Here is a 69,651-nt window from a genome sequence, read left to right as displayed (position 1 = left end):
CCGCATCATCCAGCCAGACAGGCACAGGCCTGTCAAGGTAACACACACACACACACACGCAAACGTGCACACCAGCATGAATGTGTGCTAAAAGACATACGCACACAGCTAAGTTGCCATGTTTCATTTCCTCTCCACAGCTGACCCTGTTCTTCCCCATCATCTACTGTCTGTGCAGCCTGTTCCTAGTCATTGTCCCTCTGTACGCGGACACCATCAATTCCCTCATAGGAATCGGTATCGCTCTATCTGGTGTACCCGTCTACTATGTAGCCATTTATCTGCCTGAAGAGAGGAGGCCAAAATTCCTCGGCAGGCTAAACGGTAAAGTCCTCATTTCATTCACAAATCACACAGAGCTCTGTGACAGCAAATCTGACCAAATGTTTTTGTGCAGTCTGAGTTTACACACAGGTATTATTCACAGGACAGTGAGACATAGTTGTAAGACACTAAGTGCACAACATCTGAACTGTGTTTTGGGATGTAAGTGGATTTCTTATTAAGATATTAGCCTGTGTGGGGCAGAAATTAGTCCTATATTGGTTGAACCAACATCAACTTTATTAGTGGGATCACCCCAAAAACAACCATTAATAATTGTACTTCAATCTACGTTGACTTAATCCACCCCTAAGGAAATAAGTATTGCTTTGGCCATAATTGCAGAGTTTGAAGACGGTGATAATGGTTATCCCACTGTGTTTCCCCAGGTTTATTAATGTAATCCTCCCACATAACTATAATGTCTCACTTTGAATAATAGATGTGATTCATCATGATTTATCTACCGCTCATGTATCTTTCCATTCCCTCCCCTTCTCTCCTTTTGTTTTAACAACTATTCCCATGTCACCTCCTGACTCCTCACGTCTATTTACTCATCTCTTTTCCCATCCCAGCCCTTGCCACCAAATACACACAGGTCCTGTGTTACTGCTGCCTGGCTGAACTGGACACTGAGCTGGAAACACTAGCAGACAGCAAAAGTCATTGAGCCATTACTGCTCTCAGACAAACCCCACCCCGTCCCCACCCCCGTCCTGGCCATCTGGCGGAGGCCTCTATCCCACCCATGAATGGATATGCACATACCGGGAGCACAGAACATATTATAGGGCCTTTAATGGATAGCGTGGCAAATAACAGGCTTCACCCCTTTGCCACTGGGTATTTGTGAGGATTTTAATACTCATGCCAAGTCAGGTTAAAGAAGGCCTGCCATCTCTGATGTCTTGAGATGAAGAACAGATATTTGAAAAACTATGACTTGTTGGTTTCTTTTGTGAACATTTTTAAATACGAAATTCCTAAGGGGTCATGCAATATTTTTTGCAAAAGTCCTAAGACTTTTGCAAATCTTTCACAAAACTCTCACCACCCAGCAGCACCTTGCTCAAGAACAACTTGAAGGCATACTCCATTCACTTTAAATGCTATATGACAAAAAGCTTGCACATTTTGTATTTAATAAATTTTGTTCTAATGTTCAGTTCTGAATGTCTGTTTTATTGTTAAGTTTTGAATGTCTGTGTTCTAATGTTCATTTCTGAATGTCTGGGTTCTAATGTTCAATTCTGAATGTCTGGGTTCTAATGTTCAGTTCTAAATGTCTGTGTTCTAATGTTCAGCTCTGAATGTCTGTGTTCTAATGTTCAATTCTGAATGTCTGGGTTCTAATGTTCAGCTCTGAATGTCTGTGTTCTAATGTTCAGTTCTGAATGTCTCAGCTCTAATATTCAGTTCCAAATGTCTTTGTTCTAATGTTCAGTTCTGAATATCTCAGTTCTAATTTTCAGTTCTGAATATCTCAGTTCTAATTTTCAGTTCTGAATGACTGTTTTCTAACGTTCAGTTCTGAATGTCTGTTCTAATGTTTTGTTTTGTTTTGTTTATTTGTTTATTTCGAACGTTAAAAAAATTAAAATGTATAATAAAAGAAAACAAAAGAGAAAAAATCAAAACAAGCAAGCAATATCATCATGAAACATTTGTTTTAAATCTCGGCAGTTCGAAAAGGAGACCATTAGAATACAGACATTTTGGAATGTTCAATTCCAAATGTCTGTATTCTAATGGTCAGTTCTGCATGCCTGCGTTCTAATATTCAGTTTTGAATGTTTGGGTTCTAGGGTTCAGTTCCGAATGTCTGGGTACTAATGTTCTGTACTGAAAGTCTCAGCTTTGATGTTCAGTTCTGAATATCTGTGTTCTAATGTTCATTTCTGAATGTCTGGGTTCTAATGTTCAATTCTGAATGTCTGGGTTCTAATGTTCAGCTCTGAATGTCTGTGTTCTAATGTTCAATTCTGAATGTCTGGGTTCTAATGTTCAGCTCTGAATGTCTGTGTTCTAATGTTCAGTTCTGAATGTCTCAGCTCTAATATTCAGTTCCAAATGTCTTTGTTCTAATGTTCAGTTCTGAATATCTCAGTTCTAATTTTCAGTTCTGAATATCTCAGTTCTAATTGTCAGTTCTGAATGACTGTTTTCTAACGTTCAGTTCTGAATGTCTGTTCTAATGTTTTGTTTTGTTTTGTTTATTTGTTTATTTCGAACGTTAAAAAAATTAAAATGTATAATAAAAGAAAACAAAAGAGAAAAAATCAAAACAAGCAAGCAATATCATCATGAAACATTTGTTTTAAATCTCGGCAGTTCGAAAAGGAGACCATTAGAATACAGACATTTTGGAATGTTCAATTCCAAATGTCTGTATTCTGATGGTCAGTTCTGCATGCCTGCGTTCTAATATTCAGTTTTGAATGTTTGGGTTCTAGGGTTCAGTTCCGAATGTCTGGGTACTAATGTTCTGTACTGAAAGTCTCAGCTTTGATGTTCAGTTCTGAATATCTGTGTTCTAATGTTCAGTTCTGAATGCCTGTTCTAATGTTCAATTCTGAATATCTATGTTCTAGTGTTCAGTTATGAATGTCTAGGTTCTAAAGTTCAGTTCTGAACGTCTGGGTTCTAAAGTTCAGTTCTGAACATCTGGGTTTGAATATTCAGTTCTGAATATCTGGGTTCTAATGTTCAGTTCTGAATGTCTTTTTTCCAATGTTCTGTCCTGAATGTCTGGGTTCTGATCTTCATTTCTGAATATCTATGTTCAAATCTTCATGTCTGAATGATTGTGTTCTAATGTTTAGTTCTTAATGTCTGTGTTCCAATGTTCAGTTCTGAATGTCTGTGTTCTAATGTTCAGTTCTGAATGTTTGGGTTCTATTTGTCAATTATGAATGTCTGGTTTCTAATGTTCAGTTCTGAATGTCTCAGTTCTAACATTCAGTTCTGAATGTCTGGGTTCTAAAGTTCAGTTCCAAATATCTGTGTTCTAATGTTCAGTTTTTAATGTCTGTTCCAATGTTCAGTTCTGAATGTCTGGGTTGTAATGTTCAGCTCCAGTCATGTTTACCATTTTAAGTTCCCCACAGAGCCAGATACTTTATTATCTCATCAACGTGTGAAGTTTGGGTCATGTATGTGTATCATTCTGTCATTTCACAATATTTTGCTTCTTCATTTTATACAATAATGGACCAACATGTACGGTACCATTTGTATTGTGTTGCCTCAGATATCTTTTCTTTTTGGTTTTTTGTTGGAAAATTACAACACTTTGATTAGATATCAGATAACTACTTTTAATGGACTATAATCTTAAAAAAATGAAAAGAATATTTCACAAATGAATAAATGGATTAAAATATGAACAGATAAATAAACAAACACACGAGTTATTCAAAGATGGCTACTTTTGCAGGACTGTGTCTCCAATATGAACTCCTCCTCCTGCATTTTAGACGCCATTCCCACTAAGCTGTTCAACACTGTATTTTCAACTACCAGCCCCGCTATTCTGCAAATTCTTAATAATTCTCTGGCCTCTGGTTCTTTTCCAGACAGTTTTAAGCATGCCATTGTTTACCCATTGCTGAAGAAACCTAATTTAGATCCCCTGTCCCTAAGTAACTACAGACCAGTCTCTAATTTGTCTTTTCTATGTAAGGTTCTGGAGAGATTTCTTCCCAATTGATTTCTTTTATGAACACTAATAGTGTTTTTAGGTTTCCAGTCTGGTTTTAGAGCACTTCATAGTACCGAAACAGCTCTAGTTAAGGTCACTAATGACCTACTCTTGACTGCAGACAAGGGTGACTGCTCAATTTTAGTTCTTTTAGACTTAAGTGCTGCCTTTGAAATAGTCGATCACAACATCTTCTTACATTTCTTAGAGACTTGGGTTGGCATCAAGGGCTCGGCTCTTAGTTTATTACCCTCTTACCTCACCAACAGAACTTTCTCTGTTGTTCTGAGTAACTCTACCTCCTCGATGGCTCAGTTTAGTTGTGGTGTTCCTCAAGGCTCAGTTCTTGGCTCTCTTCTCTTTTCTAGATACATGCTGCCCCTTGGCCAAATCATTCAAAAATCACGATGTGCACTACTACTATTATGCTGACGACACTCAGTTATATATGCCACTAAAACCCACAGATCCTAGCACCTTAGTAAATCTCACAACTTGTCTCTCTGACATTAAATCCTGGATTTCCTGAAAATGTTCTCAAATGTAATGATGATAAGTCTGAAGGTCATTCTGTTCGGTCCCGAAAATTCCATCAGCCCTTTTGTTACTAATCTTGATGGTCTGTCAGGTAGTCTTAAGCAGGCTGCTATGAATCTTGAGGTAATATTCGATGCTAACCTCAGTTGTGATAATCAAATCAAACCTGTTGTTCAGTCATGCTTTCTCCAGCTCAAGATAATCTCCAAAATTATGTCATCTTTATCAATTGCCGATCTACAAAAAGTTGCACACGCTTTTTTATCTATTCTCGGCTTGACTATTGCAACGCACTTTATTCTGGTAGGGCTCCCTCCACCATCTGCAGTTGGTACAAAACGCCGCTGCTCGGCTCATTACCGGTACAAAGAGGCATGACCATATGACTCCCGTGCGTGCCTCCCTACACTGGCGCCCTGTTATTTTTCGAATTGATTTTAAAAATGTATTGCTCACTTTTAAGGCTTTAAATGGTCTTGCTCCTACATACATTTGTGATTTATTGACCTGGTATATGCCCCCTCGACCATTAAGATCCGCAGATGGAGCCCTGCTGGTTATTTCCAGGTCTGGGATTGGTACAGAAGGTGATCGGGCTTTTGCTGTTAGAGCCCCCACACTATGGAGCTATCTTCCTGTTGAACTTAGACAAACCAAGTCTATAGCTTCTTTGAAACCTCATCTTAAAACTATTCTTTTTAAGAAAGCTTTTACAAATGTTTTATATTTGTTTTTATTTATTTATACTGTTTTTATTTTGACTCTTACTTATTTGGTCTTACTCTTATTTTTGCCTTGCCTGGTTTTATTTCTTTGTAAAGCACTTTGCAACATTGTTTTAGAAAAGTGCTATATAAATAAAGTTATTAGTAGTAGTAGTAGTAGTATTTGTACTAATTGTTTGAGTGACTCATTGTCAATGCACCATAACTGAAGCAGATGTTTTGAGTCAAGACTACTCTTGAAATATCCAGGGAATTATACTTAACATCTAAAGTTTTCTGTGTTTTGTTTTTTATGCTTATGTCTACTTTCCTGACCCTTGTGTTTCATTTTGTCGCCCCCTCCTTAAAAATCTGGGACGAAGATACAATGAGGCCATTTACAAGTGCCACAATTTATTAAATTATTTGATTTTGTAAAACTTTTTGCTGTTATGACCTCAGCATATTTCTAACCTCTGCGTTTTATTCATGTTTAGTGCTCTAGGTTGATTGACATTCTCCTACATTCACCCACATACTGCTTTGTTCTTCATTTAATTGTTTTGGGTGGATTACAAACTGCACTTTTTGTCTTGTTTTTCTTCACGGTTTAATTTTCTGTAAATAAGCCAAATACAATTTTGTATGTATCATATTTAAGGCTTATTACATTGTTTCATCGTGTCACGTCCATTAAAAGTTGACTAAGGGCTTGCTTGTCCGTTGTGTTCATGCAATGAAGAATCAGTCACCCGTTTACCTCTCTAACAGAATAGTCTGAGATTGTAAACCTATAATATTGTTACAGTGAAGCAATGGGCTGCTATCAACAAAACTACATGAATCAAAGATATTTCCAATTTTTCAATATTATACGAAAAAAGAGAGTACGGGTTATTTTCATGACAATATATAATCTAATACATGTGAAAGAATGTGTGCCATTTTCAGACAAATTCAGGTGAGATGCTGACACCACTCTTCCTCTAGGTGCCGCTGTGACCCGCTAAACATGATTGTTTGGTTGGTTAAAAACTGAATGCAAATAACTCGGTAACACTTTATAACAGAGCCAGCGTGTTAGAGTGTAACTTCCTGTCATTTACAGTAATTTCCAGGAATGTACGGCGTAACTTCCTCTTATGAATTCGCACGTGTAAAATACTTACCGATTCCTACTGGTACTTTAATGTAGGTACAGCGGAAGAAAACAAGATAACGAGGAACATGGGAGTAACAATAACTTCCCGACATTTTTTTTAAATTGAAAATTACAAAGCTATTGCAATACAAATACAACATACAGGGAAATATGTGCATACAGCAGCCCTACAATCCAACCCAACAAATCCAGCTAAGTACAAAAACATACAAAAGAAAGAAATACATCAACTAATGGTAAAAAAGGGGGGGGGTAGAATCAGGGGTTTCCGTTCACAAGTTCACTTATAGGTAGATCAAGTATAACTACTTTTTTCATATTCTTGATAGAATTCAAAAGACTCAATTTCATAAAGAAAAGTGTGAATATTTGGGATGGAATTAGCGAATTTGTCACGTATCAGGAAAGAACCCAAAAGCAGACGGGACAACCAGGTACGGGAGGAAAACAAGTCTTTATTGAAGTGGCCGATCTCAGGGGTAGAGCAGGAGTTGGCTCAGTGGCAGGTAGACAGGCAGGCAGAAGTCCATGAATGGCGACGTTCCAGCGAAGACTGGTCCACAGTGGAGGCTTTTTAAGGGTGATGGCGATCGCTTTGATGTCAAGGGAGAGCGGCGATTGCTTTGATGGACAGCTGGTGTACCGGGGTGAAGGGGGGGGGTCAGCAGGTGTCAAGGGCGATCGCTTTGATGTCAAGGGCGAGAGGCTGTGACAGTACCCCCCCTCCGAGGGGCGCCACCGGGCGACCTACCAGACCCGTCAGGGTGCGTCCTGTGGAAGTCCCGGATGAGGTTCGCGTCCAGGACAAGGCGACGAGGGACCCAACACCTCTCCTCCGGGCCATATCCCTCCCAGTCCACGAGATACTGCAGGGCGCGACCGCGGCGACGAGAGTCCAGGAGACGACGAACGGTGTAAGCCGGATGATCGTTGATCATACGAGGAGGTGGGGGCGGGGGGGCCGGAGGAACTAGAGGGCTGGTAGAGACAGGTTTGAGGCAGGACACATGGAAGGAAGGGTGAACCCGGGGAGTGCGGGGCAGCTTCAGATGGACCACAGAGGGGTTAATGACTTTGACAATGGGAAAGGGACCAATATACCTGGGGGACAGTTTTTTAGCGTCCGATTTCAAGGGTAGATCCTTGGTAGAGAGCCATACCTGGTCACCGAGGGAGTAGTCCGGAGCAGGGGTGCGATGACGATCCGCCAAGCGCTGGTAACGGCCGGAGGTCCTGAGCAGTGCAGCACGGGCTCGCCGCCAGGTCCGACGGCACCGACGGACATGGGCCTGGACAGACGGGACCGGAATGTCTACCACTTGAGAAGGAAAAAGGGGAGGCTGATAGCCGTAAAGACATTGAAAAGGGGACAACCCAGTAGCAGACGATGGCAAGGTGTTATGGGCATATTCTACCCAGGGAAGTTGTGAGGACCAAGAGGATGGGTTGGCAGACACCAGACAGTGGAGGACAGTCTCCAATGCCTGGTTGGCAGACACCAGACAGTGGAGGACAGTCTCCAATGCCTGGTTGGCCCTCTCGGCCTGGCCGTTGGTCTGAGGATGGAACCCCGATGACAGGCTGACGGTGGCACCGATGGCAGAGCAGAAAGCCTTCCAGACAGCAGAAGTGAACTGGGGGCCACGGTCAGACACGATATCACGGGGGAGACCGTGGACCCGGAAAACCTCCCTGACCAGCAGATCCGCAGTCTCTCGGGCCGAAGGCAGTTTAGACAAGGGCAAAAAGTGAACAAATTTACTGAAGCGATCAACGACAGTCAGTACAACGGTGTTACCGTCGGAGGCGGGCAGACCAGAGACGAAATCCAAGGACAGATGCGACCAGGGATGGTGTGGAACAGGCAGGGGGCGCAGCAGACCGGCACTGGCCTGAGTGGAGGGCTTAATCTGGGCACAAACAGGACAGGCAGAAACAAAAGACCCAGTATCCTCCGTCATGGAAGGCCACCAGAACCGCCTACGGAGGAAGGCTAGGGTACAGGTTACTCCAGGATGGCAGGTGAGTTTGGAAGAGTGAGCCCACTGCAACACACTAGATTTAACAGCATCTGGAACAAACAAGCGCCCGGGGGGACCGTTACCTGGGTCAGGCTGAGTCTGTTGTGCTGCCATGACCTCCCTTTCAATGTTCCAGGTGACAGCCGCAGCCGCAACCACACAGGTAGAGGGAACGATGGTGTCAGGTTGGAGCTTGGGCTCAGACTCCTCCCCATGCACACGAGACAGAGCATCGGGCTTGGCATTCCTGGAGCCAGGTCTGTACGTCAAAGAAAAATTAAAACGACCAAAAAAGAGCACCCACCTGGCTTGGCGCGTGGTGAGTCGCTTTGCTGACTGGATGTATTCCAGGTTCTTATGGTCAGTACACACTATAAAAGGAAGCTCAGACCCCTCCAGAAAATGTCGCCATTCCTCCAGGGCCAATTTCACCGCCAGGAGCTCACGATTCCCCACATCATAGTTCCTTTCAGCTGGGGAGAGACGGCGAGACAGGAAGGCACAGGGGTGTGTCTTGCCATCCTCACTGGAGCGCTGAGAAAGGACCGCCTCCACCCCAATCTCAGGGGCGTCCACTTCTACAACGAACTGCTTGGTTGGGTCTGGCTGGATGAGGATAGGAGCTGTGGTGAAGCGGTGCTTGAGGGCTTGGAAAGCTGCCTCTGCTACAGGGGTCCACAGGAACTGTCTGGAGGTGGAGGTAAGAGCGGTTAGTGGGGCCGCAACGCGGCTGTAATTGCGGATGAACCGTCTGTAGAAGTTGGCAAACCCGAGGAACCTCTGAAGCTGCTTACGGCTGGTCGGGCTTGGCCACTCAAGAACTGCTCTGACCTTGATGTACCTCTCCATGGACCCCCGCTCAGGCTTGGAGAGGCTATATAGACGACTGCTGGGGAGGGGAGCGCCCGGCAGCAGGTCAATAGCGCAATCATAGGGGCGATGAGGAGGCAGGGAGAGAGCTTGCTGCTTGTTGAACACGGCTTGGAGGTCATGGTACTCTGGAGGCACCAGTGACAGGTCAGAGATCTCAGAGCTTGACCCCTGACAGGGGACAGACTGAGGCAGAGCAGACTGGAGGCATATGGCATGACAGACGGGATTCCAACTTGAAATTCTGGCCGATGACCAATCAATATGGGGACTATGCTTAACCAGCCAGGGATGACCAAGTATAATGGGAAAAAATGGAGAATTGATAACGAAAAAAATTGCCTCCTCTTGATGGTTCCCCGGCAACAGGAGGCTCACAGGCTCGGTCTTAGAGGTTATCCGGGCCAGGAGACGTCCATCCAGGGCATTAGCTTCAAGAGGCTGGTCCAGACTCACAGTGGCAAGACCTAACTGCTTCACAACACTTGCATCCAAAAAGCTTTCATCAGCTCCAGAGTCAATTAAAGCCAAAAGTTTAGTGGACTGACCTTTAAAACTGATGGTAGCTTGCAACTGGGTCCGTGGACGAGGAGACAGAGGGCAGACAGTTGGGCTCACGAGGATCCTCCCCCTCCCTCGTGAGACTGCTGGTTTGACGGAACGGTGAGGGCAGGAGGCGAGAAAGTGATCAGACTGACCACAATACAAGCGGCTGTTCTCGGTGATGCGGCGTTGACGCTCCTCCGGGTTGAGCCGGAAGCGGCCGAGTTGCATCGGCTCCGAAGCTGGGGAAGAGTCACGCCTCGGGCTTTCTCGGAGGACGTCAGCCTCAGTCGAGCGAGCTCGGCCCCCAGAGCTTGGAGGTGTGGCCCGTGGAAAGTTTTAGTGACCAGGAAAGCGACGCGTCCTCTCTCTCCTCCGCTCCCGGAGACGGTTGTCCACACGAATGGCCAGGGTAACCAATTCCTCCAGCCCTCCAGGCTCGGGGTAGGAAACCAGTTCGTCCTTTATGGATTCGCTTAGACCGTTGGAAAACCCGGCCTGGAGGGACTCGTTCCATCCGCTCTCCGCTGATAGCGTACGGAAATCAACTGAGCAGTCGGCGACGCTGCGGGAACCCTGGCGGAGAGAGATCAGTCTTTTTGAAGCCTCCTTTCCCCGCACGGGATGATCAAAAACCTGGCGAAAAGCAGTGGTGAACTCAGCGTAGGATGAGGAAGTGGAGGCCCGCATTTCCCACACCGCAGTAGCCCAATCCAGAGCGCTTCCCCGGAGAAGACCCATGATGTAAGCGACTTTGGCTCCATCCGTGGAATATGACTGGGGCTGCTGGTTAAACACAATCTCACACTGCATCAAAAAAGGGCGACAAAGTCCAAAATCTCCATCATACTTATCGGGCGGGGCAACCCATGGTTCTTTAGCCGAAGTTGATGGCGCTGGGGGTGGCGGAGCTGGAGGGGCGGATCCCGGGCTAGCGGAGGCACTAAGTTGGGTCTGGATTCCGGAGATCTTTGAGCTGAGCCCACGGAGTGCGTCAGCCATCCCCTGTAGCACCTGGCTGTGCTGGCCGAGGACCGATTCCTGGTTGGCTACAGCCTGGCAGACCGTGGCCAGGTCTGTGGTGGAATGGTCTGCTGGGTCCATAGTGGCTGGAACGTACTGTCACGTATCAGGAAAGAACCCAAAAGCAGACGGGACAACCAGGTACGGGAGGAAATCAAGTCTTTATTGAAGTGACCGATCTCAGGGTTAGAGCAGGAGTTGGCTCAGTGGCAGGTAGACAGGCAGGTAGAAGTCCATGAATGGCGACGTTCCAGCGAAGACTGGTCCACAGTGGAGGCTTTTTAAGGGTGATGGCGATCGCTTTGATGTCAAAGGAGAGCGGCGATTGCTTTGATGGCCAGCTGGTGTACCGGGGTGAAGGGGGGGGGGTCAGCAGGTGTCAAGGGCGATCGCTTTGATGTCAAGGGCGAGAGGCTGATTGCTTTGATGTCAAGGGCGAGAGGGCGTGACCAGCTGGTGTACCGAGGTGAAGGGGGGGGTCAGCAGGTGTCAAGGGCGATCGCTTTGATGTCAAGGGCGAGAGGCTGTGACAGAATTTCTGTTTATGATCTTGGCATCTTCCCAGTAGTATTACAAAATTAGTGATATATTCAATGCTCCTGCAGCCATCGTTCTGATGACAGATTATTACATCTTTGAAAGAAAAGGTGTGGCTCATGTTCACATAACTAAATAAATGCTACGTCTTTCCAAAATGATCATGGCATAGAGCAATCTTAAAAAACACGAGTAAAAGTTCGTTTTGTTGTATACAGATAGAACATATAGTGCTGTCCACATTCATAACTTTTGAAACAGTCGAATTTACAGGGTAGATTCCATGTAACATTTTGACATGAACCTCTCTAATTTTGTTTGTCACATTGAATCTGAAAGGTAGAAACCATGTTTTTCTTCCAGTCAGTATTCTCTATGCTGGACCTCCAATAAAAAATTCCTCTGGGAAGGATTTTGTTTCTGTTGTGGAAGATTTCACGTATGGGTTTGTTGATGCATTTTTTAAATCTGTTAATTCAAGGTCACCAGAAGTGACTTTGGGAACAATATTACTCTTCTCCCCGTGTGTCAAATGGTTTTCCGGACCAATTGGTACAGCTTTAGTTACAGAATAGAAATCTTTATGATTGATAGGTAACTCATCAGTGTACATATTGTAACGTCCCCCGAATTCGCTACAATATACTGTTCATAGGAAAGTAAATTACCGGATCTTCCGAGTAAAAAAACAAAACAAAACAAAAAACAATACCCCCCCTCTCTCTCGATCGCTCTTTCTTTCTTTTTCTTTCTCTCTCTCTCTTTCTCTCGCGATCCCTCGTTCTCTGTCTCTCTCGCGCACACACACGCAAACACATACATGTACATATCATCCGTCAACCCGGTATCATGCCAAAGCGTGTAATACACCCGCCTGTCCACTGTTGTAAAACCTGTCAGTGTCACGGTTTGCCTCGCCCAAGCGTGAAATGTACACACATGTATTTCGATGGCGTGCCAGCAGGGAGCGCAGAATTACTCACTTTACTCATTGTCAACAACTCCCCAAAGACGACAAAGAAGTGTACAGTATAAAATAAGCGCATCCTTCGCATCCCCCTCTACTCCCAAACCCAAATCTGGTAAGATACATGGCTGATTATTATCTTTTAAATGTATTAACGTTTGTTTAAATGATTTTAGGTTGCACATGTGTGTTGTCATGTTAATTACATGTCATTTAGCGATAGAGAGTTGAGGAGAACAGATTGAATTTACCTGGAAGTGTACTTTGAAGTTACGTTAAGGAGTTAGCGTCACTTAGCTCTTTTAGCATTTACCTTTACAGCTAACGGAAAGACTTTAATTGAGTAGTTGTTGAGATATGACACCAGCGTATTTGTATGACTGTGTTACTGTGTACTATTATTTTGTTTACGACTTTGTTTGTCCACAAGTGGGCGGTGTTGCGCTTGCATGCGCGGATTGATTACGTCACTGAGACGCCGTTCATTTTTCTTCATCTCCCCAAACTACCGAATAAACGGAGGCTACATTTTTCCCTCCAGCAGAAGTTCGGTAGTCAGTACGATTCTTTATAACGGTTTAATAATCTACTTCATCTGCGCAGAGATAGAAATAAAGTATTAGTCTAGTCTTCTAACAGGTTATGGGCCCAGATAACGTTGGATTATTTAGTAGTTTGATAAAAGAAGTACACGAAGTGTGATAACCTCGGATGGCGGGATGCGCGCAGGTTACCACGGAGTAGCAAGTTAGCAAGTGTGAAGCTAGTTAGCATCGAGAGAAGCTATCGGGAAGCTAACGGAACGCTAAGCTAAGCTAACGCTACCTAGGGAGATGGAGCGAAAGAAGAGCAGGTGGCCCACATTCAACGGACAGGCCGATGAGTATGAACTGTGGGAAGAGCGAATGCTCTGTTGCATGCATGGTGTGGGGCTGAAAACCACCATTCTTACCGAGCCCGCGGGACCTTTGACAGCGGAAGAGCAGGCCCTAGACGAGGAGCGGAACGCGGACGCCTACTGCGCATTGGCGCCTTTATTGGACAACTAAAGCTTGGGACTGATCTTCAGAGAAACGAAGAACAACGGTAGAGAGAGTCTACGGGTGTTGCGGGAACATTACATTGGTAAGGGCAGACCCCGGATTGTCACTCTGTATGTAACATTGACTGGGCTAAAGAAAGCTGATAATGAGACGATAACCGAATACATTATCCGAGCTGAACAAATCATTACGGCTCTCAAAGGGGCGGGAGAAGCACCGAGTGAGGGACTAATGATGGCCATGGTGATCAGGGGGTTACCTGAGAGATATAAGCCATTCACTCTAATGGTGACACATGGCGACAGTGAGTTGACATTGGGACAATTTAAGGCCAAATTGAGAAACTTTGAGGCGGCAGAAGATGTAGCTAATGCTACAGCATCGGACGAGACGTCCGAGAGGGTGATGAAGGCCCACGCAGCGCCTAAGAAAAAGCCAGTGAAACGCTGTGAGGGAGAAGATGATCAAACGGTGTGCTGGCGATGCGGTGACAAAGGCCATCGGAAATCGGACTGTTCATGCAGCGTGTGGTGCAGCTTCTGCCGGATCAAGGGTCACACGGACAAAGTGTGCAAGAAGATGACCGCGCTGATGGAGCCAGATGTGCACGCGAGCAAGGTGGCGGTGGTCACGGAGCAGGTCGAGGTCAGGGACCGGGGAATACTGCGGAAGAAGAGAACTACATCTTCAGAGTTCAGGCTGGAGAGACCAGCTCAGCAGGACCAGGACGACGGCAACAGTTCAAACCAGGAATGATTGTGGACTGTAGGGCTTCTTCCCACATAGTCAATGATAAGAAGAAGTTCAAGAGCTTTGACAGCTCATTCGAGCCAGAGAAACACTGCATGGAGCTGGCGGACGGTAAGCGCACCTTTGGTGTGGTGCAGGGCAGGGGAGATGCTACGGTATGTCTGCTCGACAGTGAGGGGCGACGGTGTAGAGTGACACTGCGGAACGCACTATATATTCCATCGTACCCCCAAGAGCTCTTCTCTGTGAAGTCTGCGACAGCACACGGAGCCAGTGTGTTCTTCGAAGAGGGCAGAGGTGCCCTGATGTCACCGGATGGTACCAGGTTTGACATTTTTGTACAGGGGAAAATGTACTATTTGCAAACTGAATGTGTTGTTGAAACGTGCCATGTGAGCCATGATATAGAAACTTGGCATGAGATAATGGGCCACTGCAACTATGACGATATCATAAAGCTACAGGATATCACTGATGGTATGCATATAAAGGGTAAAGTGTGTAAACCTGACAAAGAGTGTGCAGTATGCATAGAACGGAAGTTTACCCAAAACAGAGTACAGAAAAATGTACAGACTGACGGTACACCATCAGCACCCGAGGATGATGACGAGGAGCACCCAAGGGTGACATCACAAGCCTCAGCCAGTGGGAGGTACCCCCAAAGGGAACGCAACCCTCCGAGATATCTGACTGACTATAGTCAGGGTGACAGTGATGACAGCTCACTCACTACTATAGATTATGCATACAGGGCAGTGTGCGGTGTCCCTCTGACCTTTAAAGAGGCCATGGAATCGCCAGAATCAGAAAAGTGGTCCAGGGCAATGGACGAGGAAATGGAGTCTCTAAGAGACAACAAAACATTCACCCTTACGAAATTGCCAGAGGGCAAGAAAATAGTGGGAGGAAGGTGGGTGTATTCGATAAAGACAGATATAGACGGACACAACAAGTACAAGGCTAGATTTGTAGCAAAGGGATATAGCCAGAGAGCTGGGGTGGATTATGGGGAGACATTTTCGCCAACAGCCAACCTAACAAGTGTTCGAGTGCTTCTACAGAAGGCGGCTCAGTATGACTTGATTTTACACCAGATGGATGTAAAGACGGCCTATCTTCATGCCCCCATAGACTATGACATATACATGGAACAACCTGAGGGTTATATTGAGAAGGGAGAAAAACTAGTGTGTAAACTAGAGAAGTCAATCTACGGCCTCAAGCAGTCTGGCCGCAATTGGAATTTACTGTTACACGAGTGTTTGACAGGTGATGGTTTTACACAAAACCAATCAGACCATTGTGTGTACTCCAAGGAGTCAAAGGAAGGGAAAACGATCATTATAACCTGGGTAGATGATCTTATCATAGCATCAAGCAGCACAGAGATGCTGAGTAAAGTGAAAAAGATGCTGTCCACAAAATTCAGGATGAAAGATCTGGGCAGGTTAAAGTGCTTTCTTGGGATGGACTTCACTCAGTCCGCCAACTGTGTAACAGTTTCACAACAAAGGTACTCTGAGAAAATATTGGAGCGTTTTGATATGCAGGAGTGCAGGGTAAGAGAAACCCCATGTGAGCAGAAATTAGACTACTCAGAAGATGCACCAAAAATGTTAGATGTGAAAAAGTACAGAGAGGTGGTCGGGAGTCTAATATACTTAGCTACATGTACACGTCCAGATTTATGTTTTGTTGTGAGCAAGCTATCTCAGCATTTTGCAGAGCCTACTGAAGAGCAATGGGTGACAGTAAAACATGTGTTTCATTACCTTAAGGGCACCACAGACAAACAGCTCTGTTACAGGAAGAGCGACGAGAAGCTTGGTTTACAGGCATATAGTGATGCCGACTGGGCTTCAGATACTGCGGATAGACGCAGCACATCAGGTTACTGTGTGAGCATGAGCAGGGGAAGTGCACTTATCTCTTGGAAAGCCAAGAAACAAGCTACTGTGGCACTTTCTACGTGCGAGGCGGAGTATATGGCTCTGGCTTTAGCCATCCAGGAATGTATTTATGTTGAACAGTTACTGGGAGGTATTGATTCATATGAATACAAGAGAACAGTGGTTTATGAGGACAACCAGGGGACAATAGCTTTAGCGAAGAACCCGGTGTGTAGGCAACGCTGCAAACATGTGGATATCAAATACCACTTTATAAGGTCTACCATAAGAGAGGAAAGGATGTCATTGGTGTATTGCCCTACAGACAAAATGGTTGCGGATGTAATGACGAAGCCCGCATCCAAGGTAAAACTGAAGACATTTGCTAAGGCAATGTTTGGTGTGTGAAATGTGAGTGGTATGGGTTATACCAAGTTTTATTTTTATTTTTGTTCTATAAATAAGAAAAGGTATACAGTAAGCTCATGATTCATAAGTGGGAGTGTTGAGATATGACACCAGCGTATTTGTATGACTATGTGTTACTGTGTACTATTATTTTGTTTACGACTTTGTTTGTCCACAAATGGGCGGTGTTGCGCTTGCATGCGCGGATTGATTACGTCACTGAGACGCCGTTCATTTTTCTTCATCTCCCCAAACTACCGAATAAACGGAGGCTACATTTTTCCCTCCAGCAGAAGTTCGGTAGTCAGTACGATTCTTTATAACGGTTTAATAATCTACTTCATCTGCGCAGAGATATTAGTCTAGTCTTCTAACAGTAGTAATATATTTTATGGCCCCGTCTGTAATATGTCTATTACATGTCATTTAGCGGTAGAGAGTTGAGGAGAACAGGTTGAATTTACATGGAAGTGTACTTTAAAATTACGTTAAGAAGTTAGCGTCACTTAGCTCTGTTAGCATTTAGCTTTACAGCTAACGGAAATACTTTAATTGAGTAGTTGTAGTGGTTATGGGGATACATAATTCCCCTTATTGAGCTAGTAGGAACGTTAGTTTACAGCTGCTGTTTTCTCGGTTCGGGTTTACAGTGACACACTTCCGCTGCGCGGGTTTTTTGTTGTTGTTGTAATGGTGGAAGGAACAAATGGTGCACGTTGTGTAGCCGAAAGAGAAAGTTGTCACGACTCCTGCTTTAGCTCCTCTACACTGGTGACCCCGACGTTTGTCTCTTGGTAGTTATCAGAGACAGTCTTTCGAACGAACATGGTTGACGAAATCAACGCGGTTTCTCTCAAATTGCCAGAGTTCTGGGAGTCATCGGCAACGACATGGTTCGCCCAGGCGGAAGCGCAGTTTGCTATCCGCAAAATAACGGATGATGCTACTAAATACTACTACGTGGTATCGGCGCTCGGATGTTCGACTGCAACTAGAGTGGTGAGTCTCCTTACAAATCCTCCGGCGGCAGACAAATACAAGGGGCTTAAAGACCACCTCTTGAAGATTTTTTAACTTTCCGACGCCGAGAGGGCCCACCGTCTCTATTCTCTGCAAGGCTTGGGTGGCAGCAAGCCATCCGAGCTCATGGACAAAATGCTGAATCTGCTGGGACCGGCGCACACACCTGATTTCCTCTTTGTACAACTATTTCTGCGACAACTGCCTGCTCAGGTGCGGGCCGCTTTGGCTAACACCAGCATTACCGATTGCCGCAAGCTAGCTGAAGAAGCTGACAAGTTCTTCCTGGCCAGCCAACAGCAGCACTGCGCGTCCGCGCTCACCCCTGCCCACCCCCACCACCTGGTGACTCCATGGTGGTAGCCGCGGCAACCCCCGGTCGGCAACGGGAGCCCGGCCTGTGCTTTTACCATGCAAAGTTCGGGGCCAAGGCGAAAAAGTGCACCTCCCCATGCAATTTCAGCTCGTCGGGAAACACCAAGGCCGGCGCTCACTAGTGGCCATGGGCGTCGGCGTGGAGGACAACAGGCTACTTTTCCTGCGAGACTCCCATCTCGGGGCGGCGTTTCCTATGCGACACTGGGGCGCAGAGGAGTGTCGTACCTGCATCGAGTGTGGACGCCCTGTCGGGCGCTCACGGCCCTCCCATGGAAGCTGCTAACGGCAGCTCTATCCGTACGTACGGCACGAGGCACATTTACATGTGTTTTAACGGACAGCGGTTCAGCTGGGATTTTATCACCGCCGACGTGGCATTTCCCCTCCTCGGTGCAGATTTCCTTTGTGCTCATGGGCTGCTGGTGGGCGTCAGGAATCGACGCCTGATTGACGCCGTCACCTTCGCTTCACACGCGTGTGTACTCAGCGATACAGGCTCCGCCAGGCTGTCCAGCATGCTCTCCAATGAGGACGTGTTTCTCCATCTTCTCTCCGAGTTCCCTGACCTCACTCAGCCCACATTCTCGTCATCTACGACCAAACATGGGGTTGAGCACCACATCGTCACCACCGGCCCGCCGGTGCACGCCCGAGCTCGGCACCTCGACCCCACCAAGCTCTCTGTCGCCAAGGCAGACTTTGAGAACATGGAGCGCCTCGGCATCATCCGTCGCTCCAGCAGCCCGTGGGCTTCACCCCTCCACATAGTGCCTAAGCCTGGCGGTGGGTGGCGTCCATGTGGTGACTATCGTCGGCTCAATGACGCAACAACACCGGACCGCTACCCGGTCCCTCACATCCAAGATTTCTCCGCCCACCTCGCTGAGAAAGTGATCTTTTCCAAGGTGGACCTCGTCCGTGGATACAACCAGGTGCCCGTTCATCCCGCTGATGTCCCCAAAACGGCTGTGACAACTCCGTTCGGACTGTTCGAGTTCCTGCGCATGCCGTTTGGGCTTAAGAACGCCGCGCAGTCCTTCCAACGCCTCATGGACTCAGTGTTGCGGGACCTGCCTTTCCTCTTTGTGTACCTGGATGACATCCTGGTCGCTAGCACCTCCGTGTCCGAGCACTTGTCCCACCTCAGAGCCCTTTTCGAGAGACTCAGCCTGCACGGGTTGATAGTTAACCCGGCCAAATGCCAGTTTGGTCTGAGCACCATCGACTTCCTGGGCCACCAGGTCACCAAGGACGGGGCGGCCCCCCTTCCATCTAAGGTGGAGGCCGTCGCAGACTTTCCACGCCCACACACGGCCCAGTCCCTCCGGGAGTTCATTGGCATGGTGTCCTTCTACCACCGGTTTATCCCCTGGGCTGCCGATCTCCTCCGCCCCCTATATGAGGCTCTGAAGGGCACAGCCCCAAAACACGCTGTGGACTGGTCTGCAGAGAGGGACACGGCTTTTAAGGATGTGAAGGCCGCCCTGGCTGACGCGGCGATGCTGGCACACCCTGTGTCTGGAGCGCCCATTGCCATCACGACGGATGCTTCGGACTACGCTGTCGGCGCGGTTTACGAGCAGTGGGTGAGCGGTGCGTGGCAGCCGCTTGCCTTCTTCAGCCGGCAGTTGAACCTGAGAGAGCGCAAATACAGCACCTTTTATCGTGAGCTGCTTGGCCTTTTCCTCGCTGTTAGGCACTTTCGTTTCCTACTGGAGGGCTGTCAGTTCACGGCTTTCGTCCATCACAAACCGCTGGTGTTCGCGATGGCCAAGGTGGCAGGGCCGGGGTCCGCCTGCCAGCAGCGACAGTTGGCCTATATCTCAGAGTTTACCACCAACGTGAGGCATGTCGCTGGGAAGTCCAACCCGGTCGCTGACTGTCTCTCCCGGGCCATCGCTGGTGCCGCCCATTTGGGACTCGACTACAGCCAGATGGCGGCTGACCAGGCCGCCGACCCAGGAGTGCAGGCATGCAGGACCGCCGTCACAGGGCTGCAGTTGGAGGATGTGGCTTTCGACGACGCCGGCGCCACGCTCCTGTGCGACGTCTCTACGGGTCAGCCCCGACCAGTCGTTCTGACTGCTTGGAGGCGACGGGTCTTCGACGCAGTCCATGGGCTGTCTCACCCTGGCAGAAAGCCTTCACAGAGGTTGGTGGCGTCAAAGTTTGTCTGGCATGGACTCAGAAAGGATGTGAGGGACTGGGCTGACACCTGTGTGGAGTGCCAACGCTCCAAAGTGCTCCGGCACGTCAAAGCGCCCCTGATACCTTTCATGGTACCTGAGGGGAGGTTCGACCACGTGAATGTGGACCTGGTAGGCCCCCTACCCCCCTCCCGTGGTTTCACATACCTGCTCACCATGGTCGACAGGACCACGCGATGGCCAGAGGCCGTCCCGCTTTCGTCCACGACAACGCCTGAGGTTGCCCGAGCGTTCATCGGAACCTGGGTCGCCCGCTTTGGCACCCCATCTGACCTCTCCTCGGACAGAGGGCCGCAATTCACGTCAGCGCTCTGGGAGGAGATCGCCGCGGGTTTAGGGGTGAGGCTCCATCGCACCACAGCGTATCACCTTCAGGCGAATGGATTGGTCGAGAGGTTCCATCGCTCGATGAAGGCCGCATTGCGGGCTACCCTCAAGGACGACCGCTGGGTCGACAAACTGCCTTGGGTCATGCTTGGGCTCAGGACGGCCCCCAAGGAGGACCTCCAGTCCTCATCCGCCGAACTGATCTACGGACAGCCACTTCGGGTCCCGGGGGATTTCCTTCCCACCGCCACAGCTCCCTGGTCCGCCAGCTGCCAACGGACTGCGCAGGAGGAGGAAGCCAGGGCTTTTGCACCGGTCCCCACTTCTCAGCATGGCGGCTCTGTCCTATGTCCCCACGGAGCTGCGGTCGGCGGAATATGTTTTCATCCGTCACGACGCGCACCGCGGTCCCCTGCAGCCACCCTACGACGGCCCATTTCGGGTACGGGACACTGGAGATAAGCACTTTGTGGTGGAGGTTGGCAGCAGGCTGGAGCGGGTTTCTGTGGACCGCCTCAAGCCTGCTCACCTGGACTTAGACCGCCCTGTTGGTCTTGCCCTGCCCCTACGGCGGGGGCGCCCCCCGGCTCTGCCCCCCTCCCCCGGCGAGCCGCCCCCTGCTTCCCCAGCCCCTCCCTTTCCCTGGTCCAGCTGTGAGGACTCTGCTGCTTTGCCTGCGGTTAACCAACCCCCAGCTCCTGTTCAGCGGAGCCGTTGGGGCAGAGAGATCCGCCCCCCTCGCCACACTGACTTTTCGTATTAAGGCGAATTCTGGGGGGACGTGTGTAGTGGTTATGGGGATACATATTTCCCTTATTGAGCTAGTAGTTTACAGCTGCTGTTTTCTCGGTTCGGGTTTACAGTGACACACTTCTGCTGCGCGGGTTTTTTGTTGTTGTTGTAATGGTGGAAGGAATAAATGGTGCACGTTGTGTAGCCGAAAGAGAAAGTTGTCACGACTCCTGCTTGAGCTCCTCTACATAGTAATATATTTTATGGCCCCGTCTGTAATATGTCTGTAATACTCCCTCCCTGTCAGCTAAGATGAAGATACATGTCTGTGAATGTTCTCATTCATCCAGGTCATGGTTATCCAAAGGAGTTGAATCAAGTGCAACTGGACTTGCTATATATCCGTGAAGACGTTTCGCCTCTCATCCAAGAGGCTTCCTCAGTTCGTGCCTTTCTGACTAGACCAGTGGTCGGGAACCTATGGCTCGCGAGCCATATATGGCTCTTCCGGTGACGGCATATGGCTCCCAGACAATTTTGAGTTGAAAAAAATTTTTAAAAAAATCAGTTTGGAACTGATTTTAAAATACTTGTGATATTTCTTAATAATACTGTGTCATTTTAAAGTAAACAGAAATTAGTTTTGAAGATGAATTTCACGGGTCACCCGTGGGTCGGGTCGGGAACCAATGGCTCGCGAGCATGTCCGGTCATTGTAAAGGTGAAGAAATCAATTTTATCAGATAGCCAACTAGTTTATCCGCTTCAACCCTTGTAACGGAAAAGATGGCGAAAAGAAAAAAAGACGATGATTACCGTGCATTCCAGGCTGCGTGGACAGAGGAATTTGCATTTGTGGAGAGAGCAGGATCTGCGGTATGTCTAATATGCAATGATAAAATTGCATCGATGAAACGGTCAAATATAAAGCGGCACTTCGATACGCACCATGCTTCATTTGCATCGAAATATCCAGCGGGGGACAGCAGGAAAAGGGCATGCGAGGAGCTACAGCGGAGAGTGCAGACGAGTCAGCAGCAACTACGTGTGTGGACCAAGCAAGGTGACGGGAATTCCGCTAGCTTTGCGGGGGCTTTGGCAATAGTAAAGAATGGAAAGTCATTCACAGATGGCGAGTATGCCAAAACATTCATGCTTGATGTGGCCAATGAACTGCTTGATGACTTCCCAAATAAAGACAAGATAATCAAACGAATAAAAGACATGCCCCTGTCAGCAAGAACTGTGCACGATCGTAGCATCATGATGGCAAATCAAGTCGAGGAAACACAAATTAAGGACATAAACGCCGGGACATACTTTTCTCTCACGTTAGATGAGTCAACAGACGTTAGCCATCTATCTCAGTGCAGTATCATTGCCAGGTATGCTGCAGGTGACACACTGCGTGAGGAAAGCTTGGCTGTTTTGCCAATGAAAGGGACAACAAGAGGAGAGGATTTATTCACGTCTTTCATGAAGTTTGCTAAAGAAAAAAAACTACCGATGGATAAACTTATTTCTGTCTGTACTGATGGTGCACCCTGTATGTTGGGGAAGAACAAAGGATTTGTAGCGCTTCTCCGTGAACATGAAAAGAGAGCCATCCTAAGTTTTCATTGCATCCTGCACCAGGAGGCGCTTTGCGCTCAGACGTGTGGCCAGGAGCTTGGTGAGGTGATGTCGCTGGTCATTCGAGTGGTCAACTTTATTGTTGCCCGAGTTTTAAATGATCGCCAGTTTAAAGCTCTGTTAGAAGAAGTTGGGAATCATTATCCCGGTCTGCTTTTACACAGCAACGTGCGTTGGTTGTCAAGGGGGAAGGTGCTCAGCCGTTTTGCGGCTTGCCTGAGTGAAATCCGGACTTTTCTTGAAATGAAAGGCGTCAGGAGCTAGACAACACTGACTGGCTCCTGCAGTTTCACTATCTCGTGGACATAACTGGCCATCTGAACCAGCTCAATGTGAAAATGCAAGGTATTGGAAATACAATCTCATCCCTTCAACAAGCAGTGTTTGCATTTGAAAGCAAGCTGGAAGTCTTTCTCAGGGACATTGAAACAGGTCGTCTTCTGCACTTTGAAAGACTGCAACAATTTAGAGATGCATGCTTAGCAAGTGACTCCACTCAACATCTGGATCTCCAGCAGCTAGCTGGCTTTACGTTCAATCTCCTGCAGTCATTCAAAGCACGTTTTGGAGAATTTCGTGCGCGCACTGGTCTTTTCAAGTTCATCACTCATCCACGTGAGTGTGTTGTAGACAAAATCGACCTGACATGCATCCTCGGGGTCTCTATCGGAGACTTTGAGCTGGAAGTTGCTGACCTGAAGGCATCAGACATGTGGATGAGTAAGTTCAAGTCACTTAATGGAGAGTTGGAAAGTCTTGCGCAACAGCGAGCAGAGCTGGCGAGGGAACACAAGTGGACAGAAATGAAAAATCTTCAACCTGAAGACCAGCTGATTCTTAAAACTTGGAACGAGCTTCCTGTGACATACCACACAATGCAGCGTGTGAGTATTGCCGTATTGACCATGTTTGGCTCAACATATGCATGTGAGCAGTCATTCTCGCATATGAGGAACATTAAGACCAACCTACGCTCACGTTTAACTGATGGAAGCCTCAACGCCTGCATGAAGCTCAACCTCACCACGTATGAACCAGACTACAAGGCCATCAGCAAAACCATGCAGCACCAGAAGTCGCATTAAAAGTAACACATATTTAATTTATTATACGTTAAAAATACTATATGGCTCTCAATGAAATATATTTAGAAATATTTGGCTTTTATGGCTCTCCCAGTCAAAAAGGTTCCTGACCCCTGGACTAGACCAAGCTAGTCTGACTGGCTGGTGATGAGACTCAGTATTTATCCTCTAGGAGTCGTTGTCAGAGCTGTTGATATGCGTGGCTCTTTGTGATCAGATGTTTACCAACGCCCGTCGCTAACAGAGCCATAGATATGTTATGGCCGCGCCCGTCGCCATCGGAGCTATTGATTTGCACAACAAATGCAAATCAATAGCTCCGATGGCGACGGGCGCGGCCATAACATCGGTACACAAAAGAGCCACGTATATCTACTGAGTCTCATCACCAGCCAGTCAGACTAGCTTGGTCTAGTCAGAAAGGCACCAACTGAGGAAGCCTCTTGGATGAGAGGCGAAACGTCTTCACGGATATATACCAAGTCCAGTTGCACTTGATTCAACTCCTTTGGATGAAGATAACATGTTTTTTGTATTTTAGGCTGCCATCTTTCATTCATTACAATGAGTGTTGTCATTTTGTCATGGCAGACGCTAGAAAGTCGAACATTATAAACGTAACGTTACATTAAAGAGTAAGGTGGTCAGTACTGGAGGACTGTTTGATCATTGGCAAATTAATTAATCACAGGAGGCTGCAGTGACTGCATATTAATGATTAATAACACTGTCACAGGCCTGCATTATTTTGAATTATTTTAAATGAATTCAGTGCAGTTCAGTTGATCTATTTGTCCAGAGATAACATCTATGCAGTTTACATGTTGAAATTGACTAAATAAGTTTATTGCATTATGAAATAACAGAATCTTAGTTATTTATTTTGTAACACTTATGCATTTATCACATGGGGAATCCAATAAGGCTTGCTGAAAGAGAGTTAACCATGTTTCTGTTTTCTTCTGCCCAACAGCTTCTATCCCATTCCCATCTCCTTACATCCTGCATCCTCTTTTATTATAAACCAACGGCTCTTTTAAGAGCCACTCTCACCACTTCTGTCTCTCACTTCTCTCGCTCTCTCACTCACTCACTCACTCACTCACTCACTCACTCACTCACTCACTCACTCACTCACTCACTCACTCACTCACTCACTCACACACACACACACACACACACACACACACACACCCCTCTATCTGTCTGTCTGTCTGTCTGAAAATGCCAGGCCTGGGATCAACAACCAGAAAATGTGTCGCCTGCCAGACCCAACTAAATGTTGCCTGTAAAACATGCAAAGTTTGCAAGACAGAGCAACCGCACAAATTGAGGCTGAAAAAAAAATGGCCAAATTTGATGAGAAGCGGGAGAGCTGAGTCAACACCCACAAAAGTAATCGGACCACATCTCACATTATTGATGAAGCATATATATTGGTATGCAATTCCCTTTATTTTTTTAATGCAGTGCGATCTCTAAATGTTATTAGAAATTTTAAAATTAATATTATCTTTTACTGTTGTTGTGTGTGTGTGTGTGTGTGTGTGTGTGTGTGTGTGTGTGTGTGTGTGTGTGTGTGTGTGTCCTTTTCAGCTTGAAAAATTGCAGGCCCTTGGAACAAAGGCAGTTATTTTTATTTCCAAACCTGGCAGAAAGCCAAACACCTGGGTGTCTGATGTTTTGGCACCCAGTTGGCACTTGACTGAGACATCAGTGTCATGTCTCGAACGTATGAAGAGTCTTTACGATGTTGTTATTCAAGGTAAGAATGTTCTGGTATTTATTTAATAAAAGAGACACTTCTGTGTTAAGATTTTCAGCCTTGCAGTCACTGTGATGTTGAGCATCTCATTTATGTCAAACAAATTCAATTGCTAAAGTTCATCAAAAAAGTAGGGCTGGGTATTGTTAAGAACCTCATGATTCGATTCAATTTCAATTCTTTAGGTTGCGATTCGATTTCGATATTGATTAAAGTGCTTCGATATCGATTCAGTAAGAAGTAGAAATACACAAATAATTAGAGTACCTGTTGATTATTTAGTTCTGTCTGGCACAGCTTACACAAGACCTTACTTTTATGTATTTCCTGTGTTCCGGATTTATGCTGGAATCCAAAATTACGTCTGATTTTAAAGTTGAAGGCATTGGCTTTACGCTGCTGCTACTTACTTTGGTCAGCATTTTGTTGTTGTTTGGTTGAGTGCAGCCTTCGTCCTTAAAACGCGAATCACACAAAGATGTTGCTCACCACGCACCCACTGGCCAGGAGCTTGAATCGATTCAGAGGATTTGCTGAACCGATATTGAATTGGGTGAAAAAATATCCGTACATGCATTTAGCACACACAGCACCAGGCTTAGATGAACAACTCCAAATCCTCTATCTCAATGCATGTACAATTCGGTCTTAATTTCTTTGCATACGTTCTGTTCAGGCAAACGCCTTAAGTATGACAACTGAATATTCATCTGGTTCTTATCGAATAACCCAATGCAATAACCTGATGAAGGTCTATGTTCGGAAACGTTGTTATCAAAGATCTCCGACTGCAGCAGTGTGCGGGAGTGTCTTTCTGCCTTGTTCACCCTGGATCTTCTCCTAAGCACCTGTCGAGGTGTGCAAAAGGTCGGTTCTTGGATATCTTAAATTAAAATTATAACTATTCAAAGCTACACAATAGACATGTTTTGTCAGTATTATCATAGTATATTGTTGCTGATAATACCTGACAGGAATTTCTCTTGAGCATATTTCCTGTCTGCTCATTGAAAGAATATAAGACTGTATAAAATAATGGGTGTAGACACCGTGACGTCATCAATTGGTTATGGACTACCGTTTTGAACCCTCGAGTTTGAGAAGAATCGCGCCTTTACATAATGGGGAGAAACAGGAAAATGCTGAAAGGGGTGTGGTGTAGCAGGTGGTAAAACAAACACACGAATCCAGATCTCTATTAACAGGCTGGTTATTTACAGACGACACTCAGCCTAATGCTATCTGGTGACTCGATCACCTATGTGTAGATGTCCAGATAAGCAATATCCGGCCACTGTGTGGGGTCATTGGTCCACTTGGACGGAGGGAGTCGGAAGGGGCATGACTGCTGACCGATCAACGTCAGTTTATTAAGGTATCGCAAACGCTCAGCTTCAGGTAGGGTAGCAAAATAATTACTAGACATTTCTATGAAACAAAACGTTTTGTCACAATTCTCAGTCAAACACGTTGCGATAACATCTTTAGGATGTGAGGTTTTCGATTCAACGACGTCATTAAGCCTAGTCAAAGCTCTAATTCAAGATGTCTGTTGCCATAGACAGCATGTCTTCTCAATACCGCCCGACATCGTAGTTTGTTGTTTTTACTCTGCGCCCTTCTTAAAACCCTGGCAAAACCAGTATGTTTGCATGGCTACGTATCAGTGTCGATTTAAGAAGACGCTAGATGCAGGCAGATACGTTGGTGTCTACTGATTGGTTAGGGGAAATCTAATCCCCCTCCCCCACGGAAATCAGTTAAAGTGGAGGCAAAGTCAGACAGAGCATGATAAATTGACAATTCTGTCTGATATCAGGCAAGATGCTGGTTAAACTAATAGCTAATTATTATACTACACTTCAATATGTGGTTTTTGTGTTACTTGTGTTCTCGAGGTTTCCTCAAGCTTTAAAAAAAAAGTTATTCCACTTTGAGTGGGGTCGTCTCTGTCTGCTGTGAAATAAAAACAGAAATAAGACACCCCTCCCAAAATAGATTTTTTTTAAATCCATCTGAAGTGCCAAATCCTCTGTTGCTTTATTTGAGGTGCATATATTTAGGCTATATTATATTTCACCTATTTAAAAGCTGTGTTATTAAAAGTGCAGCTCATAAATCAACAGGAGCAGGTTTATAATGTTTGCGTGAGGAGGTTTTAGATGTTATAATTTCATTTAGCAGACGCTTTTATCCAAAGCGACGTACGTCTGAGAGTTAATACAACACAAGCAAGGATCTAGTCAGGAGGCGACAATGTTGTTTAAAAAAAAACTAGGTTCAAATCCGATAGGACATAGGTGTCAACAGGCAGTGCACAAAGGAAATGCATATGGTGCATAGAAGCGATTTTGTTTTTTCAATACCATCAGGAGGTGTTCGAGATAGAGCTGTGTCTTTAGCTTCTTAAAGATGGAGAGGGACTCAGCGGATCGAATGGAGTTTGGTAACTCGTTCCACCACCGGGGAACTACAAAAGAGAAGAGTCTGGCTAGTGACTTAGATCCCCGTTGTGGCGTTCTTGATGTTCTTCACCGTTAGATGGAAGGTCAGTTCTGGTAGCTGCTGGTGGAAAATCTCAACGAGCTGCAGGACACATTGAAAAGTCTTGTTGATAAACATTACACTGAAACCTGTGTACCTACTTAACGGAAATGTCTTTAAGCATGTTCAATAATCCAGGTAAGAAAATCAAAGAAAGTTGAATCAGTTCATCTGGACACAACGTTTATTGACAGAAACATTTCATCATTCATCTAAGTGACCTCTTCAGTCTAAACTGACTGCAGGTATCCCCACTCTTATAGATAATACAGTGGCATAACGACTGAAACCAATGATCAGTTTCATAAACTTGTCTGTATTTTTATAAAAAAAACCCAGCCACTGAGGAGGCACAAGCCAGTGCATTCTTAGTGCCGGTCGCAAGCCTGGACAAATGGGGAGGGTTGCATCAGGAAGGGCATCCGGCGTAAAATCTTTGCCAAATCAAATATGCTGCTCATAAATAAGATTTCTCGAGGTCCGGGTTACCAATGACCGCCACCGGTACTGTTAACCAGCAGGGTGCTGGTGGAAACTATGCTACTGTTGGGCAAAGGAGAAGGAGAGGGGGAAGGCATGTCCAGAGGCAGCTAGAGAGGAGGAAGGGTAGGAGTCTGAGGTGAGAGTCGTAACTTTGAATATTGGCACTATAACTGGTAAAGGGAGAGAGGGTTCAAACTCTTCTACCATGGTGCGAATGGGAGGAGAAATGGGGTTGGGGTAATTCTGAAGGAAGAGTATGTCAAGAGTGCTGGAGGTGAAGAGAGTGTCAGACAGAGTGATGAGTATGAAGCTGTAAATCAAAGGTATATTGCTGAATGTCATCAGTGCATATGCTCCGCAAGTTGGGTGTGAGATGGAAGAAAAAGAAGAATTCTGGAGTGAGTTGGATGATGTGGTGGAGAGGGTACCCAAGGAGGAGAAAGTGGGGATTGGAGCAGGCCTCAGTGGACATGTTGGTGAAGGGAACAGATGTGATGAGGAGGTGATGGGTAGGTATGGTGTCAAGGAGAGAAATGTGGAAGGACAGATGGTGCTGGATTTTGCGAAAAGGATGGAAATGGCTGTGGTGAATCCGCATTTCAAGAAGAGGGAGGAACACAGGGTGACATATAAGAGTGGAGGAAAGTGCACACAGGTGGACTATAGCTTATGTAGAAGGCACGATCTAAAAGATCGATTGAGATCAATTGGAGACTGCAATGTGGTGACAGGGGAGATTGTAGCTAGGCAGCATCAGATGGTGGTCTGTAGGATGACTTTGAAGACCAACAAGAGGAAGCAAGTGAAGGCAGAGCCAAAGATCAAATGGTGGAAGTTGAAGAAGGAAGACTGTTGTGTGGAGTTCAGGCAGGAGTTAAGACAGGCACTGGGTGGTAGTGAAGAGTTGTCGGATGGCTGGGCAATTACTGCAGAAATAGTGAGGGAGACAGCTAGGAAGGTCCTTGGTGTGTCATCAGGACAGAGGAAGGAAGACAAGGAGACTTGGTGGTGGAATGAGGAAGTACAGCAAATTATACAGATGAAGAGGTTGGCAAAGAAGAAGTGGGATAGTCAGAGAGATGAAGAAAGTAGACAGGAGTACAAGGAGATGCAGCGTAAAGCAAAGAGAGAGGTGGCAAAAGCAAAGGAAAAGGTGTATGGTGAGTTGTATGACAAGTTAGACACTAAGGAAGAAGAAAAGGACTTGTACCGATTGGCTAGACAGAGGGACCGAGCTGCAAAGGATGTACAGCAAGTTAGGGCGATCAAGGATAGAGATGGAAATGTGTTGACAAGCAAGGAGAGTGTGCTGAGAAGGTGGAAGGAATACTTTGAGGGGCTGATGAATGAAGAAAATGAGAGAGAGAGAGAAGATTGGATAATGTAGGGATAGTGAATCAGGAAGTGCGGTGGATTAGCAAGGAGGAAGTGAGGGCAGCTATGAAGAGGATGAAGAGTGGAAAGGCAGTTGGTCTTGATGACATACCTGTGGAGGTATGGAGATGTTTAGGAGAGATGGCAGTGGGGGTTTTAACTAGATTGTTTAATGCAATCTTGGAAAGTGAGAGGATGCCTGAGGAGTGGAGAAGAAGCATACTGGTACCGGTTTTCAAGAACAAGGGTGATGTGCAGAACTGTAGCAACTACAGAGGTATAAAGTTGATCAGCCACAGCATGAAGATTTGGGAAAGAGTAGAAGCTAGGTTAAGAGGAGAGGTGACGATTAGCGAGCAGCGGTATGGTTTCATGCCATGAAAGAGCGCCACAGATGCGATGTTTGCTTTGAGAATGTTGATCGAGAAGTATAGAGAAGGCCAGAAGGAGTTAGAGTGTCTTTGTAGATTTAGAAAAAGCAACGACAGGGTGCCAAGAGAGGTGTGGTATTGTATGAGGAAGTCAAGAGTTGCAGAGAGGTATGTAGGAGTGGTGCAGGACATGTATGAGGGAAGTGTGACAATGGTGAGGTGTGTGGTTGGAATGACAGATGGGTTCAAGGTGGAGGTGAGATTACATCAAGGATCAGCTCTGAGCCCTTTCTTGTTTGCAATGGTGATGGACAGGTTGACAGATAAGATCAGGCAGGAGTCTCCATGGACGATGATGTTCGCAGATGACATCGTGATCTGTAGCGAGAGAAGGGTGCAGGTTGAGGAGACCCTGGAGAGGTGGAGGTATGCACTGCAGAGAAGAGGGAGGAAATTCAGTAGGAGCAAGACGGAATACATACTATGCGTGAATGAGAGGGAGGACAGCGGAATGGTCAGGATGCAAGGAGTGGAGGTGACGAAGGCATATGTTTAAAATACCTGGGGTCGACTGTCCAAAGTAATGGGGAGTGCAGGAGAGAGGTGAAGAAGAGAGTGTAGGCAGGGTGGAGTGGGTGGAGAAGAGTGTCAGGAGTCATTTGCGACAGAAGGGTACCAGCAAGAGTTAAAGGGAAAGTTTACAAGATGGTTGTATGACCAGCTATGTTGTATGTCTGTGAATGTTCTCATTCGTCCAGGTCATGGTTATCCAAAGGAGTTGAATCAAGTGCAACTGGACTTGTTATATATGTTGTATGGTTTGGAGACAGTGGCACTGACGAAATGCCAGGAGGCGGAGCTGGAGGTGGCAGAGTTGAAGATGCTAAAATTTTCACTGGGAGTAACGAAGAAGGACAGGATTAGGAACGATTATATTAGAGGGTCCGCTCAAGTTGGACGGTTTGGATACAAAGCAAGAGAGGCAAGATTGCGATAACTTGGACATGTGTGGAGGAGAGATGCTGGGTACATTGGGAGAAGGATGCTGAATATGGAGCTGCCAGGAAAGAGGAAAAGAGGAAGGCCAAAGAGGAGGTTTATGGATGTGTTGAGGGCAGACATGCAGATGGCTGGTGTGACAGAGGAAGATGCAGAAGACAGGAAGAAATGGAAATGGATGATATGCCATGGCGACCCCTAACGGGAGCAGCCGAAGGTAGTAGTAGTAGTAGTAGTCGTCGTCTGTACTTTTATAAAATTAGCCTATACTTTTAATTTTTTTTTGGGAGGGGGGGTTATTGTTTTATTGTATGAAGCACCTATCTGAAGGAGTTGAATCAAGTGCAACTGGACTTGCTATATATCCGTGAAGACGTTTCGCCTCTCATCCAAGAGGCTTCCTCAGTTCGTGCCTTTCTGACTAGACCAAGCTAGTCTGACTGGCTGGTGATGAGACTCAGAATTTATCCTCTAGGAGTCGTTGTCTTTGTGACATCGGATCACAAAGAGCCACGCATATCAATAGCTCTGACAACGACTCGATGTCACAAAGAGCCACGCATATCAATAGCTCTGACAACGACTCCTAGAGGATAAATTCTGAGTCTCATCGCCAGCCAGTCAGACTAGCTTGGTCTCGTCAGAAAGGCACGAACTGAGGAAGCCTCTTGGATGAGAGGCGAAATGTCTTCACGGATATATACCAAGTCCAGTTGCACTTGATTCAACTCCTTTGGATAACCATGACCTGGATGAATGAGAACATTCACAGGTATGAAGCACCTGGTGTTATATTTGTTTGTATGAAAAGTACTATACAAATAAAATGGGATTGAGTGATACGCAAATAGGCGTGACCATAACTAGAGTTACAATGGTCAAGTGTACTATTCACAGAGGATATTGGGAATGTTTGCACTGAAAAATGGCAACAGGTGTACTCTTAGCCAAGCAGGGATGGTCGTTCCCTCTTCACATAGATGACATCTTTGACTCCTCGTTCAAACCAGCGTTCCTCCCTATCAAAGATGTTCACATTCTTGATCCTTCATTTTGGTTGTTATGCAACTGCATTGTTTTTAAGGGTGAGGATACCTGCAGTCCGTTTAATAATAACAGTAATAATAATAATTCATAATACATTTTATTTGTGGGTGCCTTTCAGAGCACCCAAAGACACCTTACAGAACACAGTTTAAAAAAAACAACAAGCAGCACTGTATCAGACAGCATAAAATCAAAACAAAGCAGGGTAGGCAATAAAAAGTTAATACACATATAGTAAGTATAAAATCATCAAGACTGAAGAAGTCACTTAGATGAGTGATGAAATGTTTCTGTCAATAAACGTTGTATCCAGATGAGCTGATTCAACTTTCTTTGATACTTTACAGATAATATGTTAAGTATTTTATTAATTTTCACCACGAATTACATGATTGATTGGTGACTAAGTCATTTTGAAAAAAAAGATTAATGACTGAAATTCAGACACTTTTACCTTGTCCAAGAGTACAGCAATTGTTGTGGAATTTAGCTCATGATCAGACTTGACAGCCGTATGAAAAACTGCGAGTGCTGTGAAAATAAAATGTGGAAATCGATATATAATAATAATAATAATGATGATGATGATGATGATGATGATAAAATTAAAAGAATAAATGAATTTGAGACCAGCGAATTTTTTTTTTCCTATTCTGGGAGCGAAAGGACTCGCCTTGGAACCAGACGAATCTGCGAGCTCAAGTTTTACAGTTGCTCTGAGTCTAGCAGATCATTCGCATTTACAAATTCAGCTGTGTCCCAATTCAGGGTCTGCATCCTTCGAATTTGTTTGGTTCCCCAGGCTAGAAAGGACTCACCGCTGTGCATTGAATCAGGCGGAAGTTGTGTCAACGCCGTGTTCAACTGTGAATGAGTGGCGTCTGTCACGGGCGAGCTCAGCCCTGTGGTGGCGGAGGGAGGCAACGGTGCTACAGGGAAACATATATACATACTTTTTATATATATATATATCCAATATTTTGACAAATCGGCTTCGCTGAATGAAAACCCGTTCTCGAACACATAGGTAGCAACAAATCAAATATTCAACCAGTAGGTACAGCAACAAGCAGAATATTAGATTGGAAGAATTTTTGTAACATAGTGTTGACCAATCACCCCCCCCCTCCCGAAAAAAAACGGATCTAGGGGTGTGTGCGAGGGTAGCAGAATAATTAAAAGATGCTCCTTACCTGATGTTGTCTGACCAGCAGACAGGGCCAGACACCCAGCACACAGGATCAGCAGCAACATGCTGTGGAACTATGGTCCTTCTGTTCTCACAGGAGATCTGACTGCTTCTGGATTGGACCAGGAAGTTGTCTGCTTTATAAAAAGGGCGTCGGCTCACACATAACAATACAGCTCCTTTGAAAGAACAGCTTTGAATGGCCTGAGTGACTCCAGAAGGAGGGGAGGGAACAAAAGGCAAGAGTTCAGAGTCAGTCTTTCACTTTATCACACGAGGTGGTGCAATTCATTTATGATGCTGTTACAGGGTACGGCAGCTCTAGTTTTTCTTTCTCTGTATTCCCCATCGATAAGCCGTGTACGGGCCTAACACAGTGGGATGAGAGAAATTCAACATAAACACATCACACAGCGATCAGCTCAAAGTGAAGTTTATACAACCAGCGGGGAATTTACCTTACACCTAAAGAGAGGAAGTATAATACCATTTGATTTACAGGTCAGCTCTTTTGTCCTCATGAAGTGTAGTTTTACAGCCACGTAAACAGTGTCTCATGTAGTCTCCATGTTGCTTATTCCCAAGATGTTCAGTAAACCATGTTCCTACTTTATCTTTAAATAGTAGCACTTGAAATAAACATTAGAAGTGCATTAGAAATGTGGGTCTGTTGCAAAACAAGTACAGATTAAGCACCTGCTTCCTTTTTTATTTATTTCTTTAGCAGCATAACACATTTGCATTTTAACTTTTCATTCTTGGAATTAGGGTAAATATGAACAAAGACAAACATGAAAATGATGAGTCAGCCATCAGACCTCTGGAGCTTGTTCAGAAAGCTGCAGCTCGTCTGGTGTTCAACCGCCCTAAGTTCTCCCACACAACTCCCCTCCACTAGCTCCCAGTAGCTGCTCACATCCAGTTTAAGACTCTGGTGCTAGCCTACAGGGCAGTGAAAGGAACAGCTCCTTCCTATCGCCAGGCCATGGTCAAGCCCTACACCCCCGCCCGACCACTTCGCTCTGCTGCCTCGGGACGCCTGGTTGCCCCGTTGCTCAGAGGCCCTTGCTGCCGATCGACCAGGTCACGACTCTTTTCTGTGCTGGTCCCACAGTGGTGGAATGAACTCCCCACTGATGTCAGGACAGCGGAGTCGCTGCCCATCTTTCGGCGCAGGTTGAAAACTCACTTTTACTACCCTGTTACTTGTTCTTAGCACTTATTCTATTCACTCATTTAAACAAAAAATCTCTTTCTTGCACTTTTACTTTAGCACTGGTTTTGCTCCTAGATGCTTGCTTAGATGAACTTATGACCTCTGATGACTAGTAGTTCTCCAGATTTCCTACGTTAAATGCATTTATTGTAAGTCGCTTTGGATAAAAGCGTCGGCTAAATGACTGTAATGTAATGAAATAAATAAATGTACGCGCTGAATCGACTTGGATTCCATACAAGCAATAACAGAGATTTGGTGTCACCCGATTTATTTCACACATGTCCAGGTCTGGTTGTGTCTCTCATAAGCACATACATAGGTATGGCTTCTAATATAAGAAAACGTATTTTGGCTTGTTTGTTTGAATTTTCATCAAGACTCGGGAAGATCAGTTCCACAATGTTCTTGCCATTTTTTAAATTCACCAGCCAAGAAGTTTTTTTTTCTAAGGAAGAGATGGACATTGAAAGCAGATGGTGGGTTATTTGCAAAAGTGCCTGTTACAACGGAGAACATTCTACTGGGTAGTCTAAATCCAGCAGCGTTTGGCTTGTCAAAATTCCCGATTCTGTGAAAGAGCTAATGAGAAGCCATTTTTGTATGAAGCAAGTCAATATTATTTTATGGCAACCTAATTGCAATTAATATAGGTATGTCTTTATGCCTGCTCAATAATGTAATGCAGATGCATAAAACATTTCATTCAGGTGACTGTAATCTAAAAGGAAAACTTAAATCAAGATCTTACAGTATGACTGTCAAAGTGCAGGCAAATCCAGTGACGAACATTTCACTATAATATCAAAAAGAAGTCCTTAATTTGATTATACCATGAGATATAGGTTTCAAAGCTTTATTGTAAACTATTGTGTCATGCTTTAAAGTTACAATGAATGAAAAATAACATTTTCAAAAATCACAATCGGGCGTATCAAAACAGATTATGACCATGCGATGATACATAGATTGTACATGCACTGGATAACAACACCACCCTCTGGTTTGTGGTTTATCGACTACATCGATATCAGCAGGCGGTAATTAGGGGGAAGGAGCCACGTGCTATGGACTCTTGTGTTGGCTATGGCTGCTGCCGCTGCTAGCAGCGCTGGACGAGCGCGGGGAGGCAGATGTGGGAGGGGAGGTCACAGTGAGACCCAGGCCCAGTTCTGTGGTCTTGGGTGTGGCCGACTGTAGTGCAGAGCTCCTGGGGCTGCTGCTTGCTGAGGACTCAACAGATCTTATAAAATAGAAAACAGAACAACACTAAACCAACTGGGTGTGAGAAATCAAAAATCTACAGAGTGGAAAAAGAACAAACATATTGCTGTACAAAGGTTATGATGCAATTATGTCTTTTGGTGTTGAAACATCCTCAACATTTATGGAGACAACTAGCTTTGTTAGTACATGATAAGGGGTCATGGCCAAATTTAATTGGATTCTAGGCAATGTGTAATACACAGCTGTCGTCGTTTCAGTCCAAAAGGACTCGGGAAGCTAGCTGATCTGACAGCTCTCAGGAAGCATGTTTGATGGTGTAGAGCAGAAAGCCTAACCTGGAGGAGACAGAGCTGCGAGCAGAGTTGGTGTAGGAGCTCTGGCGGCTGGCAGGGATGGAAGCCGGAGACGGAAGAGGTACGTTAACCTGAATGAATGCAAAAGAAAAGGGGGAAATAAGAATAGCTTAGTAATTAGCCAACTGAAGATGTACCATTAGAAACACTTAATATTTTCACCTGCCTTCTCTGAAACCATGGCGACACACATCTAGAGCCGGTGGCACTAATGCTATTTCTATTGAATGCACCGCTTTGCTGTTATAAAATGACTGTAAAGTTTAATTTTAGGCTGCTGAATATAAGACACTCAACAGTGTCACTGCTACCTGTAGGAAATACTTTTCTATCACTGCTGCAAGGTCGGCGTTTTCCCTCATTGCATCCAGCAGCATCCTGTCAGTGGTCTTGTTGAATTCTCTCGTCTCCCTCAGCTCAATGTCCTGCTCCTCAAATGTCTCCAACTGAGTCTTGTTGGCTGAGTGGATCTCTTTTGTCAACTTGGAGCACTGGCGAAGTGCAAATAGACATGGAAAATTATAAAAGATAATTACAGTGAAAGACAAAAGGTTTTTATTTACACACACACACACTCTCTCTCTCTCTCTCTCTCTCTCTCTCTCTCTCTCTCACGCCGGGGTGGAGAGAGTAGTTTCTTTACTATCATTGCTAATGCATGTATTTATGTATTTACACTTTTTAGTATTAAGTTATTCTAAGACTGGAGAAGTATTTAGTGTTCACTGTTTGCAAAAATTTTTTGCAAGCCCCATAGTCATTGCTGTTGCTATGTATGACAAACCTTCAAGAAGAAGTCAACTACCTTTGGCCTCTGCAAAATACCATGAGAGGTAATTGACTGCTCTGGATAGCATGAATATGTATTAAAGGTTCCACAAAAAACCCTTCTTACCATTTCCCTCTGCCGTAACTGTGCCCATCAGCTAATCTAGCTTTATCTCACATTGCATGAAAGCAGCTCTCTGTCACGCTCAGTGGCCTTTTGCTTGTTGATATATTTAGTGCATTCACACTATTGCTTTGCAGTTCTTAATTTATTTATTTTTCTTCCGCCCATTTTTTGACACTTTGTAGCTCCTTCATACTTTTAGCTACTGAAACCATTCAACTATCAAAATGTTCAACTCATTAAGGATATTATTGCTGCCCTTTCCGATTTTTCATACCTTTTGAACTTTTTGAAATATTCAACTTTTTTCAGCCCTTTTTTGAATGGGAGTCAATGGGGGACTTTTGCAACCTTTCCACCTCTTACTCCTTCATACTTTTAGCCACTGAAACCATTCAGGTATCAAAATGTTCATCTCTTTAAGCCCATTAAGGCTCACATTTCGGGTTTTTCGAAAATCTTTTATACTTTTAGACATATTAAGCTTTTTCTACTTTTTCAAAACAATGGAAGTTTATGGGGAAAGGTTGAAACTCTCATCACCTTTGAACTGTATCTCCTCCTTCATTTTTTTTTTTAGCTAGAAACCCCATTTAAAGCCTAAACAGTTCAGGACATTCAGCTCTTTCAGAATCCTATTCAGATTTTTAAAATATTTTATAGTTTTTGAACAATTCAGCTCTAAAGTTTAGCAATTCTGCCATATACTTTGCCTGTTAGAATGTTCAGTCCTACTGTGACATCACATATCAATTTGAAACTCAACTGCCAGCCTAATTAGTGTGAATGCTGGGCATTCACACTATTGCTTTACAGTTCTTAATTAGTGGCACCACTTCTACTTTTTCATACTTTAAACTACAGAAACCATTCAACAATCAAACTATTTATGTATTTAGCACATTATGGCAAATTTTTCAGTTTTTTATACCTTTAAAACTTAAAATATTCAGCCATTTCACATTTCAGTTTCCAGGTATTTCAGGTAGGCTAGTGACTTTGACTTTTCCTATTTATCCATTTTCAGCAATGCTTTCACGATTTCTTTCAGCAGCTCAGCATTCACACGCTTTTTCTGTGGGAAAGCATTTTTCTAGTTTGTTCTTATTTTCTATTTCTTATTTATCTTTTATTTCTATTTTCTTATCTTGTATCTTGTTAGTTTTTAGTTCTTAGAGCATGAGTGTCTGTAATAGAACCCAATTTACCCTTGGGGATGAATGAAGTATTCTGGTTCTGATTTTGGAGCTCAGCCCAGAGAAAGTAGGCCAGTTGCTGGGTAGGAGTTGCTTGTTCTGCGTCAGTCATTGTACAAACAATCATTGAAATGTAATGACAAGACATCCCAGTGGCTGAGTGGTTACAGTGCATGCCACATAACTGCAACATCCCCATTTCGATTCAGCCAGGAACCTTTGTTTCATGTCATACCCATCTCTCTCCCCTCTTGTTTCCTGTCAACTTCACTGTCCACTATCCAATAAAGGCAAGAACATGCAAAAAAATAAATAAAAATGCAATGGCAAAGTGGCAAGGTGTGCAGAAAACCTGTTTTGTGGCCCTGTCGAGTTTCTCCTTCTGGGAAGCCAGTTCTTTGTTAAGCTGAATGAAATGTGACTGAATCACCGTAGTGTGTTCCTCCTGTTTCTGCCCCTCCTGCAGCAGGCTTTCCAGGGTACTGTTCATGATCTGGAATTGGTGAAAGGTGAAGGGCAGGCACAGAAAGTAAACACACACACAAAGGTGTGTGCATGCATATGCCCGCAGAATCACAAATATGCACACGGACAGAAATAATGTGAGCTCAGTCTCTGTGCACTATTGTCCTGGAGTTGTTCAGCAAGTCTTGTTTTGACTTACTGCTACTGCAAGAGACTTAAGGAAATGTCAATAATACCACAAAGTAATCCACACAAGTAATGAAGACAGAAGACTGCTGAGATCAGATAGGGAGATAATTCTAAGACATTGTTCATGGAATGTAAGAAAGTAACGTCTAAGAAAGGGAAAGAAAAATAAATTAATGCAAAAACAAAAAACAAAAAAACAACCCAGTTTATTGACTCTTACTTCATTTACATGTGGTATAGAGATAGCGGTGAGGAAAAAACGTCACATTGATGTGAGTCATATTCCAAAGAGAAATAAACCTGGATATCTTCCTCGAGCTCCTTGATCTGTCTCTTCTGATACTTGTATTTCACAATAGCTGCTCTTTGTTGCTCTTCCAGCCTCAGTTTTTCCTGGTACTCTTCACCTGGAAACAAAGTCAACCAAAAAAACAACCTCAGGAAGGATGTATATTATCCATCTTCTAACATTGAGCTTATTTTTTGCTCTGTTTTAATAACTATGTAGATTGTCAATCATTCTTAGATATATTTTTAATAGCTAGCAAGCAAGCCAAATAGACAAATAGACCAGTCAACAATTACAGAATTGGAAAGACAGACAGCAGCAGTCCCAGCTGGGGTAGGCTCCAGCATCCCCATGACCCTGCGAGCAGGACAAGCAGTTTGGATAATAGATGGATGGATGGGCGGATGGAAAGACAGACAGACAGTCAGCAAGACAGATCAACAGATCTGGAAAGACAGAGATAGACTTACAGACAAATCGATAGATATGAATCGGGACAGATGCACAGACAGATATAAATCAGGACAGACAGACAGAGTTGTTCTCCTCATACATACTGGTCTCATTGACTTTGTTGAGGGATTTACGAAACGCTGAGTTACAATTGTTGACCAACTGAATGGTGTTCTCCAGTGCTTTGATCTCCTTCTCCATCTTGCGAATTTTGGCATCTAGACTGTCGCCCTTCCGCTTGAGTTCCTCTTTCTCCTGAGCAGCCTGGTGAAAAGAGTACGTCCCGTGACTAGGTGCACATGTACATCTGAAATACCTAACTGACCTAGGCTGGCAACAACAGACTCCCTGTTGGGTGTACAGGTGGTGCTTTTGAGGATGTCCCACCTTTATGACATAATACGCCTGTGATTTCTCCTCTTCTCCCTCTGGAGCGGCCATTGAAATGGTCAAAATCTCATAGCGCTTCTGCATCGTGTTGACCTTAGACAACCTCTCATGCATTTCAGCACTGAAACACATTCATTCACTGAATGAGACACTGGGTTTCTAAGCGAGTTGTTTACCGAACAAAAACAACTATTTTCCAAAACGGTTACTACAGTAAACTGACACTCATATATCATATTGTACAAACAAACATTTACAATCCCACATAACGCTTAACCATAAAAGCAGTACTACTGAATCCAAGGCGATGTCTCTTTGAACACACACTGTGGTAGTTTTAAGTAGACAATGCCACAATATCACCAATTATGCAGACACGACCTGGCCCTCAGGTGTGTGTGTGTGTGCATGCACACATGTGGAGGGGAGTTACTTACCTGTGCCTCTGTCTCTCTTGGTCCTCGATCCTGACCTGCTTGCTGAGCATGTCTCTGTATACCTTGATCTCCTCCTCCCTCTCCCTCATGGCGGTCTGCAGCTCCAGCCGCCTCTTCTCCAGAGAGAGGACACTGTCCGCTTTGTTGTACAATAGGTCCCTCAGACGTTTGACCTCCAGCTTCAGGATGCTGTCCTCTACCATGGTGTCCTGACAGGGAACAAGTGCAAATGTAATGTATGATTTGTATGTGACCAGAGTGAGACCAAGTGACTGGAGAGGTAAGGAGAAAGTTGATTCCTAACATGGGGGTCATGATCAGGAATCAACCTTTCTTTCCAAAACTGTTCATCCAAAGTTCCTCTCAGTCTCTTCGGTCAGTGAACTGAAATCATGATAGATAAGGCACCTGTTTGTGGAGTCTGAGCTTCCTGAGGTCCTTGTCTGCAATGTCATTGGACAGATGGAGCTCCTCTATCTTGGTGGTCAAATCACTTTTCTCTGCTCCGGTCTTCTCTGTCTCTTTCCTCACACAGCGGATGTAATCCTGCCAGAGACCACAGTAGCCTTGCTGTTAAGAGTTCAAAAGTGGGTTGTCGTTTTGATGGGTTTCAGATCCATATGCATTTCAACTTTAATGGAAAAATACATATAGATGTGAAAAAATTCCCTGGAACCATTACTAACACTAATATTTGACAATTTTGCTTTTGATTACAATATAATTACACATTCCTCTATCTGTTGAGATGGATTCTGGTGGGTTTTGATGCTGCAATAAAAAAGTTAATAAACCTATGACCTATCCACCCATCCACTGTCCAAGCTGCTTATCCCAATTGGGGTCACAAGATGCTGGAGCCTATCCCAGCGGTCATTGGGCGGCAGGGGGGGAGACATCCTGGACAGGCCACCAGTCCATCACAGGGCCGACACAGTCACACCTAGGGACAATTTAGTATGGCCAATTCACCTGACCTACATTTCTGGACTGTGGGAGGAAACCGGAGCACCCGGAGGAAACCCACGCAGACATGGGGAGAACATGCAAACTCCACAAAGAGGATGTCTTGGGATGACCCCCATGGTTGGACTACCCCAGGGTTCGAACCCAGACCTTCTTGCTGTGAGGCCACTACGCTAACCACTGCGCCACCGTGCCGCCCACCTTTGACCTACTTTAATGTAATCTAATGTCACTGCTTCTGTGATTATCCATCCACTGCTCTTCTGCTATGTACATCATATTCTACCATGGCAATATATTGTTTTATAATGATGAAAACAGCAGTATTCACAGACATAAACTATCACGTATCCGGGCACTAAATATATGAGCTCTTTACCAAACTAGATCACAGATTAAAAAACATTCAACATATTTTAGGGAAAGTACTATTGACAAACAGGATCCAAACATCCAGTTCATTTTGCCATAGAAGAAATAATCAAATGGATCCAGCTGTAGTTCAAAGGACTGAAATTGAAACTAATTGCTTCAGATACCGTTTGGCAACTTTTACACTTTATAACTACCAACTCAAGATTGTAGCCCTCAAAAAATACAATACACACCTCAAAGGTGGCTTCTCAGACATATAACAAGTCATTTCACTGATTCAAACTAAGCAGCATTTTATATTCTACAAGGTGATGAGTGCAAAGGCTGACCAACCTCAAGCTCCTTGAGCTGGGAGGTCAGCAAGTGGGCAGTCTTCTGCTTCTCCTCTAGGCCGCTGGTCAGCTCAGCCATCTTCTTTTCTAACACCTGCTTTTCCTGTTTGTTAATGTCACCTCGCAGACGAGCCATTTTCTTCTCCAGTTGCTGGATATGGAAGTCCTACATGACACATGAAAAGGATGAGTGAGCATGAAGTGGGAAAAATTTATTATCAGTATAGAGCCTACTGGAAGTAATTATCCTGATTATCCAAATTAAACTTTATTAATTCCTAGGAAAATCTCAGTTTTATGCAAGTAACCTGCTAACATCTATTCCAGCATCTCTGATATATTCTCTGCACCATTGCACATTATCACCTCTAATTTCGCCTGAATAAGTCAATACTTGTGTATATATCTGAAGGTTGTTGTGTTGCAGTGTTGTTATTCTATGTTAAGTACACTGAGAGAGCCACGAAACTCCATGTAGTGTAAACCTACATGGCCAATAAGCACGATTCTGATTCTGACTTTGTTCTTGCCGTCCTCCCCAGGGAGGGTCAAAGTACAGGGTCAGATACAGAGCAGCATCTCCATCCCTATAACTAGTGGGAGACCGGTGCCCTCTTGAAAGGCACTTTGGTACAGCGATTGCAAGCCTACACATGGTCTTTAAAGTTAAAATCCTCAAGATCACCTCTTGACATCTATGGTGATAAGGACTAATTGCACTGGTGTTTGAGCACTGGAGGTCCACAGGTTCCCACTTCCAAACAAAAGAAATGTGGTTAAATCTGGGTTGTTGGCGTCAGGGTAGCGTAGCAGTCTATTCTGTTGCCTACCAATACAGGGATCGCCAGTCTGAATCCCCGTGTTATCTCCGGCTTGATTGGATGTCCCTACAGACACAATTGGTCGGGTCTGTGGGTGGGAAGTCGGATGTGGGTATGTGTCCTGGTCGCTGAACTAGCGCCTCGTCTGGTCGGTCGGGGCGCCTGTTTGGGAGGAGGGGGAACTGGGGGGAATAACGTGATCCTCCCACGCACTACGTACCCCTCGTGAAACTCCTCACTGTCAAGTGAAAAGAAGCGGCTGGCGACTCCACATGTATTGGAGGAGGCATGTGGTAGTCTGCAGCCCTCCTCGGATCAGCAGAGGGGGTGGAGCAGTGACTGGGATGGCTCGGAAGAGTGGGGTAATTGGCCAAATACAACTGGGGAGAAATGGGGGGGAAAATAAAAAAAAAATCTGGGTTGGACCTACTGATATTGTAATACCTACTAGTAAAGTTTTTTTTTTTATGAGCCTGTGCCGCTTGTAAGCCAAAGCGGGTTCTTCTTCTCAACTTATAGCACTATACACTGTTTCATTTTCCCCAGGAAGTTCTACTCGACAGGAACCATTAAAATGAGCAACTACAAAAGCATGCATGATTTCCATACTCAAAAGATTAGCTATAGTCTTGAGCTTGTCAGCGATAGCGAGCACAGAAATAAAGTTCATTAGCATAGAAATCTTCAGGTTTGTAACCTAGTATAGATACCTAAGGTTTTAGGATAGTTGCCCTAAACAATAAATACTAGAACAGCACAAAAAAAAAACAAACGACTGCAGTATGTTGTACAGAAACGCATGTGCAGGAATGGCGATAGTGATTATGCAGAATTTATGTGTAGCCTGCCATAGGCTGTATTGTTGAAGAGCTGAAATAGTCTTGCACCAACAAATGCCATGCCTGATTATCAATGACTTTCTGCTGCTTGAGTGAATTATGATCCAATTTGGTGAGATCGCTGTCCAGGCTGGAGATGGCAGCTTTGCTCCCTGAAAGCTGGGTGATGAAATCCTTCTCCTTCATCCTCTGGGCCTGGAGATCCTGTTTCTGATGAAACAGCACTTCCCTGTGGCGATACAGCTGAGCATCCATCTCCTGATGTAAAATATACACCAAACAGCGTTATAAGGCTGGTAATGTAATAAAAATGCCACTGTTGATTTATGAGGCTGATTTTTGCCCTGGCTTGCTCTGGCATAAAAGTGACCATAAGGCAAAGAAAATGAAACAAAGGGGGGGGAATGGATTTGCTTTATCGACTAAACTTGAAAACTAAAGGTAAACTTGCTAAGTGTACAAAAGTGCTCATTGTTAAAAAAAAAAGCAAAATAATTTCAATGCTAATGCTTAATTTCCCATGCAATAAACAGATATATAACTTGCTGTTCGGGGCTGTCAGGCTGCTCACTTTAATGGCCTGCTCCTCATCCTTGAACATCTGCTCAATCTGGAAGGCCCTCTCCTCTACACTAAGAGCTGTCTGAGTCACCATCTTCAGCTTCTCTTCAAGTCCACCTCTGAGAAGCTGTGACTCCTTCAGTCTACAACACACACACACACACACACACACACACACACACACACACACACACACACACACACTTTTTGTGATAAAGCTCCTTCTTTGGATGATCATTGACAGGGACACAATGTTTGTTTAGACTGACTTGTTGGTTTTATCTTGGATGTCTTTCTTCATGCATGACATCTGGGACCTCAAAGTCTTGACATCCATGGCTGCTCTTTCCACTGTGCCCTTTAGGCTTTCCAACTGCAAAAAATTTGAAAATTATTCACCGATGTTTACATTTGTAACATGGAAATAAAGCTGGCATTACCGACCAGGTTTCAGATTCATTTTAAGGATTCCTTTCACATAGACTTCATCAAACAGTTCTATTAAATGGATCTGATAATCCATTTAATCCATTTATCAGAGCGACTAACCTCGCCCTTCAGCCTATTGCGGTTATTCTCCAGCTCCTGTAGCTCTCGTCTCAGTTTTGCCGCCTGCCGATTGGCCATGGCGATCTTTCTTTCATTTTCCTTGTTGTTCTCTATCTCACTCTCCAAAAAGTTATTCTTTTCTGTAATGTTGGCATTCCTTTGCCTGATTTCCTGATTGACTTCCGCGAGTTTCTGGAAGAATGTCACAAGCAAATAGAAAAAAATTAATTTTCATTTAGAAATTGGTTAACACAAATGCTTGAAGAGCTATGTTTTGGTTTGGTTTTTTTTGTGCTCTGTCTTCGGTAGTAGTGCGAGATCAGGAAAGCCGGCCCTCCAGCAGTTACCAGTGCGCATTGTTCCAGCTCAGCATCTCGTTTCCTCATCTGCTTAATCGTGTTCTCCCACTGTTGGATGAGCTCCTGCCTCTCCAAATGGGCCCATCGGAAATTCTCTGCAGTCTTGTCCAAAGCAATCTGTTTACAAAGCAGAAGACCCCTTCTGGTGGACATCAATGGAGCAAAGTGGCTCCTAGTGAAGTCACTCCAAGACACAATTGCCAAAAAAAAAAAACCAAGGAAAAAAGCAAGGTGATGGATTTGTACATAATGTTTAGGGTTTTTCAATTTTTGTTTTTTCTTCATACCTGCGCTGATAGTGTCTCAGTCAACTCGTTGTCCAGTGTTTTGCGCCTTTGGTTGGCTTCAAGTGTCTTCTTCTCTATAGCCACAGTGAGTGACTGTATGTGGAGGGGCAAAAGACAACCGAGGTCTTCACTGTACACAGCATGACAGCCAGCCAACTGTATAACCGTCTACATCTAGTTTTGTGGCTTGATAGTTGCTCACTAATCCTGCTGCTGATCTTGTGCTGGTTTATATTAAGGGTCAAGTTTTTCTTCCGATTCCAAAGAAAAAAAGTCAATTCCTGCACACACTCATCACCTCTGCATTGATTTATCAAAAAGAGTCAACATTATGGCCACAAGGACCTTTCTCAAGACATCCAGTTTCATCTAGTTTTCGATAAACTCATTATCTTTTTTTGTACAGTTAACTATTCTGTTTTGGTGGCACTTGGAAAAGCTCTCTGCAAAGTTTTAATGCTATATGTTAGTAATGATAATAGTGACCATGCTAGCTGAAAGAACATTGACCCAGGCATTCCCATCCGACCTTGATCCTACGTTCATCCTGCGCGGCGTACTTGATGATGGCCATGGTGTCCTCGTCTTTGTGGGCCGACTCCTCCAGCCAGGCATCCAGGGTTTGCTGGTCCCAGTTCAGCTGATTGCGCAGTTTCTCTAACTTCTGTGTGGCTTTGAAAATGTTGCTCTTATGGATTAAAATAAATAAATAAGTGAATGGGATATTTCAGCACTGAGACCCAAGAATTCTGTGCTGTAGTCATTCAGGTGACAAGAACATTATTGTTTAGAAGTGATCCAGCATCCAGACATTTGCTCCAATACCCACCCAGAAGAAAGAAAATGAAGGTTAAAAACTTGACTGCCATTTCATTGTGTATCTATTTCATTCTCAGAACAGACAAAGCCATGCTTGCATTCCTCATACCCGAGCAATTTTTTTATTTCTTACGATATTTTGGCTTTAATTGATGAATAACAAAAAAGTAGTTATTCATGAGGACAACAAATAGCTGAATGAAAGTACCTCTTGTGTGTTTCTCCTATCTCTCAAAAGATCAAGCTCTTTCTGCAGCTTTCCCAGCTCCTGTCTTAAGTGTCCCGTCTCCCGTTCTGCAAGGACCTTAAAGTTTCTCTCAGACTCCGTCTCTCTTGCTTTCGCCTTGCACAACGCCTGTGTTCAGAAAAATAAATAAATACTTGAAATTAGGGGTGAATGTAAAACCGCGATCGGATATTTTATTCATCATGCTTTAATAATATTACAATCATATCATTAAAAAAACACAAAAAAACATGCATATCGACTACTAAAGGCGCGACTACATACTAAGTAAAAACAAGAAATTGCTGTCTGGCGTCATTTAGCGTTACCTGTGTGTGTGACAGCTCTTGTGTCAGGTTTCTCATGTGTTGAGACAACGCTTGTATTCGGTCTTTACGGTCCTCAAGTTTATCTTCCAAAAGCATCAGCTCCTTCTCTTTTAAACGAACCTGTTGATAACGGGAGGTGCAGATGACCAGCTGAGCTAAGGTAGTCGATCAAAATGAGGAGCCTGAATTAGAAACAAATAACTCGTCATCAGTGTAAATTACAACCAGACTCACCTCGTTTTCCAAAGCCTTGTTTTCAGCATTGGCCACAGGGACAGAGAAGCCACCGTCCCAGTCTATCGCAGCCAAAACCCTATTCGACGTCATTTTCCTTCGCCTCTAAACTTCGGTTTCCACACGGTAATGGAAGACACGTACAACCCTGCAAATTCATTCACTACGAGACATCAAAATTAATGACTGCGCTGTTACTTATAGTTTATGAACTTCTGGGTGGCGCTGCCTGTGCTCACTCTCCGTACTTGTTTGAGATTCGCCCCTAGCAACCGACTTATCGTTTTAAACCAAAGCGCCACTAGTGGGCAGCATGGCACCCTTCTCCAACACATTCAGCACCCATAATCCCGTTTGGCAATTTTAATCCCCCTTGCTTCCACTGAATTTTTTTTTCTTTTCCTATGCATCAAGGCAAAGGGAAATTCAGGGCCGCTGGAGGTACACAACTTGGATATGTCACCAGTCCATCACACACACACAATTACTATGGGTAATATAGACACTCCAGTTCATTAAACACGCGAGGAACCTCATGTAGACATGGAGAATGTGCAAAACTCAACATGCACACGCTAGAACCACCGTGCCATTTGAGATAAACGTGTGATGGACTTGAGTACAAACATGACATCTGTTGATCCATCTAGTGAAATTTTTACACATCGGAAAGTCAACGAGTCCTGTAATCACTTAAGAGATTCTTAGCGGAAACATTTATATTTATTTGTGTATGGAACAGCATTATGTTTAAAACAAAAAAAAATTACAATATTTCTGACTGATCTTTCGCACAAATGTTTCATAAAAGAAATGTCTTAGCAGGTTTACACACAAAAGTATTAAAATTTATTTATAAAGAATGACATTCCCTCATGGACCCTTGTGTTTAGATTACAATTCAAAAGTATGTATCTAAGTGCTTGCTCTACTGAGCAAAACACAACTATATCAACTAAACAATGGGTCAGAAGCCACGAGGTTCAAGATGGTGACTCATCTCCAGTTGGCTTGAGTACACGCACAAAAAAAAGTCCCATACTTTTAATAAAAGCCCCAGACCACCACAAGTAGACCGACGCAGAGATATGCCTTTCAATATATTTATATATAAAGTCTCTTGTGTAAAACATCTCAGTCCTGAGGGGTTGAAAAGGCAACGTAGATCTCAGCTCAATGCGGTCTCTGCTCTCTATTCAGCACCCTGGTTGTGTGTGGCTTTCTTCTGTATAAACATCATATGGACGTTCCTTCAGCTTGTACAGCTCCTAAACAGCTGTGCTTTTGGTCCCAATATGTGGCCGTGCAAACTCAACAAAGTCATCAATAAGAACTGGCCATGCTCCTTAAAAAACATAAAAACAAGGAAAGGGCTGTTAAAAAATACACTCCCAAGTTTCAACGTGAGTGAACAATCACAGCCGTTTGTCTATGTGGCTGTGTTTATGAAGAAAGTATTACTGAGAGGGTCACAAGTGTGCCATCAGATATCTTGACCACACAGCGACAAATTAATTCAAGTTCAACCCACAGTACAAACCTTCCTCATCATAATTTGACATATCATCTGTGATCATTGTGCTGAAGTCTAACAAGAGGTTCCATGTGTCCTTTGGGATTGATCTTTTATGGTGCTCCTGCAGAATGCAATGCATAGGCAACAGTCAGAGCTGCATCCAGAAAGCAAATGATAAAATACTTGCATATCTACAGTACTTTTTCCCTGAAGTGAACACACTTAACATTCTAACAGCTCACTTACAACTAGAAATTGGTTCCACAGGTCCAGGAACTTGAATCTTCCAGCCAGTACTAAATTCCAATACGCAATTGCCATTTCTAAGTCTAGCAGACAGAAGCACAGGGGTCATGTGACAATAACTTGTATCTAATATCTATTGAACAAAGAATAGGTGAGGGAATGTACAAATGAGTCTTACCCAAACCTTTCTGGCCAGGATTTTTGGCAAAGTTAAAAGTGAACTGGTAAAAGTCTTTAAATTTCCCATGGTCCTTTAACTCTTGCTCCATTTTAGGCAGTTGAGCTTTTAACTTCTCTATACTGTCACACCTGAGGAAATACAGTGACTTTCAGGCAAAATAAAAATGTATAAATGAATAAACAAGGGGTAGAGTGCTTACGCAGGAAATACATTCATCAAGGGGGAGAATTACAATTTCCTTGTTATAAACAATTCAGAGAAAATTTTAGATATGCCCTAATCTGTGATGTCATAAAAAAAACACAAAAAAAACAACCCTCAAGGTCTTCCATAGGCAACAAATGTTTACTAACTGTTTAATTGCATTTAAAGTTGGGTTTTTGTTTTATAACCGAAAAAAGATTTAAAAACTAACCCCTGGATTTGTCTTTAAAATCTATTCGGATGGAAGCATGGAACCAAATAAAAATCTTAAAAACTTAATTTCACATCAGGATCCATAGCCAAATCTGTCAGTGAGGAAAGGCATGTTAAACTGCATTCTCACCCCTGCTCTGTCATTCCATCCATGAACTCCTGTTTGGAGAACTCGCACTGTGTGGCTGCCCGGAACTTCCAGGCTATGAGGAGAACACTTATACTTGCTGGGTCAAGGCCCAGGTCATCACAGAACTGCTGGATCCCATCAATGCCAATCTTATTGTCATCTTGAGGATCTAAGTAAATATGTGAAAAGGCATACTGATTAATATGTAAATATAAAAAGAGTGGACAGCTTGTTTACTACCAGTAAGTGTTCACATTTAGCTGTGTTAAAATTTCCAGCTTATTTCTCCAATGTCCAGTCAATAAAACCTGATGTAATGTGTATACTTTAAGTTGCCAGTATGGGAAATGCTCTACTTACCTCTGTACCTGTTATACAGTTGCTCAAGCCTTTTCTTGTCTAAGGCTCCTTTTATATTTGAAACATATAGCTCTGGATTTTGGAAGAAGTTGTCAGTGGCAACATCTAATTTCCAATCATTTTGTGATAGACAGGCCAGTGCAGTCTTCTCATTTGATTGTGTGAATATCATAAACTGACGAACTTTATCCTTCTGTGAGGACTTCAGCTTGTTCTACACAGAGACAGGCACAAGAGCTAAATATTAGCACAATATTATCCAGTCCACATTTCTTGCCTAAAGATATAGTAAACATATTGTGTGCACCAGGTGCTTATATTGTGTATAGCCTAGCAGAATCAAACCAATAGTGTCATATCATCTTCTCTAATCATATGTAGCAGATGCCTTCAAGCGTAACATGCGCTTGTATGGGAAAAACAACATCAAAACAGTAAACATTGACAGTAAAGCTCAAACACAAACTGCAAGCCATCTATCTGGGCCAGTCAAATAGCACCTCCTCGCTGCACTTATGGCTAAACATGTCATTGACCACTGACTAACTCACACAAAATGTCAATTTATAAAATGTCAATTTTGACATCAAATTAATTACACTGAATCGGAAATCTTAACCTGACAACGGCTATAAAACAAGGTTGGTGGAAAGCTGCTGCCTTTCAGATGATTTGTTAACTAGCTAGGCTAGCGAGCTAGTTTCACAGTTGGCTATTAGCAAATGCTGCCCTCGAAAGCTACCTTTGTTGTTTGTATTTTTTATGGGAAGATGTAAGGCCGCTATTACAATCACAATGAGCATTCACTGTGTTATCTTTACAAATTGCTCAAAAGGGTCACATGTACATCCACTAAAACGAATAGACGAGTTTTTTTTTACCATGTTTGTAACTGCTCGACTCCCTTTTTTTCCATCCAGCTGGCTAACCTGTAGTAGCTGTTACGCTTGGTTCCGTAGCTTTTGAGCATGCGTCAGGAGCAAAAGTCTCTCAAATTCTTCCGTGCATGCGTACTTTGACAAACACGCGTTCCTTAAATGACATCTTGTACACTGGAATATGTCTTGTATTGCTACGCAAAAATATTTTTGTAAAGTTTAAAAACGTTTCCAACAATCATTTGGAACAATAAGCTGCACGTCAGCTTTACTTGTTACATCATAAGTTAATCTATAACATTGTTATACATGTTATCCTATAAAAGCTATTAGTAAAGGCATGACCGTGACAAAAAAACGAAAACAAAAAGGCATGACCGTGACAAAAAACAAAAACAAAAAACACATACCAACAGGGTATTGGAGAAAACTTCCCATTAATGCCGTTGTAATTTATTTGTATATCAGGGTTAGCCATATTTCTGGCAGATGTGTGCATAAATTGGCACAACCTCGGAAGGTCTAATTTTGATCTGTCAGAGACCCTGTAGCAGCCCAACAACCGGCTAATACTGCAATATCCTTCCGCCATAAAATATAGTCTGAAATAAATGCCACATTATTATCGATTATTTCAAATATCATTCGAATAATCAAGATTTTAGATAATAAGAAATAGTTAAACAAACCGTTATTTGGTTTGTTCGAAGTGGATTGTTCGCGAAATGGAGCATTAAAATTTTCGGTGAAAATAGTCCGGCTACATAAAGGCAATTGGCATCGTCATCAACGATCTTTCCAGTCGCATGCCGAAGTTGGGTACGGACCATGTCTAGCGATTCTGCTGATTACAACAGGTAAAATCGTCCAGCTGTTTGCTTTGCTAATCATTATCCTGTGTAGTTATTTAAGTAAATATTTCTCCTAAAACCATTGCCTATATTGAGCCGATTTCAAAGTCGGTTTGGCATTATTTCTTTAGCTAGCTAGCTAGGCCACAACCGAATAACCACGGTGATTTTGATGTTGGCTACCTATGAGGCAAACTGCCCTGAATAATCCACAGTGAAAATAACGTTAGTAACCGGTCGGACACTCATCTAACATAATTGGGTAATTTAGTAAATAACGTCGGCATTTATTTATGTTATGATCCTCCGGTGGTGGTCTACGACGGTTGGGGTCTCGGCTAACATGAGGCGACGTTATTTCACGGCCTGGTCGGCCAGGCGTTTCCAGTCTGTATCAGCTGCTCAGGCCCAGTCGTTCGACATATTGGCTACCTATTAACCCTGCGAGACGGATCGACGAGTGGGTGTATGTTGGGAGAGGCGAAGGCCGATTTCGTGTGTTAGGCGTAAATTGTTGAAAAAACGGCAGGTGTGTGAGCTAGGCCGAAAGATTTGGAGTTGCATAACCAGGGGTTATTACTGGGATATGCTATTCACTTCCCCTGGTGGAATCTGACACGTGCGTCCTACGAAGTCCAGGGTCGTGTAATTTGACACCGAAGGCCCAACTTTAGTGGCCGAAGTGCCCCAGTACACCCAATTCACGTAATCTTGCTTTTAATAGTTTTGGAGTAAATGTAAAGTAGGAGATAACATCACTGACTTGATGATGATTAAGGATGGCATTTTCTCGAAGTGGACACATGGTTGACAGTTTAAGCCTGCAGTTCTGAAAGCCAAATCTACCCCTCCCATTTTCTATAACTTGCAGCGATGGCAATATGGTTTTATTTTTTTTAAATCAGCTCAAGAGATAGAGACCATGGGGGGCCAGAGGGGATGGAGCCTGATGGTGTCATCGAGGTAAATGGAACTTTAACGTTTCTTCACATAACTTTCATACATCCCTACAGGTAGCTTACACACATTAGTCATCAGCAAATCTGAATTAACGCTTTCACTAAAATATAATGCACATTAGGTCTTTCAGATGTTTTTCGTGTTACCAGCTGTGGAATATAATGATCTCTGCTTTGTTTTGTATCTTTATTTCTCCTGCAGAGCAACTGGAACGAAATTACAGACAATTTCGATGATATGAACCTGAAGGAGACTCTTCTCAGGGGAATATATGCATACGGTTTTGAAAAGCCATCTGCCATTCAACAGAGGGCAATCATCCCTTGTATTAAAGGTAGAAACCAAAATTTGCCCACATAATTGATTGTGTGGTTTGAGTGAAATGATGCTTTACCATCTTTCGGGGCTTACCTAGAAATGGGGATAATTTTCTTTAACTGATCACTCAAACCATTCATAGTACATGTGGTAAAGTGTTTTAATGCTGTAGTGTAATAATCAAATTGAATATTTCCAGTTCAAAGTTCAATTATCAGAATGTGTTGGTGCTCAGTTTATATAAACATGGATGACTTTTGTACATTTAACCACTCAGTTTCTTTGATTTGATCATTATGAATACAGCATAGGTCTATGCTAATCTTAATCTTCCTGTTCCCTCCATCCTCAAGGCTATGATGTCATTGCCCAAGCCCAGTCAGGCACTGGTAAGACGGCCACTTTTGCCATCTCTATCTTGCAACAGCTGGACATAGAGCAGAAGGAGACTCAGGCTCTGGTGCTGGCTCCTACCAGAGAGCTGGCTCAGCAGGTATGCTGTTCCTGAGGTCACGATTAACTTAACTGTGTCTCAGACCAAGGCGGCATATTGGGGACAGTGGCTCAAATACTAAGGTACTGTTTTCAGTTAAAATTCCATACATGCAAAGTGAATTGATCCTCTTAGGATTGGTGTAGTCCCTGTCCATGACTGCATTGGTCTGAAAGGTGACCTAGCTTCTGTATTTTTTGTTTGAATAAACTCATGTGTTGTGGCGTGAAACTGAGTGATGTGATGGCATACCATCTTTCGGGACTGACCCATAAAGAATGGAGAGAATTACATCTTGACTGATCACTCGGAAGCAGGTTACAGGATGTCTGTAGGTCCTGAAACTAGTTTTTTCTTTCTTGACTGATGCAAAACCAAATGGGTCATACATTTTCATAAAATGAGCAATGGGTTCTGTCATTTAACGTAAGGTCTTGCTCAGAAAATGTCTGACTCATGAAGTAAATTCTACACCCCTATGCCTTTTCTACTGTTTTAACCCCCTGAAGTACATAACTACAAAACATTTTCTTTTTCTTTCCTCCCTTCCATTAGATTCAGAAAGTAATTCTGGCTCTGGGTGACTACATGGGGGCAACGTGCCATGCCTGTATTGGTGGAACAAATGTCCGTAGTGAAATGCAGAAGCTCCAGGCTGAGGCCCCTCATATAGTGGTGGGCACCCCTGGCCGTGTGTTTGACATGCTTAACAGGAGGTATTTATGTAAGTATAAGATCATTTCATTGTATCTTACTCGGCTAAAGAAAAACACATCTTCCCTGCCATCCTATATTTTGCTTGTGAAAATGTGAGTTCCAATGGTTTGTGTTCATTCTATATAGCGCCAAAATGGATCAAGATGTTTGTTCTGGATGAAGCTGACGAGATGCTAAGCCGAGGGTTCAAAGATCAAATCTATGAAATCTTCCAGAAGTTAAGCACAAACATTCAAGTAAGCATCTCATGTTCTCTATTTGGAAAAGGTTACAGTTTTCATGTCTGTGAATGTTCATTCATCCAGGTCATGGTTATCCAAAGGAGCTGAATCAAGTGCAACTGGACTTGGTATATATCCGTGAAGACGTTTCGCCTCTCATCCAAGAGGCTTCCTCAGTTGGTGCTTTTCTGACTAGACCAAGCTAGTCTGACTGGCTGGTGATGAGACTTAGAATTTATCCTCTTTGGAGTCGTTGTCAGAGCCATGGACATCTATAGCTCTGACAATGACTCCAAAGAGGATAAATTCTGAGTCTCATCACCAGCCAGTCAGACTAGGTTGGTCTAGTCAGAAAGGCACCAACTGAGGAAGCCTCTTGGATGAGAGGCGAAACGTCTAAACGGATATATACCAAGTCCAGTTGCACTTGATTCAACTCCTTTGGGTTACAGTTTTCACTCTGAATCAAGATTTACTTTCAGACACCCTTCTGCATTAAAAGAACTCTGCTAAAATTGTGTGGTCCACGTTTCTCTGTTCCATGCAATAATGCTAGCAGAGTATTGCGCAGAAGGAGATCATGGTGCAGTGTGCTGCAAATGAGACGTGGTCGAACCTCTTTCTTAATGTTCCTTGACCTCTGTCTCAAAGCCCAGTGCCACAGCTATGGCCTAACTTTTGATGTTCTTATTGATCTGTCGACTTTGGGGGAAGAAAAAAAAATTCAATTTTGTTTATATTCCATATAAAATCATGTGCCTTTATCTCAGGTGGTCCTGCTCTCTGCCACAATGCCAGCTGATGTATTGGAGGTGACCAAAAAGTTCATGCGAGAGCCTATCCGCATTTTAGTGAAGAAGGAAGAGCTCACCCTGGAGGGTATTAAGCAGTTCTACATTAATGTTGAACGAGAGGTGGGTAGTTCTGTGCATGCATTTATTTATTCATTTATTTTCTTGTGCATTTTGAATGGCCAGCCTCACTGGTGTGAAGGCCAGAAGTCCCCCTTCTTTTTCAAGCACCCTGCTGAAACTATGTGAGTCGAGCCTAAATGGTTTAACTCTTGTGGCAGTGTAAGCATGGGCACACCAAAGAAGGAGACTAAAGACACAGAATTGAAAGTGAGGCTTGGGGGGACCGCTTTCTTAATGTCCAATGCTCTTTGTCTCAAGATTCTATGCAACACTTATAACGGATGGTTCATTACTCTTGTTATTTTTTGCCAATTGAATGATTCACTGCACGTGATAATTGCTTGTTCGCTTTCTCCAGGAGTGGAAACTAGACACATTATGTGACCTGTACGAAACTCTGACCATCACCCAGGCTGTCATCTTCCTGAACACCAGGAGAAAAGTTGACTGGCTGACTGAAAAGATGCATGCTAGGGACTTCACAGTCTCCGCTCTGGTACAATCTGCTCTTCCCTTTGCCTTTGCAAATAAAAGGTGCTGTGTTTTTTGCCTTGATTTTGTAAAGATGAGTTTGTTGCTACAGTTAACGTTTTGTGCCCCCCCTGCATAGCATGGAGATATGGAGCAAAAGGAGCGTGACGTGATCATGAGGGAGTTCAGATCTGGCTCCAGTAGAGTGTTGATTACAACTGACCTTCTGGTTCGTATTGGGACAGATAAAACAGAATGAACATCACAACAAAGCTATTTGCTGAAAGTGCATCTAACCTCTTAAGAACCATGTATTCATCCTGGATTTTTATTTTATTTTTTTTGCACCAGTCCCATAAATGACTGAGCAGTTAAAACGGTTAGGAACAATGGGTTTTCTCCAAATGTAGGAATCTGTTACTTATTCTCAGGTGATACTGGATTGTAATCATATGTCTGCTTTTGGAGTCGACTAAATTGTTTTTGGGGTTTTTTGTGTGTGTCTCCCTTCAGGCTCGTGGAATTGATGTGCAGCAGGTTTCCCTGGTCATAAACTATGACCTCCCTACAAACCGAGAAAATTACATTCATAGGTAAAGTAAGACTTAAAGTAGTTCCACCCAAAATTTCACATCAGTACTATGGAATATTTTTATTGAAGTTACTTGCTTCTATTTGCTTATTTATTTTTATTCTTTTATCCCAGAATTGGCCGTGGTGGCCGATTTGGCAGAAAAGGTGTTGCTATCAACTTTGTCACTGAGGAAGACAAGAGAATTCTTCGGGACATTGAGACATTTTACAATACAACTGTGGAGGAGATGCCTATGAATGTGGCTGACCTGATTTGAGCTGAGATTTGTTTTTCTTTTCTTTTTTTTGTAAACGCAGTGATAGCGATCGTCCACTTGCATTGTGCTTATATTATTGGAGGGGGAAAATCTTCTTCTCAAATGCTTAAACCTTGGATCAGAATTTTCGATATGTGTTAAGAAGTGAGGTGACTCCAATGGTGGTCCCTCTTGGACATTTGTAGATTCTAACCTTGACGGTTTGCTGGTTGGAGCTACAAAGCCATGGGGTCTGTAGACATTATTAAGGTCCTTAACAGGTATTTCTTTCCATGTTCAATTAAAATGCATATATTAGATGTTCTTCACCATTTAGTAACTTACTTGTGGACTAAAAAGTATAAGTGCTGTATAAAGTCTGCAAGTTATGTAAAGCTAACATGTGCGATGTGTTGTGTGTCTGCTAAATAGAGGCACTTTTCAAGTTATACTGTAGATTCACTTGCTCTTTGTTATCTTTTGTGAATGTGTTAATTTAAATGTACAATATTTTTTTTATCCCTCTTGCTTTATCAGAATTCCTCATTGGTTGGCTGTATTTTGCTGAGGTGGTTTTACCCATATCGGAGTATATTGCTATTCCCCTGACTTCTTAATTTCCTTCTCCCCAGAATTGTATGAATGTCTTAATTAAACCGGAATTGCTGTAAAGAAATGCCTTTTTATTTGTTTTGAAAGGGGGATGCTATGTTACAATGTTAATGGTAGTTCATTTGGGGGAGATGATGGATGGGGCTGTTAAACTTAGGCTTACATTAGAGTCACCTTGTAAGCCGTTATGTGTTGATGCTCTGAGTGGGGGAAATTACTTTACAGAAGATGTAAAAGAGCATCCAAATCCACCTTAGGTCGTCACTGTCTCCAGGCAGGGCAATATCTTGTCAGTTTGTCGAGAAAATAGGCGTGCACTGGAGGGTGGGCTGCAGGCCCACCATTTCGTTACACGACGCAGTCAAAAGGATTCCCTGTTTCACAACAGCGCCACAGTGTGGTGCGAAGGCCTATGCGATGGCAAAAGACGCAGCGGCAAAGGGATGTTGCTGTAAAGCTGTTCGACTGACATTTGAAAACAGCTGATTTTCACAGTCCATTTCAAACAAACGAACCATCGATAACACAGCACATCTTCGTTCAAGGTCATAGCGCCATGGGATGAAAAAAATGATTGCGTTTTAAGAGTGAACTGAAGACGAGGTGAGAGTCAAAGGGCCGTATGCGTCGCAAGGTAGTCCTCAAGAGGAACGCTAGGTAGGGTGTTTTAGAGCACAGATAGTTCTAAAGGTTGTGATTTGGGGGAGTCGCTGCAAGAAAAGGGCGACTTCTAATGTACTTAAAGACATTGTGGTAATCAGGGATTGTGCATGTTTGAAGGGTTGCAGGCCAAATAGGGTGATACTACAGAAGGGTAGCTGGTATTTATCAGACCAGCACTGTGGCTTGGCTAGCCGGGAATTTTATAGTGTGAAGAACACATAAAGGAAATTTAATCCAGTTCATCGCTGGAATTGGCACACTTCGGTTCAGACTTGGTCATAACTAGCTTGATTCACGGTTAGGAGATAAACTGGTGGGAATGGGTCCCTTGTATTATGGCTACTATCGTCACACAGAAAGGCTGCATGAATCATGATAATTCTTGATGTGGGTCATTTTAATCTTTTCTTGGGCTAAAATGGGCTCTCGGATACCAACGGCAGTGTTTATCGGATTTGATTACTGGTTTTATGTTTACTTATTGTTTGGTTAAGTCAAGCTATATAATTTATTTTCGGATTTAAAGTAGCTTATTTATGTAGCCTATGCAGGACTAAGACATATATACAAACAAGGTATAATCAGTGCTGAACTAGCCACCGTTAGTTAAGCAGGGGGAAAACTAGTAACATAAATAATGGAAAGGAGGGTTAGGAGCGTCAGAGCTACACGCTTTTCATTTAGTAACTCTCGTATGTATTAAAAAGAACAGCTTGCGTCATGATCTTGCCCCTCCTTCAACATAAATGTGGCTCCCATTTGTCAATTGCAAAACAGGAAGTGGTTTCATACGAAGTGTGATGGCAATCTTAAAAATGTACAGCCTGAGAGCTGGTTAGTTAGCCTCCGGGGCGCTATGCTAGGTTGACGTATAATTGGACATGATATAGGAGGTGAACCTATATTTGTCTTGTCAACTTTGTGCTTTGACTCTGACGCTCGCAGAAGTCAACGCAATTATCCCGTGAAGGCCCCCTCGGGGAGGGAGGGGAGATGAGGGAAATCAATTACCCTATTTTTTTCCTGCTGACTAAAGGAGTGGGTGATTATTCATGGCCTAATTCTCAGTACGTCTAATTCACAGTAAATCGAATTTAAGAAATGTGTGTCTTTGCATGGGTGACAGAACAGGTCAAAATTGATAAACGACACAATCTGAGCTATTCTTGTTTTGCTAGCTCTTCCACTTGGCTATTCTGATTTGATTGAACAGAAGTGTGTATGTGTCACCCTTAACAGAATACCTCAGTTGTAATAGAGCAGCTATAGTTTAGCGAATAGATGTAGACAAATGGCCTTGTTTTGTCCTCTTTGAAATCCTCTGTGGAAATTATTCTCCTTTCTGAGGTTTCCGTGGAAACACAGCAGCTGGTCAGAGAACACATAATCCTGGCCCCATCCTGATGGTAGTCAGATTTCAGGACAGAACCAGAAATTTCAGGGATTGCAGAAATTCACGAAAGGAGAGAGGACCACTCTAATGTGACTTACACAGGCATCATGTCAAATAAAATTTGATTTTGCAACAAAAGTAGAAAGTTTAGCTGGCTGGATTTCACTGAATGGATAACCATACAAATGCTCTCTTTCGTCTTCTGTTGTCAGCAAATTAGAATGCATGGCCTATTGTTGTAGCTTTGAAAAAGGGGGTTATACTATCACTTTTACTTCCATGTCCTGCAAAAAGCAGCCTCAGTTTATCTCACCTAAGATTTGAGACATGTCTATGGCTATGGTTTTTCCTTGAATGTTCAACGCATGTTCAGTCTGTTGTCTGGTGAACATGTGCACAGGCCTGTCGATTCTGACCAGCCTCGGTTACTGTTTCACAGAAGGGCTTTCTGAGGCAGGCATGACGTCACGTCATGAGAACGTGCCAGATGCCCCCCCACCCCATCACACACTGATGACACATGGTTTTCTTTCAGACACCAGCAACGGGGAGGAATCCTGCTGCTGAGCCTGTCCCTGGCGTCATATTTTTGGTAGAACATTTCCTGACAAACATAATAATGAACTGATCTCTCTGCAGTGCAGATCCCTGCCAGGCGTACGTATATCCCCTTGTCCATACACATGCACACACGGACAGTAAAACCAGTTCCTGCCATTATACGATTTTTGCAAAGCACCCAAGTCGATTGAACAGGTGGAGGAAAATAACGTTGTTAATATGCAGTGCTCAAGCTAAAAACAAGCAAACAAACAAACAACCCCCCCCCCAAAAAAAACTTACTTAATAAAAACGTTTTGCCTGTCAGTCTGTGGATGTGCAGCCTCCTAGGTGGATCCTCACACGAATGCGGCCAAGTCTAATATGAAATGATCAGGCTATCATAATCTAAAAACCCTTATTAATAGACGTCAAATGTGTTGAATGAAGGCGAATGGCTGCTCTGCTGATTGACTTTCATTCATGAAACAACGGTAAGAAAACATAGCTCAGCCGTAGGAAATGTTTTATTGTAGCTACTGAGATGTCTGTGAATGCTTTCACTCATCCAGGTCATAGTTATCCAAAGGAACTGAATCAAGTGCAACTGGACTTGGTTATATATCCGTGAAAGAAAAAAAAAAATATATATAGATATATGTAGATATATATCTATATATATATATATATATATGTAGATATGTAGATATATGTAGATATAACCAAGTCCAGTTGCACTTGATTCAATTCCTGTAGCTACTGAGATGATTTCCAGCTGTGACTGTGATTAATCCTACTCTTGAAATTGTATTTTTATAGCAGAGTTTTAACACTGGAGAGTATGGCACTTCCACATGGCGGCAAGATGAATAAGGCGATTTATTTCTGGTTCATCCAGTGTTCCTCCAGTTCTCCTGTGCTGAGATCAGCAGTGAATGATTTGCTGGCTTGCGAAATACGATCGACTTCTCGTTTACTTTCAAGACTCATACCCAAATACATAATGTTTTGGTTTTGATACTGTCGCTGCCCGATCTGACTCAACCGTCGATGTGAGTCATGCATGCATATGGTTGACTCAGTTCGGGTAGCGACAGAGAGCTGCATTGGTTGAGCTAGCTACTTGAGATATCGAGAATATATGTTTTTCGAAGATTTTTAATCCCCACAACCACAAGAGGTGCTTCATCATATACTTTTAACCATGCACAAAATTTTTTAGGCTGATACAGTGCCAATAAGGTATCAAGTTCAAAGTTGATGAAGACACCAGGGGTAGCACCGACACATCATAAGGCCCCTGGGTTGTTCTGTCACTACACATCAACATTTGATTGGCTGATGATACGGTCACTCAAAGTTGTAATCAATTTGCAGCTTCGGGCTTCACGGAAAGGCTAGCAATACCACTAGTGCTGGTCCAAGGAGCTGTGATGCATTTAGATGACATAGGAATTCCCTGCTCAGCCCCAGGAAAAAAGAAAAAAGAAATTGAATTCAGACACATCTCAGGCACACTTCAATTTAACTATGAAAAACAAATTTTGATTTTGACAGGGCCACCAGAGAAGGCCCTGATGGCCCTGACAGCCCACCACTGGGAAATGTGAGGCATACACTGTAAAGGGCTTTGAGTGGTTGGTAGACTAGAAAAGCGCTATATAAATGCAGTCCATTTACCATTCATTTGCCATTTAACAAATATATATTTGAATTTATTTATTCATAAATATTTATCTATGAATATATAGTGTGTGCGAGTGTAGCTGAGAATTATGTAGTGTAGCTGAGAATTATGAGACTTATGGCCTACATGGCCCCTCACCAGGCAGTGTAGGCCTTGATGAGAATTATGGCCTACACTGCCTGATGAAAGGCCATGTGTTATGAATTATGGCCTACACAGCCTTAAGAGAGGGTGTGTAGGCCATAGTTCTCAGCTACACTGTCTCACACACTGTTTAGCCCTGTGATGGTCTGGCGGCCTGTTCGGGGTGTATCCCCGCCTGTCGCCCAGTGACTGCTGGGATAGGCTCCAGCATCCCTGCGACCCTGAGTAAGGATAAGCGGTTTGGATAATGAACGAATGGATGATACAGTGCCTTGCAAAAGTATTCAGCTCCCTTGACAGTCATCACTAATTTCTGGATTATAAAAGATACTCCCACATCTGTTCCTGAACAATATTATTTTTGTGAACCCATAAGCTTTATCAGCATGTTCCTGAAGCCAACATAAGTTATGTTTTGCTGACTTTTTAATTAATAAATTAAAAACTAAAATTTAGTGCTTGCATAAGTTTTCAACCCCTTGTGCTCTCAAAGCTTCACATTTACACAAATGACAAATTATTCCTAAAACAAGCTCAGGTAAACACAATTGGGCATAATCAGTGTGCACCTGTTATTAACATGTCTCGTTTATGGGTATAAAAAGCACTCTGTGTAAAGTTTATTACGTGAACTCCATTAGAAAATCAAGACAAAGGAGCACAATACTTAAGTAAGAGACAAAGTGATTAAAATGTAGAATGTGAGAAAGGGATACAAAACAATATCCAAGTGTCTGGATGTTCCACAGAACACTGGGATCCATTGTCGGAAAGTGGAAGCTGTATCGCACCACCCAGGTGCTTTGTAGGACAGGCCGTCCCTCAAAGCTCAGTGTCCGAGCAAGACGTGGGCTGGTGAGGAAAGCCCCAGATGATCCTGCAATCACTTTGGAGGAGCTCCAGAGGTCAGTGCACTGTAAATTCTAAACGTTAAGTTTACTTAAAACAAAATTAGGGAACAGATTACACTTGGGAAAAATAAGTAAATTAACTTAATTGTGTCAAGTTATGTGAAATCATTTTATGTGAAATGAACTTGACACAAGTTCATTTACTTACTTGTCCCAAGTGTAATCGGTTTCCTAGTTTTTTTATTTCTATTTTTTAAAGTAAACTGAACTTTTAGAATTTACAGTGTGGCTGAAATTGGAGTAAATGTGCATGAGTCAACCATATCACGGGCTCTCCATAAATCTCACCTGTATGGGGGGGTGGCAAGAAAGAAGCCATTGCTCAAAACTATGCATATAAAAGCACGCTTGGAGTTTGCTACCAAGCATGAGAGACCCAGTTAGGATGTGGGTAAAGGTTTCGTGGTCAGATGAGACGGAAGTTGGGCTCTCTGGTCGAAACTCAAAGCGGTATGTGTGGCGCAAAACTAACACTGCTCATGCCCTAAAAAACACCCTCCCTACAGTGAAGCATGGCGGCGGCAGCATAATGCTATGGGGTTGCTTTTCATCTGCAGGCACTGGGAACCTTGTTTAAACTGAGGGAAGAATGGATGGAGCTAAAAACAGGGAAATATTGGGAGACAACCTGTTGCAGTCTGCCATAAAACTGAAGCTTGGGAGAAGGTTCACCTTCCAGCAGGACAATCATCCTAAGCACAAGGCTAAAGCAACAATGGCATGGCTCGGCAACAAAAAGGTGAACAAAACGTTTTGGAGTGGCCAAGTCAAAGTCTGGACCTCAACCCCATTGAAAATCTGTGGCACAGACTGAAAATCGCAGTCCAGAGGCGCCATCCCACCAACCTGCAAGACCTGTACAAATTCTGCCAAGAAGAATGCGCAAAAATTACTCCAGAAGAATGTGCAAAGCTTGTACATACTTACCCCAAGAGAATCATGGCTGTTATTGCAGCAAAAGGGTACTCTACAAAGTGTTGATATGTGTATTATATTATGCAAGCACTATAGTTTAGTTTTAATTTATTAATTAAAAAGTCAGCGAAACATAACTTGTTTTGGCTTTGGGAACATGCTGTTAGAGCTTATGGGTTCACAAAAATATTGTTCAGGAACAGATGTGTGAGTATCTTTTATAATCCAGAAATTAGTGATGGCTGTCAAGGGGGTTGAATACTTTTACAAGGCACTGTAGGTCCAGTAGTTTGTGAGCTTGGCTGTGGACAGACACACACACACACACACACACACACACACACACACACACACACACACACACACACACACACACACACACACACACACACACACACACACACGACCAAAAACATAATCCCCCCCCAGGCCACTGCCTGGCAGAGATAATAATGCAGTATTCAGAGTGTATTAGTTGATAAGCTTTATTCTTGCATATAGTCATTGTCAGTAGTAAATTGCAGCACTCTCACCCACTCATTCAATGCTCAGCAAGCTGTTGTTACACACAAGAATCAGCGTTTGAAGCTTGTAGCTGTTGCGAATTGGCACCACTCACAAACTGAGTCACTTTAATACCTTTTACTCCATATGTGTCTATCTCCATTGCATTATGATGAAAGGGGTCATTACCCGGAGTCGGATGTGGTCAAAAATGAGAAAGGAAATGGCACCAAGTTTTAAATGATGATGATTCTTTGCAGATCTGCTGTGCTTCTTATGCATCCACCTGCAAGAGAACAAAATCACCCCTAAATACCGTCAACATCGCCAGCATCAATACTACTGGGCACTACTGTCATGATATTATCGATTACACTCTTTTTGGAAACGCTATATTTTTATTGTCAAGTTCTTTAAACTATCGAAGGACTGATTATAACTTGTTTTTTGATGCACTGCATCCCTGTTGCCATACAAGGAAAAGGCATCACAGGTTGAACACTGGACTTTCATTAGGATACTAGTACATGGAGGCTATGTGCCCCTTAAATCTCCAACAGTTCCCAAGTAACCAAGTCAACCAAGTGAAGTTCTGGCTGAATTTGTTTTTCAGCCACACATTTGGCAATAATAATAATACAAGTAGTAGTAATGATGATGATGATGATGATGATGATGATCATGTAGCATTTAAAGAAAGCTTTTAAGTGCTTCAATGTAACAGTTAAATAACCTGATGTCGTGTCTCCTTTAGGCCAAGACTTGGTTTGTTTGGCTTATCAGTACAATAGAGTGGTTATTTCATTTCAAGGGTTTTTTTCAGAAATGTTTTTGCAAAAAAAAGTTTCAATCTTCTTCTAGTAAAATTGTAAAGTCACCTAATGCACACATACAAGATTGCCGTTCTGATGTAATTCCATCATCATACTTGTGCAGAATAGCAATATGTGGTGAAAAACCTCACAGGTTTCTCCTCAAGTATCTTAAATTGCTTGCTCAAGCTTTACTTCACTGTTTAGAATTTGGCACCTCATGACACAAAGACTTGGTTTGGTATTACTTAACACTTACTCAGACAGTGTGAATGATAGTGATTCCCACATAAGGCACACACCAACATGCTGTAAATCCTGTGACAACATCTTAGAGGCATGGAGCTTCTTGGGATCCATTAAAGTTTACAATAAATGTTGAGTTGTTTGTTTGCTCCCTGTGTTGTATTGTTTCCACTGGGGCTGAGTCAAGAAGCAAATTTCAGCCAGAGCCGTCGACCTTGCGTAAAGATGTTTCCTCGGAGTGTAAGCTACAATTTGACAAAAGGTACCCCGTTTTGGAACCACAGCCGTGGAGAAATGAAAAGGCCAAAGAAATATACTCTCCCAGTTACTTTAAGTGGAGGAACTATGAATATAAAGAGAGACTCCTTTATCAATGCAAGATCTGGACAACATCTCTTTAGGACCCATTTGGTTGTTTTGTCACATTCAATCTCTCATGTTCCCAGGAGGCCAGTTTAAGTACATCACCAAGCAGCCAAGTGTATGTGTGGTTATGGCCTGCCCTCCGTAATATCCCATTTACAGTAACAGAAATGATTCCTCTTGTCTCTGTCCCTCCAGCAACAATGAACATACAGCAGACGCCGGCCTATCAGTCTATGGGAGGGGGGGGGGGTCCAATTAAAAGCACTGAGGTAATGGTCACAGTAATGATTCCAACTCAGACTGCGGACTTAGATTCTCTCTCCCTCTCTCTCTTTGAGACAGTACAGACACATACACATGCACATGGTATACACACATGCACAATCTCAAACAATACTACAAAAATGCTGCCTTGCAAGGGTATGTATTGAAATAGTAAGGTTTACAAAGAAGAGTCAGTTTCACTGCTGTGCAATACAGCCTCCCTATGAGTCCAGAGGTCCTTTGCTTAACCTGTGGATGTGTCGCCTCCCTCCAGAGATCATATATATCTTCTATGTGACCATGGGAGGTCATCATTTGGTCATAGATGCAAGGATGGTAGGGTGCCTTGCCCTCCCCTGAGAAGAAGACATGATCCTGGGGTGAGACACGCATGGCATTGGCACAGATGCCCATGAACACATCGTCTATGTAGATTGATGCATTAAGTGCCAAAGTGGCCTGATAGATTTTGTCTACCACGTCCCTGGAGACCACATACCCAGCCCCGGCTGTGTAGTCAGGGTAGGATGACCATGAGTACATTTCGTAGGGCACAAAGTACTTGCTATCCTTGCGTCGGATGGGCGGCGCCCCTCTATGCACACGACCGATCCAAAAGTCTGTGACACCTCTCCGGGCAACATCCTGTAGGTAGCTCACCAGGTTAGGCATGTGGACAAAAATATCATCATCAGCAGTCATGAGAAAGTGGGCATGGGCACAGCGGTTGTGCGCCCAGTGAAACTGCAGTATCAACTTCAGGGTCAGGTTGTGAAAGGAATCTGTAAAGTCCTGCTGGATCAAATCACCATGGAGGCGATCCTCAAGGAACAGTTCCTTCTGTAAGTGCTCCTCCTCTGCTGGCTTGGCATGAGGTGCCCCTAAGGCAAAAACCACCTTGACCGTTACGCTGAGGGTGTTCTGAATATAGGTCTCATTACCCCAAGTGGATCTGATGGCCTTACGCCTCTCAGTGTTCTCTGGGGATGTTTTGACAAAGAGCAGAAGGAGGACATCCTGGTTTGCACACTTGTCCGGGTGGTCCAACAGGTAATGGAAGTTGCTGAAGCTCCTTGCCTCCTCGCGCGGTATGATGAAGCTCTTATTGATGAAGGTGAAGCTGTTGACCAGGTAGCGATAGGAGTAGGACTTGACGTGGGTGACCACCCTGTTGTTGTCTAGCTGCTCCCAGAAAAGCATCACCACTGACAGCACCAGACACGTGGTCATCAGCTGCACACATTGGCACTTGCGTATCCGGCGGAAATTCACAAACATCATGCGGCGTTCGCACCAACCCTCTCTTCTGGGAGGGGTCTCTGTCAGGTCCTGGGTGTGGCGTTGGGGAAGATGTGATGGAGTAGGTGATGGTGGAGGCGGAGAATGTTGTTCCTGTGAGTTGGAGCTCGGCTTTGTGAGTCTTCCATCCTAGGTTTTTCCACATGCAGCAGACGGTGTGGGCGTTTTGGTGAGATTCAAGGGGTATTCCCGGAAATCAAATCCATTGTAGCTGAGTCACTCACTCTGCTATGATCTCTGACTCACACCCACCAGGCATCATTGAGCCAGAGCACTTACATCTCTTCCATTCAGTTGTGGTCCAGGAGCTCTGAAAGGAACAGAGTGCTTGTTTATTTATTGTGGCAATGAGAAGTGCATTAAAACCTACCTCTCTAGCTGAGAAATGAGATCACTTAAATTCCAAGACAACATTTTAGAGTTAAAATTACATAAATTAAAATGTTACCATTATAGTTTTTTATTGTTTGTGGGAAGTGGATGTCATAATGCTTTCACATGCTGTCAATCTTTGATATTGTATAATGGCCATAATTGAATACCAACTTAAGTTGGTGATCGGTTATGGGATATGTTTATTACCTTCAACACTGAAATCAAATTGAAAGGAAAATACAACCCTAACACAATAAAACGGTTGCCCAATAGTTTAATCTATGTATTATAAATAACATTTAGTAAATGCCAGGCAAATGTATCATCCTAACCTTAAGCAGGAAAGTCAAAAGCGTGTGTGTGTGTTTATTTTTGGGGGGTGGGAGGTGGGAGGTGGGGTGGGGGTCTCTCATAGTGAATGCAAAAGCTAGCACAGCAAATGTGGTGATGTGGGCTTGTCCATTATGGAGGGGTTTAGGGTGCAGACCCACTGAAATCGCTGAGAGCCGTGGAAAGCATTCAGAAGCAAAGGATGGCGTCAGAGCAGCTCTAGAGCACAATGCAGGATGAGAATAGCTTGCTTCCGCCTGGGCTTGGGCTGAAATTGAGCGTGGATCAGGATGGTCCTGGGACCTGGGACTCCCAGCACAACCTGAGAGCTTTTTAAGCATCATGAGATGGCCTGTGCCTAATGGGATCACTGGCTTAGAATGGCTCTCTTTCTCTCTGTCTGGTAATGAGAATGGAAACACTGTCTAGAGTCTCACCCCTGGTTCCCATCAACCACCCACAGCTCTGATGAACGGTCTTTTTACTGGATGTTCCTCTTCCAGACTGATCTAAGTACCACAAGGACCACTTTCCTGTGTCATAATTTGAATATGCTAACTCTGCTTTTTTCTTCTCCCTTTTTTCCCCCACACATTGCACTTGGGTGAAAAAATGTTCATAGTTCAACATGGCAGATAAGGAGAGAAATATACCTCAGGTGGACTGTGACATATGGGAGTGGTTTTGGGAGAATGGAAATAGCTTTTTAAGGTGTGGTAGGCCAAACCTATGGAACATTTATTGAATGGGTTGCTTTATAACTCTGTTGACGTAAACTTAAATGTTTGTCTCAGTCACCGAGATAAAATCATCACATTTGATCCTGTAATCCACCTATAATATAGCATTTAATTGAACACTTGATCGACACAGAAATCTATAACAGGTGTTGGTTGCTCAATATATTCCTCTAGTAAGTTATGTATACATTATTTGGGGAGTGCACAGTGAGAGAAATCAACATTCTCCTGCAGACATCTATAAAGGAAATAAAATGGGAATTTATATTAGATGTGTGGGTTCAAAAATTACTGGTGGTAAATTGGCATGCTTCTATTTTCTGGTACTCTCAATAACGTTCATTATTTAAACTGACTCCGTGATGCTGCACGAAGATGGGTTTTGTGGTGTGTTTGTGCAGTATTGTGTGTCAATGGAATCGAATTGATCATTTCAAACTGAATTGATCATTGATCAATGGTGGCATAAATACCACCATTCACCTAATTGTTATGCATGATATGTTTATTTCTGTTATTGTGTAACTGTATTGTTTGTGATAATATGTGGAGTGTCTGTTGTTGTCCATGTGTGTACCGTGCTGCAGAGTTTGTGTACCAAAAACAAATTCCACCGGCCTTGGTCATGTGGCTAATAAAACAATCTAATCTAATCTAATCTAATCTAATCTAATCTAATCTAATCTAATCTCTGCTAAACTATACTTTAAGCACCATCAAGGTATGCATGTCATTCTAGCATCGGCTTTGTTAATTTGAAAATCAAGATCAGAGATGAGAGACTGCAAAGCAACCGGTGGTAATTTAGCCTGCCAGGGACACATCATACTGCTGTCTATCAGGTGCTCAGGGTCACCTGACAGCAATGATATTCTGTCACTTTGGACATTTGGTCTTTACTCATAT

At 43.6% G+C, this 69,651-nt stretch overlaps 6 protein-coding genes and 4 non-coding genes across 11 annotated transcripts in view; 6 read left to right on the top strand and 4 right to left on the bottom strand.

Moving 5' to 3' along the window:
* Positions 1-1,446, top strand: part of LOC130123441 (Y+L amino acid transporter 2) — a 10,706-nt gene extending 9,260 nt beyond the window's left edge. The window contains exons 8-10 of the mRNA XM_056292608.1: positions 1-37; positions 141-324; positions 903-1,446. The exon at positions 1-37 is cut by the window's left edge and continues 113 nt beyond it. Coding sequence (XP_056148583.1) covers positions 1-37; positions 141-324; positions 903-997 — 316 coding nt within the window. The 3' untranslated portion in view covers positions 998-1,446. The remainder of the gene's footprint in view (positions 38-140; positions 325-902) is intronic.
* A 23,994-nt stretch (positions 1,447-25,440) lies between these two features.
* LOC130124095 (uncharacterized) lies at positions 25,441-33,737 on the bottom strand. Its single transcript, XM_056293491.1, has 4 exons — positions 33,642-33,737; positions 33,267-33,377; positions 32,903-32,979; positions 25,441-28,216 (listed from the first exon to the last, which is right to left on the bottom strand). The coding sequence occupies exons 1-4, from the start codon at positions 33,700-33,702 to the stop codon at positions 28,130-28,132; spliced, it is 336 nt and encodes a 111-aa protein (XP_056149466.1). The 5' UTR covers positions 33,703-33,737; the 3' UTR covers positions 25,441-28,129.
* A 1,976-nt stretch (positions 33,738-35,713) lies between these two features.
* On the bottom strand, positions 35,714-47,556 carry ccdc39 (coiled-coil domain containing 39). The gene is made up of 20 exons (XM_056292622.1): positions 47,442-47,556; positions 47,208-47,327; positions 46,861-47,007; positions 46,363-46,521; positions 45,834-45,926; positions 45,535-45,663; positions 45,188-45,379; positions 44,908-45,011; positions 44,649-44,781; positions 44,141-44,335; positions 42,419-42,583; positions 41,153-41,290; positions 40,745-40,953; positions 40,305-40,428; positions 40,022-40,181; positions 39,476-39,582; positions 38,874-39,014; positions 36,745-36,924; positions 36,416-36,504; positions 35,714-36,096 (listed from the first exon to the last, which is right to left on the bottom strand). Exons 1-20 carry the CDS (start codon positions 47,532-47,534, stop codon positions 35,919-35,921), a joined length of 2,856 nt encoding a protein of 951 aa, XP_056148597.1. The 5' UTR covers positions 47,535-47,556; the 3' UTR covers positions 35,714-35,918.
* Positions 47,557-48,152: 596 nt separating this feature from the next.
* On the bottom strand, positions 48,153-51,673 carry dcun1d1 (DCN1, defective in cullin neddylation 1, domain containing 1 (S. cerevisiae)). Of its 2 annotated transcripts, none has more exons than XM_056292625.1 (7): positions 51,580-51,673; positions 50,292-50,505; positions 49,932-50,100; positions 49,382-49,512; positions 49,204-49,286; positions 48,982-49,078; positions 48,153-48,786 (listed from the first exon to the last, which is right to left on the bottom strand). In XM_056292625.1, exons 2-7 carry the CDS (start codon positions 50,461-50,463, stop codon positions 48,710-48,712), a joined length of 729 nt encoding a protein of 242 aa, XP_056148600.1. In that variant the 5' UTR covers positions 50,464-50,505; positions 51,580-51,673; the 3' UTR covers positions 48,153-48,709. The 2 variants fall into 2 exon arrangements, with proteins under 2 accessions (XP_056148600.1, XP_056148599.1); XM_056292624.1 differs by lacking the exon at positions 51,580-51,673 and adding an exon at positions 51,173-51,290.
* Positions 51,674-51,927: 254 nt separating this feature from the next.
* On the top strand, positions 51,928-57,634 carry eif4a2 (eukaryotic translation initiation factor 4A, isoform 2). The gene is made up of 11 exons (XM_056292623.1): positions 51,928-52,026; positions 52,926-52,983; positions 53,182-53,314; positions 53,652-53,791; positions 54,347-54,515; positions 54,635-54,744; positions 55,500-55,643; positions 56,002-56,139; positions 56,254-56,343; positions 56,628-56,707; positions 56,821-57,634. The coding sequence occupies exons 1-11, from the start codon at positions 51,998-52,000 to the stop codon at positions 56,963-56,965; spliced, it is 1,236 nt and encodes a 411-aa protein (XP_056148598.1). The 5' UTR covers positions 51,928-51,997; the 3' UTR covers positions 56,966-57,634.
* LOC130124624 (small nucleolar RNA SNORD2) lies at positions 53,356-53,427 on the top strand. Its single transcript, XR_008811390.1, has one exon. It is a non-coding gene; the product is annotated as a small nucleolar RNA SNORD2 (small nucleolar RNA).
* On the top strand, positions 54,025-54,100 carry LOC130124622 (small nucleolar RNA SNORD2). The gene has a single exon (XR_008811389.1). It is a non-coding gene; the product is annotated as a small nucleolar RNA SNORD2 (small nucleolar RNA).
* On the top strand, positions 55,215-55,395 carry LOC130124621 (small nucleolar RNA SNORA81). The gene has a single exon (XR_008811388.1). It is a non-coding gene; the product is annotated as a small nucleolar RNA SNORA81 (small nucleolar RNA).
* LOC130124620 (small nucleolar RNA SNORA81) lies at positions 55,734-55,917 on the top strand. The gene has a single exon (XR_008811387.1). It is a non-coding gene; the product is annotated as a small nucleolar RNA SNORA81 (small nucleolar RNA).
* A 6,653-nt stretch (positions 57,635-64,287) lies between the features above and the next one.
* On the bottom strand, positions 64,288-67,605 carry b3gnt5b (UDP-GlcNAc:betaGal beta-1,3-N-acetylglucosaminyltransferase 5b). The gene is made up of 2 exons (XM_056293367.1): positions 65,385-67,605; positions 64,288-64,599 (listed from the first exon to the last, which is right to left on the bottom strand). Exon 1 carries the CDS (start codon positions 67,280-67,282, stop codon positions 66,134-66,136), a length of 1,149 nt encoding a protein of 382 aa, XP_056149342.1. The 5' UTR covers positions 67,283-67,605; the 3' UTR covers positions 64,288-64,599; positions 65,385-66,133.
* Between the last annotated feature and the right edge of the window lie 2,046 nt (positions 67,606-69,651).

The sequence above is a fragment of the Lampris incognitus genome, chromosome 14 (assembly GCF_029633865.1).
Source record: "Lampris incognitus isolate fLamInc1 chromosome 14, fLamInc1.hap2, whole genome shotgun sequence".
NCBI classification, from domain to species: Eukaryota; Metazoa; Chordata; class Actinopteri; order Lampriformes; family Lampridae; genus Lampris; species Lampris incognitus.
Note: the sequence above shows the minus strand (reverse complement) of the source record. Positions and strands in the feature narration are given on the sequence as shown.

Coding starts and splice junctions, on each gene's coding strand:
- b3gnt5b (XM_056293367.1), bottom strand. CDS start 67,282: ATGATGTTTGTGAATTTCCGCCGGATACGCAAGTGCCAATGTGTGCAG.
- dcun1d1 (XM_056292624.1), bottom strand. Junction 49,079..49,203: donor TGTGGAACCAATTTCTAGTT/GTAAGTGAGCTG, acceptor TGCATTCTGCAG/GAGCACCATAAAAGATCAAT. Junction 48,787..48,981: donor GTCAAATTATGATGAGGAAG/GTTTGTACTGTG, acceptor ATGTTTTTTAAG/GAGCATGGCCAGTTCTTATT.
- eif4a2 (XM_056292623.1), top strand. CDS start 51,998: ATGTCTAGCGATTCTGCTGATTACAACAG. Junction 55,644..56,001: donor ACATTAATGTTGAACGAGAG/GTGGGTAGTTCT, acceptor CGCTTTCTCCAG/GAGTGGAAACTAGACACATT. Junction 56,140..56,253: donor ACTTCACAGTCTCCGCTCTG/GTACAATCTGCT, acceptor CCCCCTGCATAG/CATGGAGATATGGAGCAAAA.
- LOC130124095 (XM_056293491.1), bottom strand. CDS start 33,702: ATGTTGCTGCTGATCCTGTGTGCTGGGTGTCTGGCCCTGTCTGCTGGT. Junction 33,378..33,641: donor TGCTGGTCAGACAACATCAG/GTAAGGAGCATC, acceptor GTTTCCCTGTAG/CACCGTTGCCTCCCTCCGCC. Junction 32,980..33,266: donor GCCTGATTCAATGCACAGCG/GTGAGTCCTTTC, acceptor TTATTTTCACAG/CACTCGCAGTTTTTCATACG.
- ccdc39 (XM_056292622.1), bottom strand. CDS start 47,534: ATGACGTCGAATAGGGTTTTGGCTGCGATAGACTGGGACGGTGGCTTC. Junction 41,291..42,418: donor CCCAGCTCAAGGAGCTTGAG/GTTGGTCAGCCT, acceptor GGTCTCTGGCAG/GATTACATCCGCTGTGTGAG. Junction 39,015..39,475: donor AGCTCGAGGAAGATATCCAG/GTTTATTTCTCT, acceptor CACCAATTCCAG/ATCATGAACAGTACCCTGGA.